The sequence below is a fragment of the Hylobates moloch genome, unplaced genomic scaffold (assembly GCF_009828535.3).
Source record: "Hylobates moloch isolate HMO894 unplaced genomic scaffold, HMol_V3 SCAFFOLD_5, whole genome shotgun sequence".
In the NCBI taxonomy this organism is placed as follows: domain Eukaryota; kingdom Metazoa; phylum Chordata; class Mammalia; order Primates; family Hylobatidae; genus Hylobates; species Hylobates moloch.
In genome coordinates this window covers 93942071-94013811 of record NW_026652280.1, presented here as the reverse complement: position 1 = coordinate 94013811, position 71741 = coordinate 93942071, and the positions used below count along the sequence as shown (strand labels likewise).

The window sequence follows — 71741 nt, the reverse complement described above, 5'->3', positions numbered from 1 at the left end:
AGAGAGAGAGAGAGAGAGAGACGGAGTCTTGCTCTGTTGCCCAAGCTGGAGTGCAGTGGCGCGATCTCGGCTCACTGCAAGCTCCGCCTCCCGGGTTCACGCCATTCTCCTGCCTCAGCCTCCCGAGTAGCTGGGACTACAGGCGCCTGCCACCACGCCCGGCTAATTTTTTTGTATTTTTAGTAGAGACGGGGTTTCACTGTGTTAGCCAGGATGGTCTGGATATCCTGACCTTGTGATCCACCCGCCTTGGCCTCCCAAAGTGCTGGGATTACAGGCTTGAGCCACCACACCTGGCTGGATTTACATAAATCATTTTATATATGGATGAGTAGATGAAAATAAAAGGCAGGAAAAATTATCTAAAAATGTGAGGGAAGCATTTTCTCATATACTTACTCAACAGATTTTTGTTTGTTTGTTTGTTGGTTTGTTTGAGACGGAATCTCACTGTTACCCAGGCTGGACTGCAGTGGCGCAATCTCGGCTCACTGCAACCTCCACCTCCTGGGTTCAAGCAATTCTCCTGCCTTAGCCTCCTGAGTAGCTAGGATTACACGTGTGCACCACCAAACCTGGCTAATTTTTGTATTTTTAGTAGAGATGGGGATTTCACCATGTTGGCCAGGCTGGTCTCAAACTCCTGACCTCAAGTGACCCGCCCACCTCGGCCTCCCAAAGTGCTGGGATTACAAGCATGAGCCACCGCACCTAGCCCAAGCACTGTTTTGAATGCTAGGGAGTGAACAGAACACAAAAAAAATCCTATAGAGAGGAAACAGACAATAAACATAATAAACCTATATTTTGTAATATGGCCAAAAGTGGTTAAGTGCTGTGGAATAGAAATGGGAACAGGGCAAGGGATGTCAGGAGTGCTGGAAGAGAGGTTGCAGGTTAAAAGGGGAGAAAGATAAGCCTCATTGAGAAGATGATATTTGAGCAAATACTTAAAAGAGATAAATGGGTAAGCTGTGGGGAATCATAGGGGAGGAACACTACAGATGGTGACAACAGCCAGTGTAAATGCCTTGAGGGAGGATTGTGCCAGATATTTTCAGGAAGAGGAGGAAGAGTCCAGTGTGGCTGCAACAGAGTGAACATGGGAGGGAGGAGTAGGAGGTGAGATCAAGTAAATAAGGAAGGCTGGCAGGTCATGTAGGGTCCTGCAGGCCATTGTAAGGACTTTGACTTTTCTTGAGATGGGGCGTTGTTTGGGGTCTCACTATGTTGCCCAGGCTGATCTTGAACTCCTGGCCCCAAGTGATCCTCTGCCCTCGGCCTCCCAAAGTGCTGGGATTACAGGCGTGAGCCACCGCGCCCAGCCGATACTCAGTATCTTTCAACACTTACTTTGATATGAGAAAGAAAAGTCTGACATATTGACATTAGAGAGAAGAGATTTTAGGAATAAAATTGGACAGTCTATATTTCAAATATCCATACATACAAGATGAAGTAAAAGCTGAGAGGTTTATGTTTTTTCTTGTTTTAGGAACATGTAAATCTATTCATGTTTTGATAAATATTTATTTTTAAATTGTGTATTTCAATTAATATCCAAATCATTAACATCAGGAAAAATGTACTAGGTCTGAGGTGTTTTGGCAGAGATTTCTGTAAACCAGCCATACAATTATTATGCTGTGAGCGTTCTAATAAGAAATGGAAATAAGCAAAGCTCCAGTGAACCTTGCCCCTTCCTTACTTTTGCATAGGAATTGCACTGATTTCACACTTTCAGTATTTTTAATGGTAAAGTGTGTTTTCTAAAATATAAGTTTATTTTTTACCGCAATGCCTTCAGTGTTTCCTAGAACAATGCCCAAGTAGATATTCAATAAAATTTGTTGAATAAGTGAATTAAATGGATGGATGGACAGATGGGACTAGCAAGATGTGACATTTGAGGCCGGGCGCAGTGGCTCACGCTTGTAATCCCAGCACTTTGGGAGGCCGAGACGGGCAGATCACGAGGTCAGGAGATCGAGACCACGGTGAAACCCCGTCTCTACTAAAAATACAAAAAAATTAGCTGGGCGTGGTGGCGGGCGCCTGTAGTCCCAGCTACTCGGAGAGGCTGAGGCAGGAGAATGGCGTGAACCCGGGAGGCGGAGCTTGCAGTGAGCCGAGATTGCGCCACTGCACTCCAGCCTGGGCGACAGAGCGAGACTCCGTCTCAAAAAAAAAAAAAAGATGTGACATTTGAAACCTGACATACAACTTAAATACTGTACTAGTATTGTTTATTATTTAAGTTTACTTGAACAGGGTTTAACTATTGTTTTTTAATGTGTAAAGTAATCCCAGTTTTCTGTTAACTACATGTGTATCACTCCAGGGCAATCTACAAAAGAGAAGATATTATGGCATTCTGTAACTAAAATTTAATAAAAATTGAGACAGGGCATTCATTTAAAAATCTGAGTTTAGGCCGGGCGTGGTGGCTCATGCCTATAATCCCAGCACTTTGGGAGGCTGAGGCGGGCGGATCACCTGAGGTCGGGAGTTTGAGACCAGCCTGACCAAGATGGAGAAACCCCGTCTCTACTAAAAATACAAAATTAGCTGGGCATGGTGGCATATGCCTGTAATCCCAGCTACTAGGGAGGCTGAGGCAGGAGAATCGCTTGAATCCGGGAGGTGGAGGTCGTGGTGAGCCGAGATCGTGGCATTGCACTCCAGCCTGGGCAACAAGAGTGAAACTCCATCTCAAAAAAAAAAAAAAAAAAAAAAAAAATCTGAGTTTAGGCCAGGTGCCATGGCTCATGCCTATAATCCAAGCACTTTGGGAAGCCGAGGTGGGAGAATTGCTTAAACTCAGGAGTTCAAGACCTGCCTGGGCAACACAGTGGGACCTCTTCTCTTCAAAAATTGAAAAACCTTTAGCCGGGCATGGTAGCATGCGCCTGTGATCCTAGCTACTCAGGAGGCTGAGGTGGGAGGATCACTTGAGCGTAGGAGGTTGAGGCTGCAATGAACTGTGATCATGCCACTGCACTCCAGTCTGGGTGACAGAGAGAGACCTTGTCAAAAAAAAAAAAAAAAAAGAAAAGAAAAAAAAGGCCAGGCATGGTGGCTCACGCCTGTAATCCCAGCACTTTGGGAGGCCAAGGCAGGTGCATCACAAGACGTCAGGAGTTCAAGACCAGCCTGGCCAACATGGTGAAACCCCGTCTCTACTAAAAATACAAAAATTAGCCAGACATGGTGGCGAGCACCTATAATCCTAGCCACTGGGGAGGATGAGGTAGGAGAATTGCTTGAACCCAGGAGGTAGATGTTGCAGTGAGGTGAGATCGTGCCACTGCACTCCAGCTTGGACGACAGAGTGAGACGCCATCTCAAAAAAAAAAAAAAAAAAAATCCAAGTTTAAAATCTAAAAATCTCGAGTCATGTTGAACAATTCATATTTGTGGCACTCTGTGGTTTCTATGGCCCTTGTCTGCCATTGTTACTAGAGACACACAGGAGCTTTCCCAGTGATTACGAGGTTCAGGAGAGCAAGGTCTGTTTCATACAGTCTTCGATCTCCCCTGCACCCAGCACAGTGCCTGTCACATAGGAAATGTTAAGTAAGTTTTTTGAGTACATTCGGTTTATAACAATTAAAAAGCATTTCAGCCTTTGCTCTTCTCAAGTCTCAAAAGAGTAAAGTATTATATTTTTCATTTTCAAACCAGTTAAAATTGTTTACAGTATAATGTCTTGTACATATCAAGCCCTTGATTAAAAAAATTTGATATAAAGTCAACCAAAAGACAAATGCATTTTTATTTTTAAAAGATTCATTCTATAGGCCAGGCGTGGTGGCTCACACCTATAATCCTAGCACTTTGGGAGGCTGAGGTGGGTGGATCACGAGGTCAAGAGATCGAGACCATCCTGGCCAACATGGTGAAACCCCGTCTCTACTAAAAATACAAAAATTAGCTGGGTGTGGTGGCACGTGCCTGTAGTCCCAACTACTTGGGAGGCTGAGGCAGGAGAATCCCTTGAATCAGGGAGGCAGAGGTTATAGTGGGCCGAGATCACGCCACTGCACTCCAGCCTGGGGACAGAGCGAGACTCTGTCTCAAAAAAAAAAAAGATTCATTCTATGCTGATCCAAGTAGCAAAGAGAAAAAATGTAAATTTTAAAAAAGATTCATTCTATACAACAGTACATGGAGTCTCCTTTACTTTTACCCCATCTTACCTCCCCAGCTTACTGGCTATCACCACTAACAATGTAGCGTTTCTCCTGCCTGTCTTTCAAAATACTTTGACTTAAATAGGAGGATGCACACATGCACATATATTTTTTTTTATTATACTTTAAGTTCTAGAGTACATGTGCACAACATGCAAGTTTGTTACATAGGTATACATGTGCCATGTTGGTTTGCTGCACCCATCAACTCATCATTTACATTAGGTATTTCTCCTCATGTTATCCTTCCCCCAGCCCCTCACCTCCGACAGGCCCTGATGTGTGATGTTCCCCGCCCTGGCACACATGCACATGGGGTCAAACGTGTACTGTTCTGTAATGTGGTCCACTCTCCCATAGTGTGACACACACACACACACAGACACACACACACCACAAACATGTATAGCTCTGCCTCTCCCTTCAACACCTGCTTGGCACTACAAGTGGATGAACCATAATTTATCAACCTATACGCCTGACAATGAGGCATATAGGTTGTCTCCAATTTTTTACTATACCATTTTGGCAATGAACATCCTCTACATACATGTTAGCACACATGCAGGGGTGCATGGACATGCATGGAAATCCATGGAAAACTGTCTTTGAAAAGCATATTATTTTTTAGTGGATGCTGCCATATTTCCTTCTAAGAAATCTTTACCAATGAACACTTCCATCCAGTTGAACCTTTGTTCTTATGTCCTGCCTGGATTGACAGTGGGAACAAGAAAACTCAGGGCTGAGCTAAATTAGACTCAGGTTTTTCTCAGACTCAACATTCAAAGATAAAATGGTTTAGGATTTAAGGCTCCAAAGGGCTCAGGCCTAAACTTTAGTGCTATTTAATCTAATTGCTGTAGATTAAATGGGAGTTGTCAGTTAACCCAAGAAACTGATAGTTATTTATAACATTGTTCCTGGGGGATAAATGTTATGGTTTTAAACAACTTTAACTTTCCGGCCGGGCATGGTGGCTCACGCCTGTAATCTCAGCACTTTGGGAGGCCGAGGCAGGCAGATCACGAGGTCAGGAGTTCAAGACCATCCTGGCCAACATGGTGAAACACCGTCTCTACTAAAAATACAAAACTTAGCTGCGGTGGCAGGCATCTGTAATCCCAGGTACTTGGGAGGCTGAGTCAGGAGAATTGCTTGAACCCAGGAGTCGGAGGTTGCAGTGAGCCGAGATTGTGCCACTGCACTCCAGCTTGGGCAACAGAGCAAGACTCCATCTCAAATAAACGAATACATAAATAAACTTTTCAATCATAACAAACATTTGTTAAACTCCAACATGTATCAGGGAGTGCACTAGGACTCACAGCATAGAGATGAAATCATTTCTGCCTTCAAGAAACTCATAAGAGGACAGTAATTAATGTTGATTTTATTAGGTATGATAATGTGATTATGGTTACCTAATATGCCCCTTTAAAAGATACTCAAGTATTTACAGGTGAAATTTCATGATGTCTGGGTTTTGCTTTCAAATATTTTAGGAAAACAGAAAGAAAACCAAGAAAGAGATAATTGAGGCAGCTATTGCAAAATGTTGACGTGTTGAATTAGAGACCGGTATATGTGGATTCATTATTCTCTCTACTTTTGTAAATATAAATAGTAACATTCTCTTTAGTCTTCTAGGAACACCAGTATGTACATACACAATTACAATATAATAAAATAAAGATACAGGCACAAGTGACTATGGGAATAGAAAATGGCCCAAATCTACTTGGGTGAGATTGAATAGAACCGAGGAAGGGTTAAGAACCGAACTCTGATGTCAGATTATCTGGGTCTAAATTCCAGCTCTTCTTAGTTATGTGACTTTGAGCATATAATTTAGCCTTTTTGAGCCTGTTTCTTCTGCAATAAAATGGGGATTATTATAGTGCCTAATTATTAGGATCCAATATATTAATATCTGCAAAGCTCTTGGAATAGAGCCTGACACATAGTAGACATTACATAAACTGCTTACCATTACTTACTTATTGCTGTTATCAATGTTATTATAAGGGCTTTTCAGAGATGTGTTGAGGCAGAGATGTTTCAAGAAAAGGTCAGAGAAAAGCAACATAACATAAGGCCTGTCAGAGACAGGGGTGTGTGTGCTTGTCTGTTGAGGGGAAGAGGAGAAAGTTAATGTGATTCCAATATTTCTAGCTTAGATGACCAGATGAATGATGGTATCATTAACTAAGAAGGGAATATAGATGAAGGAGGGTTTATCAATCAAAATAAAATACAAATTTTATTTCTAATTATATACACAAATGGGCAAGTATTTAGCAAACTGAATTACTTCAGAATTAAGACAAAGTTCCCAGAATGAGATGGTAAAACTCTAGTGAAAATTGACAGAATGTGATAAATGATAAAGATCTAAAAATATTTTACAGAATAACTTTATCTAGAATAGTAAATATTATTGTCATATATCTCACATATATAACCTAAATAAGTGAGGTCATTTTAGTACTAGAAGACTGCAAATAACAGTTCAGAAATCTAGCAACTCAGATATTAGAAATACTTTAAAATAAATATATATTTCTAAAAGGTTGTAATCAAATAAGGCAGCTATCATGGTTACCAATGGATTCTTCTAGGGAGGTACGAGAATTATCAGTAGTGTCTAGGTTCTTATAAAAGTAGGGATAGAAAAGAGCAAAGATGAACTTTGGAATATTTTACTTTGAGTGTCCAGAGGTCTTATCACTTTCCAGGACCCAAAGTTTCTTCTTTTCTATAGCCAAGACACCTATTTAATAATCTCTCTTTAAAAACAGAAAAATGTTGGCCGGGTGTGGTGGCTCACACCTGTAATCCTAGCACTTTCGGAGGCTGAGGCAGGCGGATCACCTGAGGTCAGCAGTTCGAGACCAGCCTGGCCAACATGGTGAAACCTTGTCTCTACTAAAAATACAAAAATTAGCCAGGTGTGGTGGCGGGCACCTATAATCCCAGCTACTCGGGAGGCTGAGGCAGGAGAATCGCTTGAACCCAGGAAGCAGAGGTTGCAGTGAGCTAAGGTTGTGCCATTGCACTCCAGCCTGGGTGATACAGTGAGACTCCATCTCAAAAAACAAACAAACAAAAAAACCACAGAAAAAGGTTAAGGCAGGCCGGGCGCGGTGGCTCACGCTTGTAATCCCAGCACTTTGGGAGGCCGAGGCGGGCGGATCACGAGGTCAGGAGATCGAGACCAGGGTGAAACCCCGTCTCTACTAAAAATACAAAAAATTAGCCGGGCGTGGTGGCGGGCGCCTGTAGTCCCAGCTACTCGGAGAGGCTGAGGCAGGAGAATGGCGTGAACCCGGGAGGCGGAGCTTGCAGTGAGCCGAGATTGCGCCACTGCACTCCAGCCTGGGCGACCGAGCAAGACTCCGTCTCAAAAAAAAAAAAAAAAAAGGTTAAGGCAAAAATAAACAATTTAGCAATGTATCACGTTCAATTGTCTATTCATGATTATAGCTATGTACCTGGTTTTAATTTGTAATGGTTTTGATTTAATTTTGAAACAATCTCAAACTTACTTAAAAGTTGCAAGTACAGTACAAAAACCTTTCTCTCCAACCGTTTGAGTAGTTGCTGACATGATGCCCCATCAACCCTGAATAGTGTTTTTCCTGCAAACAAGGATTTCCTCCTATATAATCACAATCAAACCATCAAAATCAATAAAGTAACATTGGTTATATCACTACCATGCAATCATCAAACCCCATTCAAGTTTCATTCATTGCCCCAAATAACTTCCTTCACAGTAAAATAATCCAGTTCAGAATCACACATTGTCTTCAATTGTGTCTCTTAAGTCTCATTCAATCAGCAACAGATCCTCAGTATTTTCTTGACCTTCATGACCTCGACACTTTTTAAAGATTACAGTCAGCTACTTTGTAGAATGTCCTTCATTTAAGGTTATCTGGGCTGGGCACATTTGCTCACACCTGTAATGCCAGCACTTTGGGAGGCTGGAGGCTGGAGGCTGAGGCAGGCAGATCACTTGAGCCCAGCAGTTAGAGATCAGCCTGGTAAGGGAGGCCTCATCTCTACAAAAGCCACAAAAAATTAGCCAGGCATGGTGGTGTGCATCTGTAGTCCCAGATACCTAGGAGGCTGAGGTGAGAGGATCACCTCAGCCCAGGAGGTCGAGGCTGCAGTGAGCTATATTGTGCCACTGCACTCCAGGCTAGGTGAGAGTGAGACTCTGTCTCAAAAGTAAAAAATAAAGTTATAGCTGATGTTTCCTCGTGACTAGGTTCAGGTTAAGCATCTTCGGTAGGAATGTTACAGAAGTAATGCTGTGTTCTCATTATTTCCAATCAGGTAGCACATGATTTTGATATGTCTCATTACTGGTGATATTTAATTTTGATTAAGATGGTGTCTGCCAGGTTTCTCCACTTTAAAGTTACTCTTTTCCCCTTTATAATATAGTATTTTGTGTGGAGGAGGTACTTTAACCCTATGTAAATATTGTTTCTCATCACATTTTTGAATTATTTATATCATTTATTTATATCAGTATGGACTCACAGTTTCCCATTTTAATCGGTTATAATCTCATTATTTATTATGATGTTCAAATTTCCCCAGATTTGGCCAATGGGAGTCCCCTTCAAGTCTGACATCATTTTTGAACACTTTCTACTTTCTGGCACAACAAGATGTCCCAGGTACATCTTGTGCTTTTCTTGTTCCAGGGACCTAGGATAAGCCATTCCTCCAAGGAGCCCTCCAAGCTTCTTTTTAGTGGAGAATGGTGTTTAGAGGGCAAAATCTGGGCTGTATGTGTATTCATTGCCACTGGGGCATCTCTGCTCCCAGGCCCTCTCAGTGGAAGAGCTACGAAACACATGCATGTGATACATATACACGTTTATATCTACATTTATTTCCATATATTTACTGAAATCTGTGAGTTCACATGGATATTTAATTCCAATCCAGCACCAGAGGGTTCCAATTTTCTCCCTTTCCATATTTGTAATCCCTTTGACAGTGAGACACCTGGCTTCCATTATCTTCAATATATTTACTTACTTGATCTGTCCCATGTATGTAACCAAATTTTCATTGCCATCAGCTCTTACTCACAGAGATGGCTTCCTTACCTCACTTGAGGACCAATCCCCTGTGCTAGTGCTAGGTGCTTCCCCAAAAAGCCCTTCTCTTCCTACTTGGGCTCTGACACCCCAGACCTAGCCATGCTCCACGTGAATGCTGTTTTCACCTTGCTCGAGGTATAAGGCTCTGAGACCCTGCACCAGGCTTCCCTCCTTTATGGGTACTTCCCTCACCCCTTGGGTTCTGAAATCCTGCACCAAACTCCCACCCCACACAAAAGTCCTCCTCATCACGCTTGGGCTCCAAATTGCACTCTCATGCAGGTGCCCTCTTCACCCCACTTTTGTTCCAACATCCTGCCACCAAACACCCTCTTTACCATTTTTGTGCTCTGACAACCCCCTCCACAGATGCCTCCTCACCTTGCACAGACTCTGAAACCTCACACCAGGCCACTCCTCTGTGGGGATGTCTCCTCACACAGCTTGGACTCCAACACCCTGTTCTGGGCCCCCGTGGCTTCTCCACTTTGTATCTACTCCTACTTTACCTGGCCGCACCTAATGGCTTTAAGGCTGCATTAGTATTCAGAAAGGGAAGAGAAAAAACTATAAACCCATTTGTATTTATTTTTTAGCTTTTATTTTTGGTTCAGGGGTACACATGTAGGTTTGTTACATAGTTAAACCTGTGTCATGGGGGTTTCTTGTACAGATCATTTCATCTCCCAGGTACTAAGCCTAGTACCCAATAGTTATTTTTTTCTGATCCTCCTCCTCTTTCTAACCTCCACCCTCAAGCAGGCCCCAGTGTCTGTTGTTGCCTTTTCATGTCTATGTATTCTCATCATTTAGCTCCCATTTTTAAGTGAGAACATGTGGTATTTGGTTTTCTGTTCCTGCCTTAGTTTGCTAATGATGATGGCCTACAGCTCTATCCATGTTTGGAAAGGACATGATCTCATTCCTTTTTTTTTTTTTTTTTTTTTAGATGGAGTCTCAGTCTTTTGCCCAGGCTGGAGTGCAGTAGTGTGATCTCAGCTCACTGCAACCTCCACCTCCCGGGTTCAAGTGATTGTCCTGCCTCAGCCTCCTAAGTAGCTGGGATGACAGGCACCTGCCACCACACCCGGCTAATTTTTGTATTTTTAGTTGAGACGGGTTTTGCCATGTTGGCCAGGCTGGTCTTGAACTCCTGACCTCAGGTGATCCGCCTGCCTTGGCCTCCCAAAGTGCTGGGATTACAAACATGAGCCACCATGCCCAGCCAATCTTACTCTTTTTTTATGGCTGCATAGTATTCTGTGGTGTATATGTGCCAAATTTTCTTTATCCAGTCTACCATTGATGGGCATTTAGGTTGATTCCATGTCTTTGCTATTGTGAATAGTGCTGCAATGACCATTCACATCCATGTACCTTTATGGTAGAATGATTTATATTCCTTTGGGTTTGTACCCAGTAATATGATTGCTGGGTTGAATAGGAGTTCTGTTTTTAGCTCTTTGAGGAATTATCACACTGCTTTCCACAATGGCTGAACTAATTTACATTCCCACCAATAGTGTGTAAGTGTTCCCTTTTCTCTGCAATCTCACCAGCACCTGTTATCTTTTTACTTTTTAATAGTAGCCATTCTGACTGTTGTTCCTCTCTTTGTGTCTATGTATTCTCATCATTTAGCTCCCATTTGTAAGTGAGAATATGTAGTATTTGGTTTTCTGTTCCTGCATTAGTTTGCTAATGATGATGGCCTATAGCTCCCTACAGATGGTATCTCATTGTGGTTTTTATTTGCATTTCTCTAATGGTCAATGATATTGGGCTATTTTTCATATGCTTGTAGGCCACATATATGACGTCTTCTGAAAAGTGTCTGTTCGTGTCCTTTGCCCACTTTTTTTTTTTTGAGACGGAGTCTCGCTCTGTCGCCCAGGCTGGAGTGCAGTGGCATGGTCTCGGCTCACTGCAAGCTCTGCCTCCCAGATTCACGCCATTCTCCTGCCTCAGCCTCCTGAGTAGCTGGGACTACAGGCGCCCACCACCACACCTGGCTAATTTTTTGTATTTTTAGTAGAGACGGGGTTTCGCCGTGTTAGCCAGGATGGTCTCGATCTCCTGACCTCGTGATCCACACGCCTCGGCCTCCCAGAGTGCTGGGATTACAGGCGTGAGCCACTGCGCCTGGCCTCCTTTGTCCACTTTTTAATGGGGTTGTTTTTTCCTTGTAAATTGTTTAAGTTTCTTATAGATGCTGATTATTAGACGCATATAGATGCATAGTTTCCAAAACTTTTCTCCCATTCTGTAGGTTGTCTGTTTACTCTGTTGATAGTTTCTTTTGCTGTGCAGAAGCTCTTAAGTTTAATGAGATCCCATTTGTCAATTTTTGCTTTTGTTGCAATTGCTTTTGGCATTTTCATCATGAAATCTTTGCCTAATCCTATGTCCAGAACAGTATTGTCCAGGTTTTCTTCCAGGGTTTTTGTAATTTTGGGTTTTACATTTAAGTCTTCAATCCATCTTTAATTGATTTTTGTATATGGCGTAAAAAAGGGGTCCAGTTTCAATCTTCGACATATGGCTTGCCAGATAGCCCAGCACCATTTATCAAACAGGGAGTCCTTTCCCTATTGCTCGTTTTTGTCAGCTTTGTTGAAGATCAGATGGTTGCAGGTGTGCAGCCTTATTTCTGCGCTCTCTACTCTGTTCCATTGGTCTATGTACCTATTTTTATACCAATACCATGCTGTTTTGGTTACTGTAGCCCTGTAGTAGAGCATGAAGTCGTTTTTTACGACTTTTTTAAAGCATTGTCTTAAGACATTGCTTTTGGTCCTGTTTATAGTGAGTGTGATTTAGCTAAATCACGAATGTAGTCTTTTTCCCTTTAAATCAAAGGATCTCGTAAATGATTGAGTTTACTTAGGACAAAGTTAATTTGCCATTTATTTATTTATTTTTTTCTGAGACAGAGTCTCACTCTGTCGCCCAGGATGGAGTGCAGCAGTGCGATCTTGGCTCACCGCAACCTCTGCCTCCCAGGCTCAAGTGATTCTCCTGCCTCAGCCTCCCAAGTAGCTGGGATTACAGGCGTGCACCACTACTGCCCATCTAATTTTTGTATTTTTAGTGGAGACAGGGTTTCATCATATTGGCCAGGCTAGTCTTGAACTCCTGACCTCAAATGATCCACCCACCTCGGCCTCCCAAAGTGCTGGGATTACAGGCACGAGCCACCATGCCTGGCCACCCATAATTTATTATATAGTATATCACCAATTCTCCAGTTTCCCCAACATTTGTTTCAAATCGCTGCCTTTATTAAAGGTGTTTTTGTCCAAAATTAGGGTAAGAGCCAAAGTCCTCATAGTGGGCACAAGGCTTTGCCTGACGTGGCCTCCTCTCTCTTCCTTTACACCTCAGGCTTTCCCCGACATGGCCTCCTCTCTCTTCCTTTACACCTCAGGCTTTCCCCTGGCTTGCTCTTCTCCTGTCATCTTGGGCTCTGTGCAATTCTTGAACCAGGCCAGGCCACTCTTACCTTAGGGGTGACGGCTTCTGCCCTGGTGGTCTCTCTTTCTGGAATGTTTGCTCCCTAGATATCCCCATGGCTCATTCCAGCCACTCCAAGTTTTTGTTCAGATGTTACTTTCTCAATGAAGCCCATTCTGAAGAACCTGTTTAAAATTGCAGCTGCCCCGGCTCTGTTTTCCCTACTCTATTTTTTTTTTTTTTTTTTTGAGACAAGGTGTTGCTCTGTCACCCATGCTGGAGTGCAGCCTCTACTCCATGGCTCAATGCAGCCTCCAACTCTCCAGTTCAAGCAATCCTCCCACCTCAGCCTCCCAAGTAGCTAGGACTATAGGTACACACCACCATACCCAGCCAATTAAAAAATTTTTTTTGTTAAGATGGGTTCTTGTCATGTTGCTCAGGCTGGTCTTGAACTCCTGGGCTCAAGCCATCCTCCCACCTCAGCCTCCCAAAGTGCTGGGACTACAAGCATGAGCTGTTGTGCCTGGCCTTCCCTACTCTATTTTCTATATAGCACTTATGACATTCTAACATACTATTCTTTATTTTACTATATAAGATAAGGTTTGCCCAGGCTGGAGTACAGGGGTGCAATCATAGCTCACTACAGCCTTGTAGCTGTAATATGCTATACTTCTTATTTATCTATTAATTTATTTGAGATGGAGTCGTGCTCTGTCGCCCAGGCTGGAGTGCAGTGGCACAATCTCGGCTCACTGCAAACTCTGCCTCCCGGGTTCAAGCGATTCTCCTGCCTCAGCCTCCCGAGCAGCTGGGACTATAGTCGCGTGCCACCATGCCCAGCTAATTTTTGTATTTTTAGTAGAAGTAGGGTTTCACCATATTGGCAAGGCTGGTCTCGAACTCCTGACCTCGTGATCCACCCGCCTCGGCCTCCCAAAGTACTGGGATTACAGGCATGAGCCACTGCTCCCGGCCAATATGCTATACTTCTAATACTACTTACCACGTTTATTTTTTATTGTCTTTCTCCCCACCATATCTACTAACCTGTAGCTCCACAATGACAGATATTTTTGTTTTGTTCATTATTTAATAAATATTTGTTGAATGAAGACAGCTGTTCCCTGAGGTAGTCTGAATCCTAAATAATTGGCGCCATCTAGTGTTCTTGGAAGCATGTGTGAATTATTCCTGAGAATCTTATTTGTATTAGCCATTGGATAAATTGTACTGGTATAATCAATTCTGCTACTCTGTTTTTCACTGCCCTCTATGGCTCTGAAAATATTAAAATGTTTTCAATGATTAAACAGGCACAGGACATATTAATTTCCCTAAAAGCATTTTTTTTTTGAGACAGGGTCTCGCTATCACCAGGCTGGAGTACAGCGGCAAGATCATGGCTCACTTCAGCCTTGACCTCCTGGGCTTAAGCAGCCCTCCCACCTCAGCCTCCCGAGTAACTGGGACTACAGGTATGTGCCACCACACCTGGCTAATTTTTAAATTTTTTGTAGAGACACTGTCTCACTATGTTGCCCAGGTTAGTCTCAAATTCCTGGGCTCAAGCGATCCTCCCGCCTCAGCCTCCCAAAATTTTGGGATTACAGGTGTGAGCCACTGCCCCCAGCCTATGAGCAATTTTTTCCCCAATGATTTGACTGTTCTTTCCAGAATTCCCATGTGGGGTAAGTGTCATGAAAGTCTTCTTTTAACTTTGGGGTACCTCTACCCACTCACCACCCAACAAACAAAAAAACAAAAAACAAAACAAAACAAAACAGAAACTCTTAAAAACCTCAAAATATGGCAATAATCATAATGGCAATAATCTTGGCTATTTTGGTAATTGTTTTGGTACACTTTGCCTCCAGAATTTCAAAGTACATATTTATTGATTTTGAAATTTTGGTTTTGGCCTCAAAAGCCCCCAAATCAAAGTGATAAACCATTAGCAAGAGTAACTAATGTTATTTAAAATAGCATCAGAATTCTCTAAGGTAATGGGCCCAATCTTCTGATTTAAAAAATATTGGTTTTTTAAAAAATATGATAGAGACAAAAAACTTCCTTAAACGTATTAAAATATTTTAATATTTAATAGTTGATAATGAAAAAGATAATTAATTTTTACTGAATGCTTATTGTGCTAGGAGCTACTCTAAAAGCTCATTAATCATCTTAACAACCCTATTAATGTAAGTTCTCTAGTATTAAGCTCCATTTTTCAGATGACAGAATGGAGAAACAGAGAAGTTAAATAACCTTACTTAAGTCACAGAGCTACTAAACAGTGGAGCCAGAATTTAAATCACAGCCCAAGCTCATGAGCTCATAACCATGTTCTCATCTACCTCCCCACAGAAGGGCTATGATGCTATTTTGTGTTAAAGTTCTTGGCCTTGTCAAACAAATTAATTAACGTGTTCTTCTAAAAAGGAATCAAGGCAACCATAGATAAACAAAAGCATATACAATTTTCCTAGAAGTTTTTTTTTTTTTCTTTTTACCGTCAAGAAAGTTGAAGCTGCAGAATTGTCCCGCATTCTAAGGATGCTGTGGCAATGAGTAAAAGTGACATCAAGGTCAAGGTCAAAGGCAGAAGCTAGTTTGCAGTGGCACAATGAAGAACCAGTTGGTCCTTGCTGCCCTCCCACCTCTTTTTGCAACCCATTCCTCAGAACTTTTTGTTCTACCCTCCAATTGTTCAAAGCTTCCCCCTACTCTGCTACTGGCGCTAATGTTTTAAAATAGATTAAATGACTCAAGTTCCCAAATTATCAATTTTCTTGAAATCTGCTATTTCCTGAATCTGCTTTATCTCAGCTGGTATTAAGAAAATAATTGAATTATCTGTTAAAGTTAGTCCTACTAAGGAGTGATTTACTAGGTAACAACCAGAATTTTTTGCATTATACATTATACTCTTTAAAAGGAGTATGAATTTCCCAGAATTTTAGATTGATGGAGTCTTTCAGAGGATATTTGTGAGTAGGTGGTTTCCAGGCTCGTTAGCCTGGAAATCATGTTCCTCTCACCATCCTCAGCTGGAATCTAGGATTCCTTTTCCAAATGTTTGCTTGACTCTTTATTTTTTGTTAATTTTTTTTAAAAATTTAGACTGAGTCTCGCTTTGTCACCCAGGGTGGAGTGCAGTGGTGTGATTTCGGCTCACTGCAACCTCTGCCTCCCAAGTTCAAGCGATTCTCCTGCCTCAGCCTCCCAAGTAGCTGAGATAACAGGAAACTGCCACCACATCCAGCTAATTTTTGTAGAGACAGGGTTTCACTATGTTGACCAGCCTGGTCTTGAACTCTTGACCTCAGGTGATCCACCTGCCTCGGCCTCCCGAAGTGCTGGGATTACAGGCATGAGCCACCGCACCAGGCCTATTTTTTTCAATTTTAATTTAATTTAATTTTTTTTTGTAGAGATGGTGTCTCTGTGTTGCCCAGGCTAGTCTCAAAACTCCAGAGCTTAAGCAGTCCTCCCACCTTGACCTCCCAAAGTGCTAGGATTACAAGCATGAGCTACTGTGCCCACCTGACTCTTTAAAAAATTTTTTTAAATATAAAGTGATTTAGGAAAGGGAAATGATCATTCTCCATCTTGGATAGAGTTTTTCCTCATGTGGTTTGTGGATTACCCACTTCAGACTTAACTGGAGAGATTCCCAGCCCTGACTCTGACCTACTACACCAAAATCTTCCAGCAGGGCTCAGGAATCTGTATTCTAACAACCTTCCCAGATGATTTTTATGTGTGCATTAAGTTTGGAAACCACTGACCTAAAGGGATAGTTTTTAAAAGTAAAGTACCAGCATCACTTGGGTTATTGGATTCTTTCCTATTACAGATCACAGACCAGAACTTCAAGGAGTACCATGTAAAAACCTAATTATAAGACCACATATAATTTTAGGGGACTAACAATTAACAACTCTGTTTACAAGACTGTATGTCCTTTTGTTGTAAATTATACGTGTGAAATGTCTCAAGGTATATATGTGAAACATCTCAAATAAATCTTTAGTGGATGTTGTTTAATCCTGACTTGCTTTCCATAAAATTAACCAGTTGCCCAAAGTTTTTACTCTACTACCCACACATGAGTCTCCAGTAACCCCTAAGGCATTCTCTGAACAAGCCTCATTTCCTCTATAAAAGAAAACTGGCTTAAAATGAACTGAGTTTGGTTAACTGCACAAAACTTAGGCTGATTAAACTTAAACTGGTTATCAAAAAGGACTATGAATTTTGCAGCTTTGGAGATGTTTTAACGTAGGAAATACAACCACATTTTTGGATGAGCAGGGTATACAGTGGCCTAAAGCTAGAGAATCCAAATGAAAGGTTAAAACTGGATTCTAGTACAAATAGGTTAAAACTAGATTTGACTAAACCTACCTCTCCATCCAATTGAATGTGAATCTGTTTTTGTTTTATTTTTTTATTTTTATTTATTTTTTGTTTTTGAGACAGAGTCTTGCTCTGTTGCCCAGGCTGGAGTGCAGTCTCGGCTCACTGCAACCTCCATCTCCCAGGTTCAAGCGATTCTCTTGCCTCAGCCTCCCAAAGAGATGGAACTACAGGCGCGTGCCACCACGCCCAGCTAATTTTTGTATTTTTGGTAGAGACGGGGTTTCACCAGGTTGGCCAGGATGGTCTCCATCTCTTGACCTCTTGATCTGCCTGCCTCAGCCTCCCGAAGTGCTGGGATTACAGGCGTGAGCCCCACCGCGCCCAGCCTGTTTTATTTTTTAACCAGCTGAGTCCGGCAAGAATTCCTTGACATTCTGCGATAATGTAATGGCCTCTTGAGAGTCCTTTACAGAAACACAGTTTAGATGTACATAACATACTAAGAAGGAAACCATTTAACTTGACAATACCACACCCAGATAATTCAGATACCTAATCGAATTTTTCATCGGAATTATTTGGTTTGGCCAAGGTAATGGGGTAACAAATACTTTTCTTTTCTTTTCTTTTTTTTGAGACAGAGTCTCGCTCTGTCGCCCAGGCTGGAGTGCAGTGACATGATCTCGGCTCACTGCACCTGGGCCTCCCGGCTTCAGTTGAGTCTCCTGCCTCAGCCGCCTGAGTAGCTGGGACTACAGGCATGCCACCATGCCGGCTAATTTTTGTATTGTTAGTAGAGACTGGGTTTCGCCATGTTGGGCAGGCTGGTCTTGAACTCCTTACCTCAGGTGATCCGCCTGCCACAGCCTCCCAAATTGCTGGAATTACAGGCGTGAGCCACAGCGCCCGGTCTTTTTTTTTTTCTTATACATTGTTTACACTCCTCACTTACTCCTGATTCTTAACAGTTGTTACAACCTTTCTTCTCCTTCATTTAAAATCTAACTCAGTTCAATCAGGAAGGTCACTTACCTTGAAAGTCTTCCTTCTTTAGAGCTGGGGGTGCATGGTGTTCTTGTTGGCAGAGTAGAAATGAGATATCAAGGAAAAAGAACCTGTAACACAACTGGGAACCCTTAACTCATTGTAAGAACTGCCTCCAAATCAACTTCCTCAAGAACTAAAGAATTCTTTGAGAGAGAGAGACTGGCTGATAAACAATCTAAGGGGAAAACTTTTAAAGATTGTAACACTAAAAATAATTCCGTAAAACTACAATGCAAGTCTACCCAACAAAACCTTAAAAATATAATTTTATTTTTCCTTCAAGAGATCATGGGAAAATCTACTATTCTCGTTTAAAATATATAACTTCTATTTGTTACTATATTCGGATTTGTGCTACTACTATTCTGGATTTGTTCCCATGTATTTGTGGAACCAGGCAGCTAATAATCTTTACTCAGCATCTCTGGTATTTCTTGAATGAAAATGGAATGGATTGGTGGAATTAATGGCTAGATGTTTAGAAGACACTAGTTACCTTGTTATTTTCTCTGTATAATGATGAAAGCCTACAACTATACAGAGACATAAATGAGCCAGGGTGACAGGTTGGGAAAGATGAAGAGGGAAGAGGAATGGATGGGCTTGTAGCCCTCATCCGGCCAAATTCCCAGCTTTGAGCTTCACTTTATTGTAAAATTAGAGGCTAAAACTATTTAAAGCTTCCAAACTTTTTGATGAAACAGAAACGCCAATTAGTTACTAACATAATTAATCAGTGTATCCTGATTTTTAAAAGATATTTTCCTTTGTGATTTAAAAGAAACATGGGAGTTGGAGTTGCAGCGTCAGTCCTGAAGGACTGACCTCGGGAGGCCAGGTAGGAACTGATAAACTGGCAACAAAATCACATGTTTTCAGCTGAATATACTGATATTCAAGCGTCCAGAAAAACAATTTCGAGCCTACGTTCACAAGTTTGCCAGAAAGGCCTATTATTGACACAGCTGCGGATCTCAGACATCTGAGTTAGTCAGCGCCATTCTGCTGGAGAGGATTAAGCCTGGATGCTTCGAGCGGAGTTGGGAACGTTATCATCTGAGGAAACTAAAAGGCGCCAGCAGTAGGGCTTTTTCCAAGGTCTCTGACAAAATATGTTGCGGGAAAAGTCAACCCGCCCCAAATTCCCCCGTGTGGCCCTAACTCGAGGCTCCGGCTCCTCGCGCCGGAAAGCTGAGGAAGAGACGGTCCCCTGCGATTTAGATACAAACGCGCGCGTGCAGGGAAGGCCATCCCAGGGCAGACACTGCCACCTCCGCCGCTTCCGACGCCCGCGCTCGCGGGAGAGCCTAGCGCCCCACGGGAACCTCCCGACCACCGCCGCAGCGCGGATGGGCGTCCCCGGGAGCCAATGGACGCGCCGGGAGGCGGGGCAGGAAGGCCGAGGGGGCGGGATTTCCCGCACGGCGGCTCGGCGCCTGGAGAAGGCGGTGCGGGCTGGGACGGCGGCAGCGCCTGCCGGAGAGGGCGGGCCGGGGTCAGCTGCGGTGGGCGGCCGCTGCGTCTCCTGCCGCCGCCCTCCCTCCGCCACGATGCCGGGGATCGACAAGCTGCCCATCGAGGAGACGCTGGAGGACAGCCCGCAGGTGAGACGCGGGACCTGGTGGGCGACTAGGGAGAGCCCGGCGGGCCGACCCCAGGTCTGGCGCCTCCGCCGCTCCCGCAGGTGCCCGCCCCGGCCCAGGTGGGCGCCGCCGCCGCCCTAGGTCACCGCCCGTCGCAGGCCGCGCCCCGAGTTGTGGAGGCTGGGCCCGCCGCCCAAGGCCCGCGTGGGCCTGCTCGGCTGGGCCGAGGGCCGCAGGCGGAGACCGAGCCGCTGGTGCTCGTGGGCCAGGCGGTCACGTACGCGCGCGGGTCTCCTTTTTATTTGACGAAAGGCGCCGTTTTTATCGCGGTGATGTGAGGTGCCAAATCTCGATCCTGAAATTTTCTCCCCGAGAACCTCTTCAGAAAAAATGCAGAAGGGAGAGAAACCCCGGTAGTCTTAATGATTTCCGAGGCTCAGCAAGCTAGAGAAGGAAATGGATCGTTTTTCTTCGGGAGAGGCTGTAAGGTTGTGTGTGGAGACCTAACGGCAAAGCCCGTGACGGGTCCCGGAGCCCAAGACCGCTCTCCCCGCCGAGTGTGCCCGTGTCGTGGCCGTGACTGTGGTCGCTGTCACTCGAGCTGTGCACGGCGAGGGATGGACGGTGCCTTCGCCGCTCCTCGACTGCTGCGCCGCTCCCTGCAGACTTGGCCTTAATAAACTCATCAAAATAAAAGCCCTGTGTTCTGTGCGTCGGAATGATGCTGGTGTGGTTGCTCTAGCTTAAGACAGTTTTGGAAAATGTAACCATTTAATATGTTTTCAGTACTGAAGAATGAAATCAGCTATAGTTTTTAAAATGTTGGCAGGGGCTGTAACTTGGATAGGGAAAACTTCATCTGAGCCTTTTTACACGATAATTTAAACGGTTTAAGACGGTGTTGCTGGTTGGACACTATTTAGAATGAAACATTTCTGAATTATTGCTGATTTAGAAATGCAGTTGCACCATTTCGTGTGTCTTTACAGTTGAACATGGCCCCCAAAGAAGAAAAGCAGAAGAGGTCTAGATCTCCTTTTCCTGGATGGCACTTCTGCCATGGATTTTGTGCCAATGTTAATTGCCAAGTTGAAATGGGGCTCTGATTGTAGAATTGATTTGTTCTTTTTTATTCTGAAAGTTATCTTCACAGGCCAGTTGCCTGCTGCTAATGTACTCTTATCAGCCTATAGTGACAAAAAGAGAAACTCACATTTGATTTATCTTGACTGCCAGTATACTCGGTTCAATTTTTTTCTTGATGATTTCTCCATATAAAGTTATAAACTGTATTTGTTTCACATGATTTGCAAAAAGTTTGTGGAATTGGTCAGGTGTACTTTGTCATTTTACTTTTTATTATGTAAGATTCAACAGGTTGCCTTACCTTTCTTCTCTTACTTGGCTTTTTTTTTTTAATAGCCCATAAAGACTATAAACGGCTCAGAATGGATTGTATACTGCCCTAGAAATGACTTGTGAGGCAGAGATAAACTCTTGACTCATCTAATTTCTTGAGGTTTTTGCACAGATTAGTTTACAACTTAAGAATTGTGGTTTTTTTTTTCTTTACAAGCATGCATCATACTAGTGTCCGTTTTACAGTATGTTTGTTTGTTTTTTGAGATGGGGATCTTGCTGTTTCCCAGTCTGGAGAGCAATGGCTGTTCACAGACACTATCGTAGTGCACTATGTCCTGAAACACCTATGCTGAAGTGATCCTCCTGCCTCAGCCTCCCTAGCAGCTGGGACTACAGGCGTGTGTCGCTGTGCCAGCTAATTTTTTTTTTTTTTTTTTCCTGAGACGGAGTTTTGCTCTTGTTGCCCAGGCTGGAGTGCAATGGCACAATCTTGGTTCACTGCAACCTCCGCCTCCCGGGTTCAAGTGATTGTCATGCCTCAGCCTCCTGAGTAGCTGGGATTACAGACGTGTGCCACCACGCCCACCTAGTTTTTGTATTTTTTGTAGAGACAGGGTTTTGCCATGTTGGCCAGGCTGATCTCGAACTCCTGACCTCAGGTGATCCGCCCGCCTTGGCCTCTGAAAGTGCTGGGATTACAGGTGTGAGCCACTGTGCCTGCCCTGTGCCAGCTACTTTTTAGTGAAGTAGCCACATTGATATCCCTTCAATGTTGAAAGGCAATAAATTTGAACTAGGTAAAATTTACTTGGGAAAATTAATTGGGACAACTGGGATTTAGGAAGTGTAGATACTTGGAGGTGATTCTTAGGTCGAACCTGTGGCAGAATGCAAAGCCTTGGACCTAGGGTTGAGGAGGTTTTTAGTCATCACTGCCACTTACTACCTTCTGCTTTAGGGCAAATCGCTCAACTTCCCTGAACCTCAGCTGTTGTGCCTTAATGGCATGTTTTTATTTTTGACCCTGATTAAAAAAAAATAATAGTTGCTTGCTTCAGAAAAATTGGAAGGTCCAGAAAAGAATAACACACAATTACCTGTTGGGTACCCAGCAAAACCTTATTAACAGTTTGCTTTCTTTATTCTACTGTTTTTTTTTTTCTTCTGTATGTTTTAATGGAATTGAGATTATATTGTGCATAATGATCTTTATCCTGCTCTTAGCTTAACATTATCACTTATCTTCATATGTTTTTACATTCCAAATAAAAAAATTTGAAGACCACACGTTTCCTTAACTGATTTCACAACCCATTGCTGGACTTTCAGAGTTTTCCCAAAGTTTTGCTTTTATAAATAGGGCTGAGATTAATGCTTTGGAGCATAAATTTTCTTCTCAGTTTGAACTATTTTATCTAGAATAGAGTCCAAGAAGCAGAGCAGCAAAGAATATGAAGACTTTTAAAGCTCATGGTAAGTTTTTTGGTTTTTTTTGAGACAGAGTCTCACTGTCACGTAGGTTGGATTGCAGTGGCGCAGCCATAGCTCAGAAACCTCAAACTCCTGGGCACATGCCACCAAGCTCAGGTAATTTTATTTTATTTTATTTATTTATTTTTTGGAGATGGAGTTTCGCTCGTCACCCACACTAGAGCGCAGTGGCATGATCTTGGCTCACTGCAACCTCCACCTCCTGGGTTCAAGTGATTCTGCTTCCTCAGCCTCCCAAGTAGCCCAACTAATTTAAACATTTTTTGTAGAAGACTGGGCGTGGTGGCTCATGCCTGTAATCTCAGCACTTTGGGAGGCCGAGGCGGGCGGATCACGAGGTCAGGAGTTTGAGACCCATCTGGCTAACATAGTGAAACCCCATCTCTCCTAAAAATACAAAAAATTAGCCAGGCATGGTGGCGGGCATCTGCAATCCCAGCTACTCGGGAGGCTGAGGCAGGAGAATCACTTGAGCCCGGGAGGCGGAGGTTGCAGTGAGCCGAAATTGCACTGTTGCACTCCAGCCTGGGCAACCGTGCGAGACTCCGTCTCAAAAAAAAAAGAAAATTTTTGTTTGTAAAGACAGGGTTTCACTGTGTTGGCCAGGCTAGTCTTGAATTCCTGGCCTTAGAGCTGAGATTACAGATGTGAGCCACTGTACCAGGCCCTAAAAGTTTTTTATTTGATTAGTTTTTAATTTTTTTAGATCATTTAGATCTAATCAAAAGTGGCCTGCCAGTTGCTACCTAAAAAAGTTAGAGCCTTGGCCTGGCACAGTGGCTCATGCTTGTAAACACTTGAGGGTGGGAGTTTAAGACCACCCAGGGCAAAGTAGCAAGACCTCATCTCTACAAAAAATAAAATTAGCTGGGCGTGGTGGCATGAGCCTGTAGTCCCAGCTATTCAGGAGGCTAGGGCAGGAGGGTTGATTGAGTCCAGGAGTCCGTGGCTGCAGTGAGCTATGATCACACCATTGCACTCCAGCCTGGGTAACAGAACGAGGCTTTGGCTCTAAAAAAAAAAAAAAAAAAGAACCTGGGAGTGATGGAAGACTATCCTGAATTATAGTTACCCTTCTTTTAGTTTTGATTTATTGTAACTACATATTAAATTAGGGAGAATTTGCAAGTCCAAAATCCAGCTGATCAAACAAGCATCTTTTAAGAATATCGCCTGGAACATAGGGGGGGAAAAAGCATGTTTGGAATTGTGTTGCCCAAACCAGACAATTCTGCAAAAGATCATTCATTGAGCCAGAAAATCTTAAGCTTATACTAGATGCCTTGTCCATATTTATATGTTGTTTTAAAAATCAAAATCAAAATAAACCTTGTTAATTACTAAAAACAGATAATGATCTTTAAAAAATTGATTTTATGTGTAGATATGCATCTTAGTGATTCATCTATGATAGAACAGTGAAGACAAACCCCAGTCCCAAATGGGATCTTCTTTTTTTGCATAATATGAAATAATCATGAGATGTGCCTTTCCTCCCAACGTTTTGATGTCTCTGATTGGGATTCCTCTTAGAGTTGATGGTATATTAACAATTGCTATCAGCCAGGTAGCAGTAGTAATGTATTTCACACTGCCTGCAAATGTACATACTTGGTTGTTTCTCCTAGTAGCATACTGGCCAAGTGTAGTCTCTCAGTGTTCAACTAACAAATCAATTTTGCCACCATTTGAGAAAAGAATATCAGTCCTGGTTTTTGTCCGAAAACCTTCCTTTGACACCTGTTGAGATGTCAAATGACATCATCAAAACTTGCTGAATGAGTGTCAGTTTCTTGGAAGAAAATATTGGGGACAAAAATGGAGTACTTCTAAGAAATACTTCTCATGGCACAGAGAATGATAATGTATATTGGTGACTCTTGAGTTGCAAAGTGGTTCATGGGCCCGGTGCGGTGGCTCACACCTGTAATCCCAGCACTTTGGGAGGCCGAGGCGGGTGGATCACAAGGTCAGGAGATCGAGACCATCCTGGCCAACACGATGAAACCCCGTCTCTACTAAAAATACAAAAAATTAGCCAGGCATGGTGGCTGGCGCCTGTAGTCCCAGCTACACGGGAGGCTGAGGCAGGAGAATGGCGTGAACCCGGGAGGCGGAGCGTGCAGTGAGCCAGGATCACGCCACTGCACTCCAGCCTGGGCGACAGAGTGAGACTCCAACTCAAAAAAAAAAAACAAAAAAAACCAAAAAAGAAAAGTGGTTCATAAGATTCGAACTCTGTGAAGTTTTAGAAATAAATTTATGATACTTTTATTTCTTATGTTTACATGAGAGCTGTATGTGATAAAATTCTGTGTGAAAGTCTGTTTCCATAAATATAAGGTAAAAAATTCAAGACATAAGAAAACCTTAAGTCATAGCTTAATTGCCAGCATTGTTTTTTTTTTGAGTAGTACAAAAATAAAAATGATGCATCTTACAATGGATACCATAATAGATTCGATGAAATGGTACCATATTGATTCTATTTTTTTAAGCTACTAACTTTAAACAAACAGTAATTATCCAGTGTTGAACTTGATATCATTAGCTTAAAATAGGGAATCTGTTTCAACTTTCTTTGCGCTAAGAAGAGCTTTTAAATTTAATTATGCTACAAGTTTTTACAAAATATGTAACTCCTTGAATTGGAATTACCCATTTTTAGAAAAAAAAACAAAAAAACAAAAAACGAAGTGGGAGATTTTTCTTGAGAATGGCACTAGCCAAACAAGATTTCCTGATGCTTTCTTTTTTACATCTTAAAATAGCACTATAGGGAGTTGTAGTGGAGTGTTTGAAAAAGATTTGTCAAATCTAAATCTCTGAGGCCTGGGGAAGTAGAGGACTGAAAACAGGGACTTACTGGCATAATGATTTTGTGTCTTTTCCCCTTCTTTATACTATATTGACTTAGCTTCCTCCTCTGAAAATAGGAAGCTAAGGAATAAGTTGATTTAAGAAAAAAAAATTTCTGGCCATGTGCGGTGGCTCCCACCTGACCTGTAATCCCAGCACTTTGGGAGGCTAAGGTAGAAGAATTGCTTGAGCCCAGGTGTTTGAAACCAGCCTGAGCAGCATAGTGAGACCCTGTCACTACAAAAAATAGACAAAAAGTAGCCAGACATGGTGGCACATGTCTATAGTCCCAGCTACCTGGGAGGCTGAGGTGGGGGGATTTTTTGAGCTTGGGAGATCAAGGCTGCAGTGAGCCGAGATCGTTACTGCACTCCAGCCTGGGAGAAAGAATGAGACCCTGTCTCAGACAACAACAGCGACAGTTTCTAAGGCTGAGGCATAAATTATTTTTAGGATAAAAATATGTCTTAGATTTTAAGCTGTAGTTATCTCCAGTAGTTGTTGGTATTTTCATTCTTCCCCTGGGCCTTTGGGATGTAATGTATGTCTACCTTGCCTTTGATAGCCTTAGTTTCCTTATCTTTGGTAAATTGTTTGTTGACATTCTCTTTTTTTTTTTTTTGAGGCGGAGTTTCGCTCTGTTGCCCAAGCTGGAGTGCAGTGGCACGATCTCTGCTCACTGCAAGCTCCGCCTCCCAGGTTCATGCCATTCTCCTGCCTCAGCCTCTCGAGTAGCTGGGACTACAGGCGCCCGCCACCACGCCCGGCCAATTTTTTTGTATTTTTAGTAGAGACAGGGTTTCACCGTGTTAGCCAGGATGGTCTTGATCTCCTGACCTTGTGATCCACCCGCCTTGGCCTCCCAAAGTGCTGGGATTACAGGCGTGAGCCACCGCACCTGGCCTGACATTCTTAACATTTACTTATAAGCTTTCCCCCTTAAAATAAAGATAATTTTTAAAACATTTTTTATTTTGAGACAGAGTCTCGCTCTGTTGCCTGCCCAGGCTGAAGTGCAGTGGTGTGATCTCGGCTCACTGCAACCTTCGCCTCCCAAGTTCAAGTTATTCTCTTGCCTCAGCCTCCTGAGTAGCTGTGACTACGAGCACGTGCCACCATGCCCGGCTAATTTTTGTATTTTTAGTAGAGACGGGGTTTCACTGTGTTAGCCAGGATGGTCTGAATCTCCTGACCTCATGATCTGCCTGCCTCGGCCTCCCAAAGTGCTGAGATTACAGGCATGAACTGCCGTGCTCGGCCTAAAATGAAGATAATTTTTAAATGTGCATAGTAGAAAAACGACAAAACAAAATGAAAGCCAAACAATGTAGACATGTATAAAGAAGAAGAAAGGAAAACCCCCAAATTGTGCATTCAGAAACACCTAGTTAGCATTTTATATGCTGAAGAGTCGGCCATGTTGGGGAGGATGTACTGTGGTATTTTTAGATTAGGACAGGGAGGGGTTTGGCCTCTTCTAGAAAAAACTATAGAAGAAATAATCATACTAAATTATCCTGAAGTAAGACATTTAAAATATTTATACTACATGGAATGCTGTTAATTTAGCTTTGAATGTTTCTGTTGATTTGTTCTTAGTTTATAGAATTTTTAGTTTATGAAAATATACCTCTGTTTTTCTCCTAAAGTTTGTGTGACATAGTTGGAAAATACCTCTGCTTTGTTGAAGTGAAACTAAGAACAAAACAACTCTGGCTTCTTAACATTACTATCAAAAGAGACAAAATAGATTAAAACTCAGAATTACTAGAACTTTAATATCCTCCGATTTTTGCTTATTTTAGAAAAAATATTTTTCCATCTGATTTGTATAATGATTAACATAAACTTATTGCTATTGTTTTATACAGACAAGGTCTTTACTAGGTGTATTTGAAGAAGATGCCACAGCTATTTCCAACTATATGAACCAGTTGTATCAAGCTATGCATCGGATTTATGATGCACAGGTAAAACACTGAGGACTAACTTGATGCTTTTAAAACATGAATCTTTAAGCCTCATGAGGACAGATAGTGTCTGTCTTGTTTACCAGTGCTTAGCCCTGTATTAGGCTCATAGTAAAATATTTGTTGAATGGATTAATGAACATTGAGTGTATTACAGAACTGACATTTCAACTACTAGTGTACAGTTTGTAGTACTACAAAAGTGATGGAAGATTGAAGCATCTGCCCATTCTCCCCAAACATAGTTTGGGGGAAACCCCTCATTAAACTCACTGATAGTGATCTTTCCTAAGATTTGAATGAAGACCCCATGTCATCACTGGTATTTTCCCTAATCATGCTTATTACAATCTTATGGAACACTTCCCCACCCCCACTTTTTTTTTTTTTTTTTTGAGATGGAGCTTTGCTCTTGTTGCCCAGGCTGGAGTGCAGTAGCGTGATCTCAGGTCACCGCAACCTCCGCCCCCCGGGTTCAAGTGATTCTCCTGCATTAGCCTCTCGAGTAGCTGGGATTACAGGCATGCACCAGCACGCCTGGCTAATTTTGTATTTTTTAGTAGAGACAGGGTTTCTCCATGTTGGTCAGGCTGGTCTCAAACTCCCGACCTCAGGTGATCCGCCTGCCTTGGCCTCCCAAAGTGCTGAGATTGCACCTGGCCCTTTTTTTTTTTTTTTTTGGAGATGGAGTTTTGCTAATGTTTCCCAGGCTGGAGTGCAATAGTACAATCTCAGCTCACTGCACCCTCCACCCCCCAGGTTCAAGCAATTCTCCTGACTCAGCCTCCTGAGTAGCTGGAACTACAGGCATGCACTGCTACGCGCGGATGATTTTCATTTTTAGTAGAGGTCGGTTTCACCATGTTGGCCAGGCTGGTCTCGAACTCCTGACCTCAGGTGATCTGCCCGCCTCAGCCTCCCAAAGTGCTGGGATTACCGGCGTGAGCTGCTGCACCCGGCCAACACTTCCCCTTTTTCAGTAGAGGATTTGAAAGTTGGCTGCCTCTGTCTAGTTAAAAGAAGGCACTAAAAATTAGATGTACCTCTGGAGTACAAGAAGATGAAAGGTATGACTAGGTTTTCTTGTTGACCAGGAATAAAATTTGAAGCTATGTTTGGATAACTGAATTATAAGCTTAAACAGCAACCTAGGTTCTGTAATATACTTTCTTCGGGATTAATTAAGCGTACAAGTTTTATTTTTTTCCCTTCTCATATTGTTTGCTTTCTGGCTTCACATTTTCATTACGTACTTAAGAGTTGCTATGTTGTTGTTTAGTTTTTCCTTGTGATCAGGCTCTGAAGCTTTGCTTTCTGACTACAGAGATATATGATTAATATGTTAAAGAAATGTCGTATTTGTTATATTCACCAAAAAAACTAAATTAAAGTTTTTCATATGGCTGTGTTGCTATGTTATATGACTGGGTCAACCACATTTTGGTTGTATGTTATTAAGTGCTTACTGTAGTCTAGTATCAGCATCTACAGAGGGCAATAATCAGTCATCAACGTAGATGCTCTAAAGATTTTGCTAAGGTTATATCAGTTTATTTCTAGGCTTTAAAGTATTTAGTGCTTAGTTTTTATTAGCAAAAAACAAACACCAGGAACACTGCTGAATTCCTTGAGAGTGTCTATTTTATGGTTTGAGTTTTCTTTTAAAGTGCTTTAATGGTAGTACCCCTTTCCAGTGATTTAATGAAGGTTTTAAAAAACATGTACAATATTTATGTTAAGTGATAATAAATAAATTAGGTATATTCAACTAAAACTTTTTTCTCAGTAATATGCTAATTTGAATGCTTTTTCCATAGAATGAATTAAGTGCAGCAACACACCTGACCTCAAAACTTTTAAAAGAATATGAAAAACAGGTATTGTATATCAAAGTTTTAAAAGCATAGTTTAAAAGTATAGTATCTGTATAGATAGACTTGCAACAAGAATCCTTAAGTTTTCTTGAATTCACAGAATATGCCATTGAAATTTCATGATAGCATTCATGTTCAGATAATTTTAATGATTTAATATTAAATACAGAGGCTATCTAGTTTACTTGTTTTCTTTTACAAATGAAGAAGTTGTGACTTGCTGAACGTTACACTGTTATTGGAGGAACTGGAGCTAAATGCTAAATCTTTGAACTTCCAGTATGGTGGGTATTCCAATATGCCATGTCAGTTGGTTACTTAACAATTAATGTTTATTATATACATTACACAATTTTAGTTAAATGATATTTTAGAGCTTTTTCAACATTTTGGAAGTTTTCTGAAGTTATTTAAAAATGTAAATTATAGTAATGTCATTCCCAAAAGACACAACGTTGAAACTTTACCTCATCTCTGTTTCTTGCTTTTCAGCGTTTTCCATTGGGAGGTGATGATGAAGTTATGAGCTCTACATTGCAACAGTTTTCAAAAGTTATAGATGAGGTAAACGTTTATTTTATTTTGCTTGATTAAATGGTCTTATAATTAAGTTACCCAGTTGCTTAGCTTTTATTTTATGAATAAAGCTCTATTGCAGGGAAGACTAAAGAGGAACCTTACTTCCACATCCTGGTGGCTGGCTCATCAAAACAATACTTTCTTTACCTGATTAAAACATTGTTTTCCAGGAATAAACATATAGATGTGCTTCTTCTACACATAGTCCATGTAACATTCAATCTTGACATGTGTCATTTGATGTAGGCAGGGAGAGAAGAGTTAGGTAGTGAGCTACATCTGGGTTCTTTGTGGTTGCTCTTTTGCTATTAAGCAACATTTTACTGTTTAGTCTTTATTAATCCTGCTCTCCTAAACAGCCAGAATCAACCCTGAATTCCTCAAATCAGTCATCGCAACAAATCATTAAAACAAAGACCTAAAAGCTAAGAGGAAAAAAAGGTAGTGAGAGATTATGGAGAATCATAAACTGTTCTCTACTGTTGCAGTAAAACCTCTTCTTTTCACATGGACCATTCAATAGTCCTGTGTTTTCTAGAATCTTAACTGGAAAAGTAATTTTTTTGAAATAATAACCCATTATAGCAAAATGTTTTACCAGGAAATCAAGATAAAGAAATAATGTAATTTTTTTCATTTAAAAAAATTGTGGTAAAGTATGCATAGCATAAAATTTGTCATTCATGACATTTAGTGCATTCACAGTGCTATGCAACCATAACCACTGTCTGGTTTTTAGAACATTTTCATCATCTCAAAGGAAGCCTTGTGCCCGTTAAGCAGTGTATTAGTCTGTTTTCACACTGCTAATAAAGACATACCTGAGATGGGTAATTTATAAAGAAAAAAAGGTTTAATGGACTCACAGTTCCACGTGGCTGGGGAGGCCTCACAATCATGGCGGAAGGCGAAAGGCACATCTTACATGGTGGCAGATGAGAGAGAATGAAAGACAAGTGAAAATCATCAGATCTTGTGAAACTTATTTACTACTACGAGAAGAGTATGGGGGAAACTGCCCCATGATTCATTTATCTCCCATGGGGCCCCTCCCACAACATGTGGGAATTATGGGAGCTACAATTGAAGGTGAGATTTGGGTGGGGACAGAGCCAAACCATATCAACCAGTCACTTCCACCTCCCTGCTCCCTCAGCCCTTGTCAACCACTAATCTTCTTTCTGTATGGATTTGCCTACTTTGATATTTCATATAAATGGACTCATAATTTTAGACTTTTTTATGTCTGTTTTCACTTAGCATAATGTGTTCAAGGTTCATTCATGTTGTAATATGCCTCAGTACTTCATTCCTTTTTTGGCTAAATAAAATTTCATTGTTATGGATATACCAAGTTTTGTTTATCTAGTCATCTCTTTATATATCTGTGTATCTGTTTATCTAGTCATTGTTCATTTGTGTTGTTTCTACCTTTTAGCTAGTTCAAATAATGTTGTTAGGAGCATTCACATACAAGTTTGTTTTGTTTTTTTTTGAACAACAGTTTTCAGTTCTCTTGAGTAGGTACCCAGAAATGGGATTGCTGGATCATTGCATGGTAATTTTATGTTTATTTAAAAGTTAAATAATTTTAGAAAACCACCAAACTGTTTTCTACAGTGCCTGCACCATTTTACATTTCTACCAGCAATGTAGGAGGGTTCCAGTTTTTCCACATCCTCGCCAACAATTATTTTAGTTTGTGTGTATTTAAAATTTTTTAAAAAATTATAGCCATCTGAGTGAGTGTGAAGTGGTATCTCATTGTGGTTTTGATTTGCATTTTCTTAATGTCTAATGATATTGAGCACCTTTTCATGTGCTTATTGGCCATTTGTTTATCTTTGAAGAAATCATACAGATCCTTTGCCCGTTTTTAAATTGGTTGTCTTTTTATCATTAAGTTGTAAAAGTTATCTTTCTAGATACAAGTTACTTATCAGATACATAATTGGCATATATTTTCTCCCATTCTGAGTTGGTTTTTTTTTTTTTTTTTTTTTCACTTTCTCAATGGTGTGCTTTGATGCATAGAAGTTTTAAATTTTGATGATGTCTATTATATATTTTCTTTGGTTCCTTGTGCTTTTAGTGTCATATGCAAGAAACTGTTACCAAATCCAAGGTCGTTCTGTGTTTTCTAAGAGTTTAGTAAATGGAATTTTTTTGACTATATAGTATTTTGTACTATATCACATAATTTTTAGTGTTTTCCTATATAAAATATATCAGAACCTTTTTTATTAGATTCTGTTTAATTTACATAACACTGGTTAAATGTCTGTATAGTTATTTGGCCTTTTTGGTCTTTCTTTTTCTAGCTTAGCTCTTGTCATGCAGTGCTTTCAACTCAACTTGCTGATGCCATGATGTTCCCCATTACCCAGTTTAAAGAAAGAGATCTGAAAGGTATTGAAGTCATGCTTATGTTTACTTTCATTGGCTGTGAGATCAACGCTTATAAAATGCATATTACTCTATACCTACACCATTTCTGGACGACAGCCTGTGCCACTCTTACTTTGCTCAGTTACCAAACATTTATAGGAGCTCCTGCTAGATGTCAAATTAGATACTGAGAAATACCGATATGGATAAGATATCCCTCTTTTGAGAAATTGTAGAGAAGGAAGTGGGCACACTCATAATTACAACACTTATGTCTCTTATAATTAGGGAATGAGCAAGGTGCTGGCGGGGCTGTTAGGAGGGGGTCAGCAAGGCTTTACCCAAGGATGTGACATGAGCATTGAACAGTGAAGAGGAATTTGCCAGGAGCAGAGTCATTGTTCTGTTAGAGGGACTAGAGTGCACAAGGTATGGCTTTTAGAAATACACAGCCTATTTGACAGTAGCAAGAAACTCAGTGTGGCTGCAATGCTATATGTGTTAGAGTGAGGCAGGAGATGAATCCAGAAATAGAGTAGATGGGAGTAGGTCATGCTAAGAGGCTAGACTTCAGATTATGAGCAAAGGAGAAGCCAATGGGGGTCTTTAAGGAGAGACACAATTCCTTTGGAGGATGGAATAGAGTAGCCTTGTTATGTAGGAGACTAGACTGGGAAGTTGTGGGAGTCCAGTGAGATATGACCAAGGCCTGAGTTAGGATAGTGGCACAGGGTATAGAGGTGTGTGTATGGGCCGAAGTGGCAAGAGGTAGGGGTACTGGTACATCGAAAAATCTGCAACCTAGTCATTTGTGGGTTTTATTTTTACCCACTTAGGATTACTAGGTGATACAATGAGAGTTTTATAGAATTGGTTCTGCTTTCCCATAACTTGTAATCTCAGCCATACACACTTACTTCCAAAATATGTAGAAAGATTAAAAATATTGAACTAATGTATCAGTGAATGGTAAAGTATTTAAATTATACATGGAATACAGACAAATGCGTATTATACTATTCTACACCTACACCATTTCTGGACTGCAACCTGTGCCACCTTTACTCAGTCGCCAACACACCTGTAATGTATTTTAAAGATGGAGTTATTTATTGTGGTTGTGATCCTCAAGAATGGTCATTTCTAAGGTCTAGAACAAGATCTCTTTTCTTCAATGTAAGGGGACCGAATGGCATAATCTTATTAATAAGATGTTTTGTTTCTCATTTAGCATTTGAATATTTAGATTCATATATCAAAAATGCATGATTCTGGCACTAAATCAGAATATTTGCATATCTTACCATTTACAGTGGGTTTTTAAATTTGTTTTAATGTCATATCACTAATTTGTAGCAAGTAGGTTTTCTGGTGGTGTAACTGTTGCTAATGATAGTAAATGTTTCATAGACTAGCTGAAACACAGAGTAGCTTTTTCACCCTGAATGTTGAAGTATGAAATATTATTTTGAGTTTTAATTATAGTTTAAGTAGCAGTTATTGTTTTCCAAACAAATGTATTTCATAAGTATGCCAAACTTAAATTATTCTTGAACTTTTTCAGAAATACTAACGTTAAAGGAAGTATTTCAGATTGCAAGTAATGGTAAGCCCTGTAATTTGCACACTTATTTCTTGCAGTGATGTATTTGTTTATCAGTGCATATCTGTGGCCAGATTCTTTGTAATAATTGAAAAAAAACCCAATTAAAAATAAGTGAACATTACTTAAATCAGTATTGCTACTTAAATTACACTGTTTATACGATGTAATTTAAGAAAAATCTTAAGGAAATTAAGTCTTACAGGTTACTATCTTCATAATGCCTAAAGAGGTAGTGTAATATTTTACCTTTCGGCCGGGCGCGGTGGCTCAAGCCTGTAATCCCAGCACTTTGGGAGGCCGAGGCAGGTGGATCACAAGGTCAGGAAATCGAGACCATCCTGGCTAACATGGTGAAACCCTGTCTCTACTAAAAATACAAAAAATTAGCCGGGCGTGTTGGCGGGCGCCTGTAGTCCCAGCTACTCGGGAGGCTGAGGCAGCAGAATGGCGTGAACCCGGGAGGCGGAGCTTGCAGTGAGCCGAGATCACGCCACTGCACTCCAGCCTGGGCAACAGAGCGAGACTCTGTTTCAAAAAAAAAAAAAAAATTTTTTTTTTACCTTTCTTGTTCTTTTATATGTCCCAATTTTTCTTTAATGAGTGTTAGATATATATATTTTAAGATACGGGGTCTTGCTCTGTTGCCTAGGTTGGAGTGCAGTGGCTTTTCAAGCCACAATCATAGCATACTGTAGTGATCCTGCTGCCTCATCCTCCTGAGTAGCTGGGACTATTGGCATGTGCCACTGTGTCTAAGCTGTGTTTGCCATTTTTGTACTAGAAAATACTTTAAAAAGCTTTAGTGCATTAGTTTCCTTGGAATTAACTTTTTAAAAACCAATTTGAGAAGTAGACACATAATTTAGGGGAAATTTGGCTGTGGGGAAAATTTGAGTGCAGTGGTCATGTGGTAGGAAATTCTTGCTTTAGTACGTTTGTGGAAAGGTGCACATGTGAAGACCATTGAAAGCATTTGTAAGTTTTGGAAAGTACTGTTGTATTGTTAACACTCGTTTCTTTTTTCCAGATCATGATGCTGCAATTAATAGATATAGCCGATTATCAAAAAAAAGAGAAAATGACAAGGTGTGGTACATATTTATTCCTTCAGTGTCATAATTAACAACTATTCATTAGGTGGTTTAGTTTTTCCTTTATCAAAATAGAGCCAGCAGTTACTTTGTATGTTTTGTTATATTACTCTTAGTTTATTCTTTCCTTCTAGCTGTTCGAAACCTTTCTGATAATCATGGACCTCTTTAAACAAAATATTTTCTTCAGCCAAAGTTTGATGTTATAAGTAAATATAACTATTTTGGAAATTTAACTGATGCCCAGTATATAACATTGCCTCTTGTTGCTTTGTATTTTGATGACATGGCATTGGTTCTATTTGAATATATAGATGTGTTCAAAAATGTCTTCTGAGATAGAGTGGTCACACACATAATGAAATTCTGTTTATGAGGCCCTCCTTATTTATAGAAATATGTATCTTTTGATATTTGTTCAAGGAGTGAAATGCAAAAATATTACACTATATTTGAGGAGAAATGCATTCAAGTAAAGATGAGAGGACAGAATATTAACAGGTTCTTTTGGGCGTGCCTTAAGATCATGTCTTTCTCCAGCATCTAGTCCAAGGCTTGATGTGTAGGTCTTTCTAGATGCTTGTGACTGAGGTGATCTCTGTGCCTGGGTATTGGTGTTTGCAGCCAGCTGCTGGTGGAAACACAGTGACTGCTTGTGGGAATCCACAGTTGGGTATGATTTACTGTGCAACAGCTACTGTGACAAAGGAAATGTTTCTCACACAAAGTTTAGTACAAAGATTGATTTCCTTTTCATTTCTAATTTTAGCTGCAGACTACTACTTAATGGTGTATTGATAAAATGTATACATTTTGAGATCTCTATTAGTCACTTAGCCTTAGAGAAATAGTTAAAGGCTCTGGGTATAAAATTTGATATATTTTACGTTACTTCTGGCTGCTCAAAGTATTTTAAAAAACACTCTTTCACCAACTTATTTTATTTAAAAATTCATTGAGCACCTAATATACATCAAGCAGTCTGTTGGGTACCTTGGGGGAACAATGTGAATAGGCTTCACTCCTGCCCTCAAAGACTGGATACTCCACATTTATTGAAGGCTACCTGTGTGAAGGCATGCAAGTGGACTAGGAACCAGAGTACAAGGATGACAAGAAGGCATGAATTAACTCTGTTACTAGTTAAATACAATAATAGGGGTTTTAATAAAATGCTGAGAGAGCACAGAGAGGGCAGCAGTTAGCTTTGATTGGTGAATTGGGAAAGATTACATTTTTTTTTTGAGACAGATCTTCTTTCTGTCTCCCAGGCAGGAGCGCAGTGACGCCGTCTCGGCTCACTGCAACCTCCGCCTCCTGGGTTCAAGTGATTCTCCTGTTTCAGCCTCCACAGTAACTGGGATTACAGGTGTGAGCCACTATGCTTAGCTAATTTTTGTATTTTTAGTAGAGGTGGGGTTTCACCATGTTGGCCAGGCTGGTGTCGAAGTCCTGACCTCAGGTGATATGCCTGCCTCGGCCTCCCAAAGTGCTGGGATTACAGGCGTGAGCCACCACACACGGCCAGCAAAGGTTACACTTTTAAAAGGTGACATTTACATTGAAGATAAGTGGATAACACCAGTTTGGAATCGGAGAGAGTGCTTTCCTGAAAGAAAAACAGCTTTTCAGAGGCACGTGGTGGAGTTGGGAGAGTGTAAAGGTTAAGAGTACTCTGTGACAATAAAGGAAATGTTTGGAGATATGGCAGAAAGCGTAAGTATATTGGTACCAGATTACTATATGAATGACCTCGAAATTTGTGTTAGAGGGAGTGGACAGCCGTCAAAGGATTCTAAGTAGGTGAATAACATCATGCAATTGTGTTATAGAACAAACATACTAATGAAAATGGGAAGAGGACAAGACTAGAGGGTATCCAATGAAAGGAACTGGAATAGTTTGCAAAGATATAATGAAGGCCTCAGCTAAGGTTGTTACTGAAAGTGGAGAGGAAGGAGTACTTTTGGGAGATATTTTTTAAGTAGAATTGACAAGACTTGTGGTAATAGGAGGAATAAAAAATGAGTCCTAGATTTCTTGGATGTCTGGATGGATCCTGTAGTAATTAAGAGAGCTAAGAAACAAAGCAGAAGAACAGGTTTTGTGTACAAAACTATCTTCAGTTTTGTACGTTTTTAGCACATAAACACACATAAAGAACCCAGCTGGAGATGTGTTTACTCTGTCACTTGAGAGAGTGAGAGGGAGGAGATAAAATTTGTGAGTCATGGAGTCATTGGTATATTGGAATATTAGAATATTCTTGGTACTTGAGGATTCTAAGGAAAGCAGGAAGACAGAAGAACCTAATGCCTATTACATAATAGGTATTCAATAAATATTTGTTGTCTGAATAAAAGAACTTTAGGGAGCACACATATTTCAAGTATGGATGAAGGAAGACAAGCAAGTGCAAGAGAGGAAGAGTGATAGGGAGAGAACCAGGAGGGGAGAATGGTATGCTGTGAACTGATCAAAGTAAAAGACTAATGACTAAGCTAATAACAAACAATTGTTTGCCCTTCCTCCTTGTGGTAAGCTTTCTCTGCCATGCTTAGTTTAATTATTGTACCATTCTTAGTTACGTACAGAATTCTGTTTTCAATATGCTTTTTTTTTTTTTTTTTGAGATAGTCTCTCTCTGTCACCCAGGCTGGAGTACAGTGGTGTGATCTTGGCTCACTGCAACCCCTACCTCCCAGGATGAAGCTATTCTCATGCCTCAGCCTCCCCAATAGCTGGAATTATAGGCATGTACCACCACACCTGGCTAATCTTTTTTTCCATTTTTAGTAGAGACGGTTTCACTATGTTGGCCAGGCTGTTCTTAAACTCCTGACTGCAAGTGATCTTCCCGCCTCGGCCTCCCAAAGCGCTGGGATTACAGGCATGAGCCACCACGCCTGGCCTCAGTGTGCATTTTGTAAATTATGTGGTTGGAAGTTAAAACAGGAAAATTTGCTTAACCAGTATGTTGAAGGATTTCTAAAAGATCAGAAAACAGGAACATTAATGCTCAATTGCTTGTGATACTCAATTCCTTGGGTAGGCTCTTCTCCACAGCTCCTACTGAAGATAATACAAAATTAAGTAAATAATAGCAGATTATTTACTTAATTATTTAAATCTTTTCATTCAAAGGTGAAGTATGAAGTAACAGAAGATGTGTACACATCCAGAAAGAAACAACACCAGACCATGATGCATTATTTTTGTGCATTAAATACTCTTCAGTACAAGAAGAAAATAGCATTGTTAGAACCTCTACTTGGGTACATGCAAGCTCAGGTAAATACTGTACTGTATTTGGATTCTAACTGTCCTAAAAACTTTATATTAAGGTTGATATTTACATTAAGTATAAGGGTATTATAAACTGTTTTCAACATCCTTGTTTATGTCTGTGTTTTAAGAAGTAATTTTTTAAAATGTCATCAGACTATTATTTTAAGGAAGTTAGGAAGAATGGTTTTCCTTGCAAATGAAGATTTCAAATATTTTAGGTAAATGAAACCACTTGTTCACCATAGCTGGGGACTGAGAACAGAAAACTAAATGAATTTCAGAGTTATACCTATTGCTAGAGCTTCAACTAAACACTTGCTTCATAACAGAGCTGAAAGAGAATGAACAAGTTTGAGTTTATCCCATATTCCTTGCATACTTCCTGAGTTAAAAATAATAGATAAACTCCAACGTGCCCAAAGAGTACATCAGGAAGGGGGCTAGAAAATTTGTTTTGGGTAGTATAAGACAAAGTGTCAGTCTCCTAAAAATCAAGAGTTTAAAGAAAATTGAGGCCAGGCACGGTGCCTCATGCCTATAATCGAGCACTTTGGTAGGTCGAGGTAGGAGGATCATTTGAGTCCAGGAGTTTGAGACTAGCCTCAGCAATGTAGGGAGACCCCATCTCTACAAAAAATGAAAAAATTAGCTGGGCTTGGTAGCATGCTTCAGTGGTCCCAGCAACTTGGGAGGCTGAGATGGAAGGATCCCTTGAGCCTAGGAGGCTGAGGCTGCAGTGAGGTGTTATTGTGCAGTCTGGATGACAGAGCGAGACCCTGTCTTAAAAAAAAAAAAAAAAAAAATTGAATCTATTTAGGTAAGAGTACTTTACTGATTATTCCTCAGATAGAAAAGTTATCTTTGTAGTAAACATGAAATACTTTATATAATTTATTGGAAATACTTTAAAATTTATTTTCCAATTTTAAAAGATTAACTATATATATATTACTTGTTCCAATTCAAAAAATATAAAAGGATATACAGTGGAATTTAAGTCTAACTTCCTTAATGGCTCCCTGTGTAGTAGAAGTCACAAACTACAATGTATTTTTACACAAATGGGAATATTCCTTTGTTTTTTACTTAACCATATGTCTTAGAGATTGTTTATATGATTTACTTTAAGTATTGCTTAATCTATTTTTGTATTGTTCAATTCCCCCCACTCCCCACTCTCCAGATAAGTTTCTTTAAGATGGGTTCTGAAAATCTTAATGAACAACTGGAAGAATTTTTAGCTAATATTGGAACAAGCGTTCAGAAGTAAGTATTTTTTTTCTTAAAATTGAAAATGAAATGATGTGAATGATAGCTTAACAGCTCAATGACATAATGTAAAGATTTTTTTTTTTTTTTTTTTTTTTGAGACGGAGTCTCGCTCTTTCACCCAGGCTGGAGTGCGGTGGCGCGATCTCCGCTCACTGCAAGCTCCGCCTCCCGGGTTCACGCCGTTCTCCTGCCTCAGCCTCTCCGAGTAGCTGGGACTACAGGCGCCCGCCACCACGCCCGGCTAATTTTTTGTATTTTTAGTAGAGACGGGGTTTCACCATGGTCTCGATCTCCTGACCTCGTGATCCGCCCGCCTCGGCCTCCCAAAGTGCTGGGATTACAAGCGTGAGCCACCGCGCCCGGCCTGTAAAGATGTTTATCATTTAATTTCCTGAGGGAATATTTTCCCTACCATGAGAGTTTCTTATGTGGTTCATGGTTACTTCTTGGTTTTTTTTAACCTCTTTTTTCCATAGATTGTGAACTTTGAATTTCATAATGGTGATAATTTTATTGATTCTAAACTTAGTTTTATGTCTGAATATAACAGACACATAATAGTAATTCCCCATAAGTGAAATTATCTTTAAACTTGAAATTGTGGGAGTTTGATGGGGGATTACTAAATATTGTTTCCAAGCCATGAAAGCTTAGAGAGAAAGCAGTTCTCATCGGGTTCAAAATGCTGAGCAGTGTATGTGGCGAGTCCACGGTATGGAGAGAGATGAAAGTGATTGTTGTTTTAAAGGCACAGGACAGAATGGTTTGAAAATTATGCCAAAATCAGGCATTCAGTGGGGCTTCATTTGTTTTTTGAATTTAGTATTGTTTCCAAAATATCTGAGTTTCAAATAAACTGTAAACCTGTTTTAAAATATATTCGTGTTGTTTTAACCACTCATGCCACTCTTCCTCTCTTTAAGAAAATATACCCAAAACAAATATGCAGGTAAACATAATTGGTAAGGAGTTCTTTATTGGTTGTGATTTGTAGTAAATAATCTGTTCTGTGTCAGTGTTCGCAGGGAAATGGACAGTGATATAGAGACCATGCAACAGACAATAGAGGATTTGGAAGTAGCCAGTGATCCCTTATATGTGCCTGACCCAGACCCCACCAAATTTCCTGTTAATCGAAATTTAACCCGAAAGGCTGGATACCTTAATGCTAGGAAGTAAGAAAACTATTGTTATCTTTGTATATTGTATATCATGTAAGACAATACCAAATGAATATAGTAAATAATTGATGTCTGTCATATTGTTTTGATTTTTATTAAAGGTTGAAACTTTTTAGAGGTGTTAGTATTTATGTGAACTTTTTGACAGATGAGGTACATGAATACTTTTCAGAAGTAAAATCCTACGTAGATATTTATTGAATAATGTAGAATGATAAAAGAAGTGAAACCAGGGCTGGGCATGGTGGCTCACGCCTGTGATCCCAGCACTTTGGGAGGCTGAGGCTGGCGGATCACCTGAGGTCAGGAGTTCGAGACCAGCCTGGCCAACATGGTGAAACTCCACCTCTAGTAAAAATACAGAAATTAGCTGAGCATGGTGGCTTACGCCTGTAATCCCAGCTACTCAGGAAGCTGAGGCAGGAGAATCACTTGAACATGGGAGGCAGAGGTTGTGGTGAGCTGAGATCCCACCACTGCACTCCAGCCTGAGGGACAGAGTGAGACTCTGTCTCAAAAAAAAAAATGAAGTGAAACTAATTTGAGTTTAAATAAATATTCACATATTGTATCATGAGAATGCTGTAAAATATCATTTATCCTACTTTAATATATTTGTAATTATAGCACCAAGTCAAATGTTAGTTTTCACCTGATGATAGGATGAAGCAGGTTAACCCTAGAAATAAAATAAAGTCTATTGTTTTGAATTTACTCCCTTGGAAATTGAACTATAACCTATATTTTATGGATCATTATTATAACAGCCACAGTTTGATAATTTCCAGTCTTGTTTTGGAAACTGTATACACATTCACAAAAGTGAGTCAACATACATGAATTTATTTTAGAGACTGAAAGCATATTTATATTTATTTTCTTGGCATCTTGGTGCCTCTTTGCAAGCCAGTTCTTTGTAACATGCTTTATCTTGTGTCTAGCTGATGATGAGATTTCAGGTATGTTGTTATTAAAGAGTGAATGTGCTTTCTTCATTCAGTAAAACAGGCTTGGTGTCATCTACCTGGGACAGACAGTTTTACTTCACGCAGGGTGGAAATTTAATGAGTCAGGCCCGTGGGGATGTAGCAGGAGGCCTGGCCATGGACATAGACAACTGTTCAGTGATGGCTGTGGACTGTGAAGACAGACGATACTGTTTTCAGATCACCTCTTTCGATGGAAAAAAGTTAGTATTTTTTTCTACTACTACTAATCTATAATATTTTAAACTTCTGAAATGTGAGATAATTCCTTTTTGTTTAGAAATTTTATGGACATTGTAGGTTCATTACGTATTAAGATAAATTGCTTTTTAATCTTGTGGAAATATATTGAATTTTTGTCTCTGACTTGGTTAAATGGTTTCTTGATATTTTGAAGTTGTCAAAGTAATGTCATATAGTAAAGACCTGTGATTTCATGTTGGGGAACTGAAACTGAAAATCCTGCATAGTATCAGGGAAGACAGAACAAGATAATGGAGAGAGTCCTAAACCTGGGGTCAGAAAGTTCAAATTCTGGATCCAGTACTTACTGTATGGACTCAGACAGTGCAGTAATGTCTATAACCCCTCTCAGCTCCATTTTTCTTCATGTAAAATGTGAATGGGGGGGTTGTAATCCCTGTCGTAAATTGTTGTGAGGAACAGAAATTCTAACATCTATAATGTGACTGACATATAGTAGGTGCTAACAATAGTGTTATTTAAAAATGTTAATCAAATATTTCTGATCAGATTATTTTTCCATTAATGTTTATAATACCATTTAAAAAATTTCTATTACCTTTTTCGAGGCGGGGTCTTACTGTGTGTCTCCCTGGCTGGAGTGCAGTGGTGTAAACATGGCTCACTGTAGCCTCAACTTCCTGGGCTCAAGGGAGCCTCCCACCTCAGGATCCCAAGTTGCTAGGATCACAGGTGCATGCCACCGTGCCTGGCAATTAAAAAAATTTTTTTTTGTAGAGATGTCTCATCATGTTGCCCAGGCTGGTCTCGAACTCCTGGACTTAACTGATCTTCCTGCTTTAGCCTCCCAAAGTGCTGGGATTATAGGCATGAGCCAGCATGCCCAGGCTTCTGTTACCTTTGCATTAGGGGGAGGGGGGAGGGACAGCATTAGGAGATATACCTAATGCTAAATGACGAGTTAATGGGTGCAGCACACCAACATGGCACATGGATACATAATGTAACAAACCTGCACTTGTGCACATGTACCCTAAAACTTAAAGTATAATAATAAAAAAATTAAAAAATTTAAAAAAAATTTCAAAAAGCATGGAAAATGTAAAAAGGAGTATGAAAAAATCCTATCGTCTTAATTAATCAAAAGCAACAATTAACTTTTTCGTCCATTGCCTTCCAATTTTTAACTTATGTACATTTTTAAAATAGTTGAAGAAATACTATAATTTGGATTTGCAGCCACCTATTAAAAACATGTTATAGGCCGGGCGCGGTGGCTCACACTTGTAATCCCAGCACTTTGGGAGGCCGAGGCGGGCGGATCCCGAGGTCAGGAGATCGAGACCACGGTGAAACCCCGTCTCTACTAAAAATACAAGAAATTAGCCGGGCGTGGTGGCGGGCGCCTGTAGTCCCAGCTACTCGGTGGAGAGGCTGAGGCAGGAGAATGGCGTGAACCCGGGAGGCGGAGCTTGCAGCGAGCCGAGATCGTGTCACTGCACTCCAGCCTGGGCGACAGAGTGAGACTTTGTCTCAAAAAAAAGATAGCTCACTATCCTTTATCAAAATGGTTGTTTAATTTCACATTCCTTCTGCAAACATATAATGAATGCCAGTATTGTGTGGATTTATCACACTAGATGTTGGGAATCACTGTATTCATTTATCAAAATTACCAACTTGTTAACATGTTACTTACTATAAGTACTTACTTTTTGCTTAATGCTTACCATGATTTCCCATTTCACATTCCTGGTGTGATGCAAAATTAGTAAAAATTATTATTTTCTCAAACTCTAATATTATATCTATAGAAAAGCGAAATAATGATGTTAGTGATTAACATTGAAATATTTGATTTAATATTAAAGGAGAAATAATGAAGTAAAGTTTTTTCTATTAGGATTATTTATGTATATTTGAAATATATGTAAGTTCATAATATATATGAAATATATATGATAAGTTGAAATACATTGCCTTCACTGAAATGTAACTTTGTCATGGTCTTTCTTCTGAGGATCAGCACCTGTTCCCTTTTTTGTACATCTTGGCATAGATAGTCAAAGTCAGAGTTGTTAAAGTCTGCGTCCTGATACCTCTGGTGGTCTCCTTTTCCTAAGATACTGTTGGTTGTGTTTTGTTTTTGTTCTTTTAGTATCGATTTTTATATATGCCTTTACCTTTAAAGATTAAAAAGTTATCTCAGATTATGTCGAAAATACTTGTTTAAACAGTTGAGGCTCAAACGTCTCATCTCTTCCAGATCTTCAATTTTGCAAGCAGAGAGTAAAAAAGATCATGAAGAGGTAAGATTTTACCTAGTTCATTTCTCCATTGACATTTTAAAATATTTTTCTGATGATGAAACATATATTAATGTGTTCATTGTAGAAATTTTGGAAAATCCTAGTTAATTAAAAATCTTTCTTTTTCTTTTTTGTTTTTGTAAAAGTCTATTGTTCTCGAGCAATATTCTTAAGTTTCTCACAGAATTTTATAGTGGGAGGGACCTTAGAGATCATCTCTGCTATTTTAAAGGCTCAGATTGAGAAATGACCTTGTGACTTGCTGTCTGGCAGGCTGTTAGTATCATGAGGTGACAGTTTAATTTATTCCCTTCTCTCACCAATCCTTTGAGACACTATTTGCTGCACTAAGAACATAGTGGCAGCAGATGTGACATGGCAGGAAGCAACTAAAGCTGAAAACCTTGGAGAAATGAAAGATAGAAAAACAAAAATTTGGGAGTCTTTGTTCTTCCTCATGAGCCTTTTATTTTTGGCTCCATTTTTACTCCTAGTATATCAGATATGGAATGTAAGGTATTAGCAATAATTGATGCCTCAAACCTTTATCTTGAGAAACATTCTTTCATGAAAATGTATCTTAGCTTGATTTTTAGCCTTTTAATTTGGCATTATAATTGTGTTGGTAAAAGATAAAAGTTGGAAATGCTATAGAGATCTACCTTTATTTACTTCTTATGGAAAAGACTAATATTAAAACTTGTTTTTAGTCTCTGAGGAACACAGACAAATGTCTCTGTTCTTTGCATAGTTTACCAAACAAAATATTTGTTTAGATTAGTGAGGCTCATCGGGCACTTGAATCCTCGAGAGTGAAGCAGAAGATGTAGAGCAGAGATTGTTTTCTATGCTAATTGTTTATAAACTTGACAGAAGGGAGGCATGTAAAATATATTCACCAAGAATATATTTATCTTTTAAATTTTTTTGCATTTGTGTTAATTATGATACCTGAGTTCACACTGTCTTGTTTGGTGGAGATTAGGAGGGGAAGTGATATAAAAAGATAAATATAGATTATTAAGTATAATTTAACATGATTGCTATATTTTTTATTTCCTTATGTGAATTAAACTTGAGATTCTTATATAAATCTAATAAATGTTTTCATATATTTAAATAATAAAAATGTTGAATGTTCTTTTATATGTATTTATATAAATGCACCCTCCTTATGAAATGTTTTCTTATAAGGAAGATAAATGTATTACTTCTAATGAAACATCTGTTGCAGTTGAGTATTGAACATTTGCCTTTACAAGAGAAGCTTTGTAGAAAAAAATTATTAATTATATTTTTCTGTTTTTTCCTCTTGCAGTGGATCTGTACAATAAACAACATATCTAAACAAATATACTTAAGTGAAAATCCAGAGGTAATATTTTTATTTTATGTTACCCAGATCTAGCAAAATTGAGTAATTTTGTGGCTTACATGTTTTTATTAATTCATAATTTCTTAAGTTCTGTAATTTTTTAATTTGAACTTGAATGAGTAGCTTTTTTTTTTTTTTTTTTTTTTTTTGAGACAGAGTCTCGCCCCATTGCCCAGGCCGGAGTGCTGTGGCCTGATCTTTGTTCACTACAACCTCCACCTCCCAGGTTCAAGCGATTCTCTTGCCTCAGCCTCTCCAGTAGCTGAGATTACAGGCGTGTGCCACGACACCCAGCTAATTTTTGTATTTTTAGTAGAGACAGGATTTGGCCATGTTGGCCAGGCTGGTCTCGAACTCCTGTCCTCAGGTGATCTGGCCATCTCGGCCTCTCAAAGTGCTGGGATTACAGGCGTGAGCCACTGTGCCTGGCCTGAATGAGTAGCTTTAATGTGCCATGAATGTAATGAGTGGTCTTCCTAGAACAATAAATCATTTCAAAAGATACTCAACTAAGTCAACCAACAAATATTTATTGGGTGTTGACTATTTAACTCTGTGTTGAGCACCATGAAGAAAAGAAATACAGAAGAAAATTGAGCCATGGCCTCTGCCCTCTAGGAGCCTATCTGTATGGAGAGACAAAACTAAAACTTTAAGTAACATTTCAGATAAAACAGGATGTAATTGAAAGCATATGGTGATGACTAAAGGCTTAGGTTTTGAGAATATTAAGATTAGTGTGGACTTTAGAGAAAGCTCTGTGGAGATGGTGGAAACCTGAGTTGGGTAGGATTTGTTTGTGTTTTGAGGAAAAGAAGACACAGTGCAGATAAGAGAAAAAAAGAGTACAAATGCAGAAATGGCAGATTTATGAAACCAGTAGTGTAAAGATTCTTTTTTTTTTTTTTTTGAGACAGAGTCTTGCAGTGTTGCCCAGACTGGAGTGCAGTGGTGCTATCTCAGCCCACTGCAGCCTCTGCCTCCCGGGTTCAGGCGATTCTCCTGCCTCAGCCTTTTGAGTAGCTGGGACTACAGGCCTGCACCACCATGCCCAGCCAATTTTTGTATTTTTAATAGAGACAGGGTTTTGCCATGTTGGCCAGGCTGGTCTTGAACTTCCAACTTCAGGTGATCCACCTGCCTCGGCCTCCCAAAGTGCTGGGATTACAGGCGTGAGCCACCACGCCCAGCCAAGTTAAAGATTCTTGATAGACAATACCAAACTGAAATGTGCATACAAGTCACTTAGGGGTCTTGTTAAAATGCATAATATGATTCAGTACGTCTGGGGTGATACAGCGTGAATTCTCAGTTTTGCAAATTATATTTTGTGTAGCAAGAATATCAAACCAGATGAATCCTGAAGTGTAGACACAGCCACAGGTGCAGTCCAAACATACAGGTAGAACCCAGGGGTACAGAAAATTCTGGAAGGAGTCAAGTAGGTACTGCAGTATAGTTGGAAAAGGACTTGACTCTAGGACAGGAGCTGTCTGACCTCTGCCACTCTTGGTGGGCCTGTCTGTGCTACGAGAGTCCAGGCAACTCCTGGCTGATGATTTCAGCTGAGGCTGGGAGGGCCAATTTCTTTGGGAGGCTCTCACTCTTCTAAATTGTAATCTGCTGTTGATGTAATGGTGGATTAGATGGGAGGAAGTTTTGAACCATAGAAACAAAATCTCATGACCTCCAAAAATACTAGTAATTTGTTCGTTTTTTAATGTTATTATATTTACATTGTAACATATTACAATTATGTCTAATAAAATACATTAGGAGTTTAATTACGGAAAATCAGTGTTAACTATAGAGAAGCCTTTTGCTTTTAGTAATTTGATCTCCTGCCAATCTAGCTTTTCCTTTTTGTAAGGTTATTTGGGAGCAACAAAAAATACCATTAAAATACAAATTAAATAATTTATTTTATCATTTAGGGAATACAGTGTTTGGATTTGAATAGTTTGTAATACTTACAGTCTTTTACTACCAATTATCAGAACTCTAATTTTTAGTTAATATTTCCTAGGTTATCCAGAATTATTTTATCTGTATTAGTGAGAATAGGAATTTTGATCAGTTTGTAGCATTGTATTGGTGATTTTGCTAACCATAAGACACAGAAATGCAAAATTGTTATGTGATTATTTTTTCTAATTTAAAGACCATTTTTATGGAATAGTGCCTGTAGTCCCAGCTACTCAGGAGGCTGAGGGGGGAGGGTTGCTTGAGCCTAGGAGATTAAGGATGCAGTGAGCCATAATCATGCCATTGCACGCCAGCCTGGGCAACAGAGAACGTATCTCCCAAAAAAAGACCATTTAAAAAATTGTGAAAAAATCTGCAAATTTATCATGTTAACCATTTTTAAGTATACAGAAATGTTAACGATATGTACATGATTAAAACAGATCTCTAATTTAAATACCATTTTTATTTAGCCAGTATTTTAAATAAAACAGTAAGTCTAAAGTATTTCTTATGGAAAACTTTCTTATTTTCAATTTTTTGGTCTGAAAATATGACAGCTTTATAAATTAATAAACATAGATATTTCTGAGCATAAATATATTCTGGAAAATTGTGAAAACTTTACCAGCATAGTTATAAAATACTCATATTTTGTGAATATTTCCTATTCCTTCTAAATTTCTTTATTCAACAAATGTATTGATTGTCTATTGTGCCAGGCACTGGGCTGGGTGCTAGCAATACAAACTTTAATAAAAAATATCTGGTAGTTAAAAATGTAAAGAAAACAATATTTTCTTTAAAACTTTAAAGTGTGCAACACTTGCAGGGAATTTTTAAAAATTAAAGAAAAAGCAGTATCTAATAATTATGTATAAGTAGAAAATCAGATTTTTTTTGCTAGATTATAGGAAGTAAGAGGAAATCAGTTATGTACCCTAATATTAAGACAAGGGAATATAGTACTACTTTAGTAGCTTTAATTTATATTTTAAGTGTAACTCAGAAGCATTCTAACAATTCAGAGTTACATTCAAACTTTTGGTTTGCTTACTTTACTAATATTAGTCCTTTTTTAAAAAAATTAAAATAGGAAACTGCTGCACGAGTAAATCAGTCAGCTCTGGAAGCTGTCACTCCTTCCCCATCTTTCCAGCAGAGGCACGAGAGCCTGCGGCCAGCAGCAGGGTAAGTTACCACGCTTTGAGTTATTTAAAGGAGGATATGGGCTATTTAAAGTATCTGTGATCTGGGATTATGTTTGTACTGAAACATAAGACTTCTCATTGACTTATAATACTGTGTTTTCTTTTTTCATAGTTTGTTAAATCTTTAATATCCAAAAGGGAAAATTAAATGCAATGCCTTCTTGTTTTATGCTTAGACAATCTCGGCCACCGACAGCTCGAACCAGCAGTTCAGGATCCTTAGGATCTGAGTCTACAAATTTGGCTGCCCTCTCTCTAGATTCTCTTGTTGCCCCAGACACCCCAATACAGTTTGACATAATTTCTCCTGTGTGTGAAGATCAGCCTGGCCAGGCAAAAGCCTTTGGCCAGGGAGGCAGGTGGGTGATAGCATCACAGGTACATTGTGCTGTCGTCTGTAAGGCTTATAATTCCCTGTCTGCATTTCAGAGTCATCTCTTATTTATCATGTACATCAGCTGTGTTGTACTTTCTTTGTTTAATTATGTAACATTGTTAGGGAAGAACCATGCAGGTTTTTTTCTCTATGTCTCCTGCCTCAGTTAAGGAGTTAAGATAATTTAGTTTCAAAATATTTAATTCTGTATTGCTTATTAGGTCTTCTTCTTGGATACTTGCTCCTAAAATTGCAGAAGAAAGTTGATAGCTCTGTCTTTAGGTCATGACAATTTTTAAAAAATTCTTGAGGGTAATACATGTGATACAGGTTTATTAGAAAATATTATCTTATACCAGAATAAGAAATCTTCAGGAAGTTACTAAAACATTATCACTATTATGAATTATGAATGAGTCATCTTTTAGTTATATAATGAATATTCTCACCAAAGCAGTTAAAGTTTTTCCTTGGCTGTGGTTGAAGGAAACATGACTTAAGGCAAATCATTTATTAAGTAGAGTGGACGCCTAATAAATTGATAATATATTAATTTGGATATACATGGCTATGACCCAGAAAAAGTCATTTACATTTGATCACAGAAATACACTTAGCATTTGATGTAATAGGACACATACTAAAGAGATTAATTTCCTGTTATCTTAATGTCAGTGTTTTTTTAGAACCACTTAGCTCTCTGCTTCCAAAACCTACTTTGTTTTATTTTGAGACGGGGTCTCACTCTGTTGCCCAGGCTGGTGTGCAGCGGCATGATTATAGCTCACTGCAGCTTTGACCTTCTGGGCTCAAGGGATCCACCTGCCTCACCCTCCTGAGTACCTGGGATCACAGGTGTGTGCCACCACACCCAGCTAATTTTTAAATTTCTTTGGTAGAGACGGGTTCTTCCTGTGTTGCCCTAGCGATCTCAAACTCCCAGGGTCAAGCAGTCCTCCTGCCTCGGCCTCCCAAAGTGCTGAGATTACAGGTGTGAGCCACAATGCCCAGCCCTCCAAAACCTCCTTTGAGCTGTACTTTTCTTCCTTCACTGTGGTGTGCCACAAGCCATGCACACTAAGGAGGAAGGTAGCTTCCATCTCCAGTTCACTTTTCTTTTTGCATTGTTACTTATGCTTTAAGAAATACAGGTTTAAAACTAGATTATAGCTAACTTGTAACATGTACTTACAGAACCTAAAAAGAAGTTTTTACAATTCCAGGACATTCTTGGCATTTTTCTTAAGCTGCTAAGATTGCAGTTAAATCAGTGTTCCTCTGTGCTAGCTTATTTAAATTCAAGAACTTTTGCAACATGGTTTATTATGTTGATTTTTTGTTGTGCATGTCTAAACTTCCAATTCATCTGTGTCTTCTAAACTGCATCAACATTGATCAGTTAGTGTGTGAGGGCAGAGGCCTTCCTCATAGTAATTTAGTGATCAATAGTGTTTCTTAATAGGATGGGACATTTTAGAGCTTTCTTTTTAAAATGTTAACTGTGGTTTTAATGATTAGATTTCTTCTATGTGGCTCATGGTAACTGACCGTGTGTTCATATTTTCTTCTAAACTTTTTAGGCGTACAAATCCATTTGGAGAATCTGGAGGAAGTACAAAATCTGAAACTGAAGGTAAGACAGATGTGCAGCATTCATATATTTTAGAACTGCTTCTCAGCAAACTGAATAATTTATTGTTTGTATTTGCTCTGCTACTAAGCTCAGTTTTAATGTTATCTTTACTTCAGAATTTCCTCTACTTACTTATAGTACACTTGAAGCAACAGAACTTAATCTGACTTAAGATGTTGTGATTCATACAAAATGATAGACTGTCATACTTTTGACCTTACAGTCAAATTCTCAGTGCCTAAGATACCTTTCAAGCTTTTCCTGACAGCTGATGTTTCACTTCTGGTACTGGAGCATAAATTTTGTTTCTCCGCCACTATTTATTTGAATTCTAAACTTATAGAAATGCTGTAAGAACCACCAATTGTGTGTTTGTGTGTGTGTGTGTGTGTGTGTGTGTTAAGAGACAGGGCTCCCTATGTTGCCTAGGCTGGTCTCGAAATCCTGGGCTCGAGGGATCCTCCTGCCTCAGCCTCCCAAAGTGCTAGTATTACAGGTGTGAACCACCACGCCTGGCCTCAGAACCGCCAGTTGTTGAAGCATTACTTTTAGCTATTTGAATTTGAAACCCTAATTTTCCTATAACTTGGAATACTGTAGTTAGGAGTTATTTTGAAATGTCTCCCTTAGGTTGTTGAATTTTTCACTGGAAAATCTAAAAGGAGGCAGTGTATTTTATTCTTTTGGAAAAGTAATATGGCGTTTAAAAATATGTAATACACCTTGTTCTGTTATAGATTCTATTCTTCATCAGTTATTTATTGTCCGATTCCTTGGTTCAATGGAGGTGAAATCAGATGACCATCCAGATGTTGTTTATGAAACCATGCGCCAAATCTTAGCTGCCCGGGCCATCCATAACATCTTTCGTATGACAGAATCGCATTTATTAGTCACTTGTGACTGTTTAAAGTAAGTAAAACCCTCCCTTAAAAAACTGTAGAAAAAACATTTACATGATTTCAGCCTAATTAAAATTTGTTTTCCAATTTTTAAATTATTATTTTAGGTTAATTGATCCACAGACACAAGTTACAAGGCTCACGGTGAGTTCCACATGATTTAAGCTTTGTTTTAGGTCACTTTGTATGTATACACATCTTACAACTTAATAATCCTGATCCTGTATATTCAAGTGTGATAGTATCAGCTATGATTGGTCTTTGGCTGTTGTAGTTAAGTCTATGGCCATCTCCAAAAAGTTATCATTGAACATTTTATGTAACTTAAAAGAATTAACATAATTCTTTTTGTAATTTTTTTAACACAGTTCTTTTTGACTTTGTAAAATGTGTTAATGACTAATAAAACAAATGTAATATTCAACAACCTCTTTTTCTGCTTGTTAATTCAAACCAAATATGACATTACTTGTTTCTGCATTACAAGTCTGTTAAAATAATTGGCTTTAATATATTAAAATACTTATATTTTTAGAACTTAGCATATGAGTTCATCACAAGTGCTGCTGTAATGACTTGTAAGATCTCATGTTTGCTTCTGATGTTTTCTGTGACAGTTTCCATTACCTTGTGTAGTTTTGTATGCTACACACCAGGAAAATAAGCGCCTTTTTGGATTTGTTCTTCGGACATCAAGCGGGAGAAGTGAAAGTAATCTGTCATCAGTCTGCTATATATTCGAGTCAAACAATGAGGGGGAAAAGGTACATGGCTTTTCAGAATATCTCTGTCATAACCACTTACTAAGTGATTCTTACTAAGATTTAATAATTATTAAATTCTTACTAAATTACTTGTAATTACTGATTGAATTCTTTACAATTTATACAAATTTATGAGGAACATGTGAATTTTGTTACATGTATAGAATGTACAGTAAGCAAGTCAGGGTATTCAGGGTGTCCATCACCCAAGTACAATACATTTTTGTGAAATATAGTCACCCTACTCTGCTGTCAGATATTAAATATATTCTTTCTATTGTAATTTATGGTTGTACCCTTTAATCCACTTTTTTTCATCCTCCCCCTTTCCTCATCACTCAGCCTTCCCAGTCTCTGTTATCTATCATTCCACTCTCTGCCCCCACATGATCAATTTTTTGGCTCCCACATACAAGTGAGAACATGTGATATTTGTCTTTTTGTGCCTGGCTTATTTCACGTAAGATAGTGACCTCTAGTTCCATCCATGTTGTTGCAAATGATATGATTTCATTCTTTTTATGGCTGAATAGTACTCCATTGTGTGTATGTACCACATTTTCTTTATTTATCTGTTAATGAACATTTAGATTGATTTAATATCTTTGCTCTTGTGAATAGTGCTACAGTAAACATGTGAGTGCAGGTATCCTTTTGATACAGATTTCTTTAATTTTGGGTAGATACCCAGTAGTGGGATTGTTGGATAGAATGGTAGTTCTATTTTTAGTTTTTGATGTTGTTGTTGTTGTTTTTGAGACGGAGTTTCACTCTGTCTCCCAGGCTGGAGTGCAGTGGTACGATCTTGGCTCACTGCAACCTCTGCCTCCTGGGTTCACACCATTCTCCTGCCTCAGCCTCCCAAGTAGCTGGGATTACAGATGCCCGCCACCATGCCTGGCTAATTTTTTGTATTTTTAGTAGAGATGGGGTTTCACCATGTTAGCCAGGATAGTCTCGATCTCCTGACCTCGTGATCTGCCCGCCTCAGCCTCCCAAAGTGCTGGGATTACAGGCGTGAGCCACCGCACCTAGCCTATTTTCAGTTTTTGAGAGATCTCCATACTGTTTTCCATAGTGGTTGTACTAGTTTATGTTCCCACCAACAGTGTGAGTTCCCCTTTTTTCTGCATTTCCCCAACGTCTGTTATTTTTTGTCTTTTTAGTGATAGCCATTCTGACTAGGGTAAGAATGGCTCATTGTCATTTTGATTTGCATTTCTCTAATGATTAGTGATGTCGAGCATGTTTTCATATACCTGTTGGCTGTTTTTGTGTCCTTTAAGAAATGTATATTCATATCCTCTGCATACTTTTAAGTGGGATTGATTTTTTCCCTATTGAGTTCGTTGTATATTCTGGATATTAGTCCCCAGTTGGATGAACAGTTTGCAAATAATTTCTCCCATTCAACAGGTTGTCTGTTTACTCTGTTATTTCTTTGGCTATGCAGACACTTTTTAGTTTAAGTCCCATTTGTTTATTTTTATTGCCTATACTTTTGAGGTCTTAGGCATAAAATCTTTGCTGAGACCAATGTGCAGGAGAGTTTTCCCTTCATTTTCTTCTAGTATTTTTTTTTCCTATGGAAAATAACCTTTTTTTTTTTTTTTTTTTTTTTTTTTTTTTTTAGATGGAGTCTTGCTCTGTCGCCTGGGCTGAAGTGCAATGGTGCGATCTCGGCTCATTGCAACCTCCGCCCCCTTGGGTTCAAGCGATTCTCCTGCCTCAGCCTCCTGAGTAACTGGGTCTATAGGCATGTACCACCACGCCCAGCTAATTTTGTATTTTTAGTAGAGACAGGGTTTCTCCATGTTGGTCAGGCTGGTCTCAAACTCCCGACCTCAGATGATTTGCCTGCCTCGGCCTCCCAAAGTGCTGGGATTACAGGTGTGAGCCACCTTGCCCAGCCAGTGTATATATTTATGCAGTACATGAAATATTTTGCTACACTCATGCAATGCATAATAACCACATCATGGAAAATGGAGTATTCCTTCCCTTAAGCATTTATCCTTTGTATTAGAAACAATCCAATTATACTCTTTTAGTTATTTTTAAATGTATAATTATTATTGACCATAGTCCCCCTGTTCTATCAAATACCAGGTCTTATTCATTCTTTTTTTTTTTTTTTTTAATCATTAACCATCCTCCCATCCCCCATCCCCACACTACCCGTCTCAGCCTCTGGTAACCACCCTTCTACTCTCTGGCTCCATGAGTTCAATTGTTTTGATTTTTAGATCCCACAAATAAGTGAAAACATGCAATATTTGTCTTTCTGTGCCTGGCTTATTTTGCTTAACAAAATGACTTCCATGTTCCATATATCTTATTGCAAATGACAGAATCTCATTCTTTTTTATGGCTGAATAGTACTCCATTGTATGTAAGTACCCATTTTCTTTATCCATGTATCATCTGTTCAAATGACAGAATCTCATTCTTTTTTTCTGGCTGAATAGTACTCCATTGTGTATGTGTACATTTTCTTCATTCATCTGTTGATGGACACTTAGGTGGCTTCCAAATTGTGGCTACTGTGAACAGAGCTGCAACAAACATGGGAGTGAAAATGTCTCTTCAATATACTGATTTCCTTTTCTCAGGTATATACCCAGCAATGGGATTGCTGGATCATATGGTAGCTCTATTTTTAATTTTTTGAGGAACCTCCAGACTTTTCTCCATAGTGGTTATGCTAATTTACATTCCCACCAACAGTGTACAAGGGTTCCCTTTTCTCCACATGCTTCCCAGCATTTGTTATTGCCTTTTTGCTATAAGCCATTTTAACTGGGGTGAGATGATACATTGTAGTTTTGATTTGCATTTCTCTGATGATCAGTGATGTTGAGGACCTTTTCATATGCCTGTTTGCCATTTGTATGTCTTCTTTTGAAAAATGTCTATTCAAATATTTTGCCCAGTTTTAAATCAGATTAAGGTTTTTCCTATAGAGTTGTTTGAGCTCTTTGTATATTCTGGTTATTAATCCCTTGTCAGATGAGTAGCTTACAAATATTTTCTCCCATTCTGTGGCTTGTTTCTTCACTTTGTTGATTGTTTCCTTTGCAGTGCAGAAGCTTTTTAACTTGATGAAATCCCATTTGTCCATTTTTGCTTTAGTTGCCTGTGCTTATGGGGTATTACTCAAGAAATTTTTGCCCAGACTGATGTCCTGGAGAGTTTCCCCAATATTTTCTTGTAGTAGTTTCATAGTTTGAGGTCTTAGATTTAAGGCTTTAATCCATTTTGATTAGATTTTTGTATATGGTGAGAGATAGGGGTCTAGTTTTATTCTTCTGCATATGGATATCCAGTTTTCCCGGCACCATTTATTGAAGGGACTGTCTTTTCCCCAATGTATATTCTTGGCGCCTTTGTCAAAAATGAGTTCACTGTAGTTGTGTGGATTTGTTTCTGGATTCTCTATTCTGTTGCATCGGTCTATGTGTCTTTTTTTTTTTTTTGCCAGTACCATGCTGTTTTGGTTACTATAGCTCTGTAGCATTGTAATTTGAAGTCAGGTAATGTGATTTCTCTAAGTTTGTTATTTTTGCTCAGAATAGCTTTGGCTATTCTGAATCTTTTATAATTCCATATACATTTTCAGATTGTTGTTTCTATTTCTGTGAAGAATGTCATTGGTTTTTTGATAGGGATTGCATTGAATCTATAGATTGCTTTGGGTAGTATGGACATTTTAACAATATTGATTCTTCCAATCCATGAACATGGAATATGTTTCCATTTTTGGTGTCCTCTTCAATTTCTTTCATCAGTGTTTTATAGTTTTTTTTTTTTTTTTTTTGAGACAGAGTCTCATTCTATTGCCCAGGCTGGAGTGCAGTTGCATAATCTCAGCTCACTGCAACATCTGCCTCCCAGGTTCAAGCGATTCTCATGCCTCAGCCTCCCAAGTAGCTGGGATTACAGGTGTGTGCCACCACGCCTGGCTAATTTTTGTATTTTTAGTAGAGATGGGGTTTCACCATATTGGCCAGGCTGGTCTCAAACTCCTGGCCTCAAGTGATCCACCTGAGGCCTCCCAAAGTGCTGAGATTACAGGCCTGAGCCACTGTTCCCAGCCTGTAGTTTTCATTATAGAGATCTTTCACTTCTTTGGTTAACTCCTAGGTATTTAATTTTATCTGTGGCTATTGTAAGTGAGATTACTTTATTTCTTTTTCAGATTGTTCACTGTTGGCATATAGAAATGCTACTAATTGTTGTAGATTTTGTATCCTGAAACTTTACTGAATTCATCAGTTCTAATAGTTTTTTGGTGGAGTCTAGGTTTTTCTAAATATAAGATCATATCATCTGCAGACAAGGATAGTTTGACTTCTTCCTTTCCAATTTGGATGCCTTTTTTCCTCTCTTATCTGATTACTCATCTTCCATCTATAAGGTGGAAAGGCTTTTAGTTTTTCTGCATTCAGTATGATACTAGCTGTGAGTCTGTCATATATGCAGTATATGAAGTGAATTACTGCAATTCATACAGCAGTAATTGAAGTGATTAAATAGTTTTTGTCCTTTATTCTGTTGATGTGATGTAGCATATTGATTGATTTGCATATGTTGAACTATCTTTGCATCCCTGGGATGAATCCCACTTGGTCATGATAAATGATCTTTTTAATGTGTTGTTGAATTCGGTTTGCTAGTATTTTGTTGAGGATTTTTGCATCAATATTCATGAGCTATATTGGCCTGTAGTTTTCTTTTTTTGATATGTCTTTGTCTGGTTTTGGTATCAGGTAATACTGGCCTCGTAGAATGAGTTTGGAAGTATTCCCTTCTCCTCTATTTTTTGGAACATTTTGGGTAAGATTGGTATTAGTTCTTCTTTAAATGTTTGGTAGAATTCAGCAGGAAAGCCATCAGGTCCTGGGCTTTTCTTTACCAGGAGACTTTTTATTATAGTTTGGATCTTGTTACTTGTTATTAGACTGTTCAGGTTTTGGATTTCTTCGTGGTTCAATCTTGGTAGGTTGTATTTGTCTAGGAATTTATCCATTTCTTCTTGATTTTCCAATTTACTATCATGTAGTTGCTCATAGTAGCCACCAATGATCCTTTGAATTTATGCAGTATCAATTGTAATGTCTCCTTTTTTAATCTCCAATTTTATTTATTTGAGTCTTCTTTTTCTTAGTCTGGCTAAATGTCAGTTTTATCTTTTCAAAAAAACCAACTTTTTGTTATGTTGATCTTTTGTATTGTTTTCTTCATGTCAGATTCATTTATTTCTGCTCTGATCTTTATAATTTCTTGTAGTATTTTTATAGTTTTGGGTCTTATGTTTAAGTCTTTAATGTATTTTGAGTTGATTTCTGTGTATGGTGAGAGGGAGGGGTCTGGTTTCATTCTTCTACATGTGGCTTTCCAATCTTGCCAGAACCATTTATTGAAGAGGATATCCCTTCCCCAGTGAAAGTTCTTTGTCAGCTTTGTTAAAGATCAGTTGGCTGTAAACAAGTGGCTTCGTTCCTGGGTTCTCTATTCTGTTCCATTGGCCATGTGTCTTATTTTTATAACAATCCCCTGCTGTTTTGCTTACTATAGCCTTGTAATATATTTTGAAGTTAGGTAATGTGATGCCTCCAGCTTTGTTCTTTTTGTTTAAGATTGCTTTGGCTACTTGCATTGAACCTATAGATTGCTTTGGGCAATATGGTTATTTTAACTCTACTATTCTGATCCATGAGCATGGGATGTTTTTTTGTTTGTGTCTTCAGTCTCTTTCATCAGTGTTTTGTAGTGTTTTGTGTAAATAAAATTCTTATATGATGCTAAGATTTTTGGAAAAAACTCCCAAATTTTGCCTAGGCTGACTGAGCTGCTTGAGCAAAGCATCTCTGAATAGAGCCAAGCTGATGAGTTGGGCCTTCTGACTCTACAGACCCATGTTTTCCCTGCCACTGATAGCTGGTGCAATCTTTTAGCCTCTCATTTATGTTGGGAAGGGAATATAGTCCCAAAACCAGCCATTTTCAGATATCTTCAACTTAGAATAGCATTAGCAGCTGCGTGCTTCTTCCTCGTAGGCCTTACTATGACGGTAATGAATTTGACATAACAAGAAGTGGGGTATATGAAGGTGAGAGTCAGCAGTGGAATCCCATAGACTTCAAGGAAAACATACAAAGCCTTGGTTTGGGGGCTTGAGCATTCTTAAATATGCTTTTGCTTGAAGCAATGTATTAGGATTAGTTATAAAACTAGTTCCATCAGTTATTTGGATACTTGACATATTTGCTTTGTTGTGAGAACTGCCTGAGTTTTTCATACTTTTTCTCTTTTTAGATATGTGATTCTGTTGGACTGGCAAAACAGATAGCTTTGCATGCTGAACTGGTAAGAATCCAAGATGTGGCTGGGCACAGTAGTTCACGCCTGTAATTGCAGCACATTGGGAGACCGAGGCGGGCAGATCACTTGAGGTCAGGAGTTCGAGACTAGCCTGGCCAACATGGTGAAACCCCGTTTCTACTAAAAATACAAAAATTAGTTGGGCGTGGTGTCGTGCACCTGTAATCCCAGCTACTGAGGAGGTCTGAGGCAAGAGAATGACTTGAATCCGGGAGGCGGAGGTTGCAATGAGCCGAGATCACACCACTGCACTCCAGCCTGGGCAGCAGAGTGAGACTCTATCTCAAAAAAACAAAAAAGGAATCCAAGATGCTTGATTTTCCAAGAATGTTAACTAAATAGTATATTAGCTCTTTCATAGTAGCAAGTAAATAAAATGATTTTGCTAAGCAAGGTTAACAGTGATACTATTACCAACATAGCATTTAGAATTTGGATAATTGTTTACCATTGAATATAAACTGTTGATGTGCTTTCTTATGTATAAATGCAAAAGAATATTGGAAGGTTACACGTGATATTAACTGAAATGTCTGAAATTTAAAGTTATTTCATATTTAATTCATTAGTTTTATTCATCTGTTCTTTAGGATCGTAGGGCATCAGAAAAGCAAAAAGAAATAGAGAGAGTAAAAGAGAAGCAACAGAAAGAACTCAATAAACAAAAACAGATTGAAAAGGTATACAGTCCTAATGTCTGGATCTTTATGTGTTGTTTGTGAAGACTTAATTCAGCATTATGACTTTCAGATTTGAATTTCCAAATGAAGGGCTGTTTCTGCTTGTTCAGCCACTTCATAAACAGATGATTCATACCATAGCAGAAAAGGGTCACATCTGTTTTTTGATATGATGTTTACATTATAGTTATGTTGACATGTAATATGACTGTTTCAAAAATATATCAGAACTTTAATATTTCAGAGGAGGTTGTCTCTGTCAAAGCAGTTGAGAGGCTGTGTAGACTTAACTGCCATTGCTGAAAGCCATTTTGGCTTCTATTGGGGCGGGGAAATAAAGAAATATATATATGTTATATGAAATATATAATGAAATGTATATTTTTAATATTGCCAGGAGTGTCAAATCATTGTCCATCCAACAGGATAATTTTAAGAGATAAATTTCAGAGCAAAACTTGAAGAATGCATTAAATGATCCATGAGATTGTAAGAACATGTTATGGGTTGCAGATTGACAGTAGGAATAGAAAAGCGGAGACAGCTGGGATGCTTAGAACAGATCAGTAAGCATGGGCTGTGGGCTGGCTGTCTGGACAAAGAAGAGGGAAGTGGCAAAGATGACACTGAAGTGAGGCTTTCTTGATAGGCGAGGCTGAGGGAAGGTGACACCTGATTTAGCAAGATGAATTGGACAGGGATGGAGAAAAGGGCTGGAGAGGGGAAGGGAAAGGAGTGTGGGGTGATCCTTTTCGAGAGTTTTACTGTAGTGTATAGTGAGAGATGATGATGGGCTTTATTTGGTTGTTGGTCGTAAAAAAAGAAAGAGAAAATATTAGATTTTAGTTTGAATGCTGGCTTTTATAGGATGGTGCCAAAATTCATTTTGGTGTTGTATTGTTTGGGTGTAGCTTTTCTTTTTATCAAGTTGTCAGAAGTATGCGTACATATTTATGACAGAAGAATTGAAGTGGCTCTCAAGAATGTATCTTAATTGCATGATTTGCCATTTGACTGCAGACAAGTAACTTAGTTTCCTTTTTGTCTTTTCCACTAGGACTTGGAAGAACAAAGTCGGTTGATAGCTGCTTCCAGTAGACCAAACCAAGCCAGTAGCGAGGGGCAGTTTGTTGTCCTTAGCAGTAGCCAGTCAGAAGAGAGTGATTTGGGAGAAGGAGGAAAGAAGAGAGAGTCAGAAGCATAAACTTATACTTTTGGTAGATATTTCCCCCTTGGAATTTGACAGTTTCTATGGTGAAATGGCACAAGGTAACAACTATGCTGAAATATCAAGGAGGAGACTAAGCTTTATATTTGCTTATTTGTTGTAGCTACATTTAAAAAAAAAGACTGATCTTTTTTCCCCCTTAAACATAATGTACTATGTATTAACATCTAAAGGAAACCTGCTCATCTCCCTGAAGTAGATTGCTGAGGAATTACATTTGCTCAATAATTTTTTCCTTCAAATTGTGAACTTTTAATTCTTGCATTGTAATTGGCTATGTCCGTAAGAAATCATTTATTCTTCAGGCTTAGACATTCATGGATATGCTTTTCTTTCATTAGGAACATTTTGCTGGCAATGAGGAAGCATTTAGCTGAGTAAGTTTAAAGCCCTTTATACAGAGAATTCTACAAGTTTGCAAATATTTTAACAATATTAAATGTGCAATAGAACTTTTATAAAGTAATTAGAACAGAGATTTTACACTTAAGGTTTCAAATTGTGGCAGGTGGTACTGTTGATCTCAGGGCACTTTCTGGGATTGCTCACATTTCTCTAATGTACTGCACTTGATACCAATAGGAAAGAAGCTTAAGTGTCTTTAGTTCAAGATTGATAGAGCCCTTGGCATTTTATTATCACGTTCTTAGTTCTCAGGTTGGGACTTCAATTACTGCTGCAGAGCAGTAGTGGTTAAAAATAAGATATTGGAATTTATTAAAAGATTTTTGTTCAATACATTTTAGATTAGGATTGACAAGTAAAGATATTGCTATGGAATGATACATTGTATTTTCTGCATTGTGTGAAATAGTTTTTATTGAAAGTCAAGTGACATTTCAAAAGAAGTTCTATAACAATTATGTTTCATGCTTAAAGTAAAAATTCCCAGAGTTTAGTTTAGAAAATGTAATCTTTTAAATTTCAGACTGATATTCCCAATATTTTCATAATGCCATGTTTTGATAAAGTACTGAATCACCACTTTATATCCACAAAGGCAAATAACTAATGTATTAGAATAATTTGCACTAATTATTGTAAATATGTCTAGTTTTCAAATGAGTAAAAGGTCCAATTTTATGAAAGATTGAAAATGAATTGAATGCCTAGTAGAGTATAGGAGAAGTTGACCAAGGAAGGATTTAACCTGGTGCCAAGGTTAAAATAACATTTCTCTACTGCCTGTTGTCTGTGTTAAACCTTAATTTTTTTTCTGTAATCTCTTTTAACACTAATAGAAATTATGTTTTCATGTGTTTCACATGAAAAAGTATATATATATACAAAGTTAATATAGTGGGTAAAATACTTTACATAGTCACACATTTACAAATTTTTCAAGAGGTTAGCCACTAAGACTTTAATAATTTTACAAGGGAAAAAGCCTTTTTTTTTCTTTGATATACAGTTTTTTCTTCTTAGTTCTGCATTAGAAATGGCATCTGTTTTAGGTCTCAAAATATAACTCGGCTGTTTCACACTGTATATGTACATTGTTTTCTGTAGGAATAGGATAATGATATATAGGATCATGATATTCCTTCCATCCATGTGCCAAATGGGTGTAATGTTTATTTACTGATGCTTTATGTTACCAAAACATACAGTAAAGTAGAAATTTATGAAATACCTTTTGATAAAAAGTTTATTTTGTGCTTACCAAAGGGAATGCTTTCACAATAGTGTATCAATTCTTTTGTTTTGTTGAAGTTGGAATTTATTCTGTTGCCAGCACTTAAGTAAGTAGTCATGGCAAGTCCTGTTTTTAAGACCTTTTGGAGACTGGAGCTTTCTGTTCTATTAAGTCTTTTGTTTATACTACAAATTGTCACCTCACTTAGTTCAGATGAAATCTGTTACTCTACAAGGAAGGTGTTCATCATTAGGAGGCAGCTTTACTAAGCTGGTGCTTTGCATGGTAGCAAGTGCACCCTGGGTCATAGTGTAGGCCAGAGTTAAGGGCACTGGCAGACTTAGGGATGCTGGACAGACCTGTAGTTCGTTTTAAGTCATGTTCACAGGAATTTCTACAATAATAAACCCATCTCCATAGGTCAGATCAAAGTGCATTCCAGTGCTAAATAGAAGTTATGAGTGGGTCTAACAATTTTAGATGATTCAGCTTTTGTTCCATTACTATTGAACTATATGAACTATTCCATTACTTCAGAGATTTAAGTATCCGTTTTAATAAGCTCTTTTTGTTATTTAAAGGCTGCCCATAAGTTTCTGCCTAGTGGTAAAGCTGATTGTTACCCTCCTTTGAAATCTCTTCTAGCTCTTGAGATGCTTTGAGGGTAATTGGATTAGATTTTGGGATATCTTTTCTCACATTCAGACTTACACTTAATGGTGTTAGAAATCAACAAAACTGCTTTTTAAAAAGAAAAGAAATTAAGCCTGCCTACTTCTACAATGCATTGTTACCTATATGAACAGTATGTATGTTTGTAACTATGGCAATGAAGTCAGTAGATAGGAAACCAGTTATTCCTTCTACCTTTAAAAATTTTGAAAACTTGCTAACAAGGGACTAAAGCTATTACCTTGAACAGAGTCCCTAAAGCTAGTCTAGTTTTTGCCACATCTGCAATGATTATTGTTTGTTTAATTTCAAAAGAATCCTCAGGCTCTACAATCTAGGGGTGGTAAATGTGTTTCCGCTATACTTGGGAAAAGGTCAGTAGGATGTGCATCCTAGGGAAGATAAAATTGTATATGCTAAAGGCATCTGAGTTAATTTTGCATTATATCTAGGAACCATATTGTTTAAAATTTGAATCCTATTAATGCTGAAAGATCCTAAGAGCTAGTATATTGTAAAACCTGCCAACTGAATAAAATGAAAAAAAAATTTTTTTTGAGACAGTCTTGCTCTGTTGCCCAGGCTGGAGTGCAGTGGCGCGATCTCGGGTCACTGCAAGCTCCACCTCCCGGGTTCGTGCCATTCTCCTGCCTCAGCCTCCCGAGTAGCTGGGACTACAGGCGCCCACCATTGCACCCGGCTAATTTTTTGTATTTTTAGTAGAGACGGGTTTTCACCATGTTAGTCAGGATGTTCTCCATCTCCTGACCTCGTGATCTGCCTGCCTCGGGCTCCCAAAGTGCTGGGATTACAGGCGTGAGCCACCGTGCCTGGCCCTAAAATGAAATTATTAATGTTGGTTCTGAAACGACCTCTTAGCATTCAGATTGTATTTTAAATATTTAAACACACCAGTTGTAGAAAGCAACCCTTTATTTTTAGCAAGTTTGATTTACTCTTCTCCCATGAGATTTTGTCTTTCTACATTAATTAGTAACACATAAAGATTTGAAACTGGAACCATATTACACTTTTTAACCAATCTCTGTGGCTTCACTCATGAAATTTACTTCAGTTAATATGAGACTGGGGATTAAGTTGTAACTAATATGCAAAATTGCTTTGTATATTTGGTGATTTTGTAATGTAAGTGAATTGGCTAATTCTTATTTCATTGATACTATTAATCATGCAGTGTACAATTTAAAATCATGCAATGTTTCACTTTAGAATTGGATTTGAAGAACTCAACTTTATGTGATCATGGTATTGGTATACATGTGGGGTGGAGAACTTATTTTTTCATTTTGTCACAATAGGTATTTACTGACAAGGCTTCAGGAAAAAAGTTGTTAGAAGATTTTTTTAATGTATAATAAAGTCCATGATTTTTGTACAGTGTTTTTTATGAAATATTTGATACTCTGAACTTTATTTCTCAAAGTAATTTCAGATGTTTGTAAAACAATGGACTTCTTAATCTGTTATGACATTATAAATTATATAGCTAGCCCAACTACAATTACACAGCAGCTAAAATGAAAAAAAAAAGTCACTTTATTGGGAAAAGTTTGTTATAGAAGCAAACTAATTGATCACTGGTGACTTTTTTCTTTTAGCAAAGGAAAAAGACTTCATTAATTGACGTATACTTGCTACTGTTTGGTCCTACGTACAGAAATTCCTCTAATTTACAGGGGCAGGTTATTGTGCATACCACAGTATACCTTGGATCTGTAATTTCAGTACTAATGCATATTCATCCCATGCGCTCTTTATAGTTTCTTATGTCAATTAGTTACTTTCTTCTGTGATTTAGTGTTTTGTTTTGGATTTTATAGAAAAGTATATACACTTTTAGAAGGTACAGGGAATAGATGAAATTAACTTTAGAATTATATAATTTATCTGATATAAGTGCATGTATAGCCTAAATATATTTCTATATTGAAAGACATAATCTACCACTCACTTATCAGTTTGATTTAAAAAAATAAAAACTATTTATGTCAGCTATATAAATTTTTTTAATGTAAAAAAACTATAAAAATAATTTAAAGTCTGTGCTTACTGAAATAGTCTATATAGCCATTAATCCCTACACTAGAAAAAAAATCATATAGCTTCAGTTTCCCTAAAATGGACTATCTAATTCTTTTAAAAAGTACCAAGACTAAACGTGTAAACATCAAGGCCATAGCTGACTGGGCTGTAGTGAAAATGGATGATATCATTCTACCTGTTTTCCCTGTTGATATGGCTTCTAAATGTGACACAAGTATGGTTGAATGAATGTCTTTTTCAGTTTCTTTCCTCACTTTCCACACGTAAAAATGTATACTTACATACGGGCCTGGCACAGTGGCTCATGCCTGTAATCCCAGCACTTTGGGAGGTCAAGGCGGGCAGATACTTAAGGTCAGGAGTTCGAGACAGCCTGACCAACATGGTGAAACTCCATCTCATCTCTACTAAAAATACAAAAATTAGCTGGGTGTGGTGGCACACTCTTGTGATGCCAGCTACTCGGGAGGCTGAGACATGAGAATCTCTGGAACCCAGGAGGCAGAGGTTGCAGTGAGCTGAGAATGCACCACTGCACTCCAGCCTGGGTGACAGGGCAAGACTCCATCTAAGAAAAAGGAACCTATACTTACATGCAGTGTGAAATATATAGAAATAAAAATTTAATGTAACTGCCATCAGTGAGCCTCTTCATGTCCATTATCAGGCTAGGTTCAATACAGAAACCATAAGCCATCATTCATTTGAAAACACTTGTAATTCCAATTCCAGTGATCACATTAACCAGTAAATGGTCAGCCATAGCCAGGGTTTTGTGGAAAGAAGGGACACGCATTTCTCATTAATAATGAAATTTCAATTGAATTTCATTCTATTTCAATTAACTGAATTACCCTACCTCTGTACTTGACTCTACAAAGAAACAGTAATAGACACGAAGCTGGTATTGGGACTTTTCCACAAGAACAGCAAACTTCTGAGTCATGTACTGGGGTCAGTATATATTCAGTCCAATCACTGAAATGTACAGTAGGCCCCTTATCCATGGTTTCCCTTTGTGTGGTTTCAGTTACCTGCGGCCCAAAACTATTAAAAGGAGGCCGGGCGCGGTGGCTCATGCCTGTAATCCCAGCACTTTGGGAGGCCAAGGCGGGCGGATCACTTGAGGTCAGGAGTTCAAGACCAGCCTGGCCAACATGGTGAAACCCCATTTCTACTAAAAATACAAAAATCAGCCGGGCATGGTGGTGTACACCTGTAATCCCAGCTACTTGGGAGGCTGAGGCACAAGAATCGCTTGAACCCGGGAGGCAGAGGTTGCAGTGAGCTGAGATCATGCCACTGCAGTCCAGCCTGGGTGACAGGACAAGACTCCATCTCAAAAAAAAAAAAAGTATTAGGCCGGGCGCGGTGGCTCACGCTTGTAATCCCAGCACTTTGGGAGGCCGAGGCGGGCGGATCACAAGGTCAGGAGATCGAGACCACGGTGAAACCCCGTCTCTACTAAAAATACAAAAAATTAGCCGGGCGTGGTGGCGGGCGCCTGTAGTCCCAGCTACTCGGAGAGGCTGAGGCAGGAGAATGGCGTGAACCCGGGAGGCGGAGCTTGCAGTGAGCCGAGATTGCGCCACTGCACTCCAGCCTGGGTGACAGAGCGAGACTCCGTCTCACAAAAAAAAAAAAAAAAAAAAAAAAAAAAAAAAAAAAAAAAGTATTAAAATGAAAATCTCAGAAATAAATAGTTTATGAGTTTTAAATTGCACACCATTCTGAGTAACATGATGAAGTTTCTCATCATCCTGCCTTGTCCCACCTGGGACCTGAATCATCCCTCTGTCCAGTGTATCCACACTGTAGGGCATGCGTGTACAGTTATATGTTGCTTAACAACTGGCTTAAAGATGTGGATACCTACTGAGAGATGTGTTGTTAGGTGATTTTGTCATTGTGCAAACATAGAATCACTTATACAAACCTAGATGGGATGGTATACTACACACTAGGCCATGTGTTATATAGCCTATTGCTCCCGGGCTACAAGCCTGTACAGCATGTTACTGTACTGAATAGGCAATTATAACATATAGTAAATATATATTTAAACATGGAAAAGGTACAGTAAAAATAAGCACTATAATCTTATGGGACCACCATTACATATGTAGTCCAATGATGACTGAAACATTGTATGATACATAACTGTGTAGGAAAAAATACAGTATGTATAGGGTTCTGTACTAACCCCGGTTTCAGGCATCCACTGAGGGTCTTGGAACGTATCCTCTGAAGATAAGGGAGACTCCTGTATTATATATATACTTCTCCATAAAAAAGATACTGCAGTGAGTTGTCTTGACTTGTCAGAAGTGGCATCTATTATTTTGAGCACATAGACATTGGATTTATACACTTAATTAAAACTGGTGTATTTCAGTTAATTGAAATTTTTACTATTTGGGTTTTATTTTTTTTTAACTGCCTTGAGAATGCTAGTCATTTATATGTTGAGAGGCTATGTTCAAAGCTACTTAAAAAAATTTTTTTTTTCTTTTAGAGATGGGGTCTTACTCTGGTCACCTAGGCTGGAGTGCAGTGGCGTGATCACAGCTCACTGCAGCCTTGACCTCCAAGGTGAAGCAGTCCTCCTGCCTCAGCCTCCCAAGCAGAGCTACTTTTTAAAGGACTTAGACTGCATTGAGATTTTAGTTGGTGGGTAAAGCAAAAAATATGAATCATACATAAGTGAAACTTTAAGGAATACAGCTGCAAAATTGTACCTTTTCCATTAGAATGGTTTGATTACCAGGTTCCTGTAAAAATTCCTTGTCCATAAAGGTCGTATTCTTTGTAAAGGACATATGCTTTTAGACGATTGGGTAATGGAAGAAATGACATGAAGACAGGGCAGCGCAAATGTAACCGTCCCATGCATTTCCGGATCTTTAGGCGGCACAAGTGTTTTAGGGAGCGAGGGTTTGCTAAAAAGAAAAGGCACATTATCCAAAGAGAAAAAGAACTTTTTTTAGTATCTTAGGGTTTTGTTAGCAAATATATTTGATGGCATTTCATTTGCTGTTACTAAATGGCAAAGTCAATAGGGAAACAGTTTTTCAGTTCTTATTGCAATCCTTGTTGTAGATATGGTTCCAGAGCCATGTCAAGTTAGAATCCAAAGACTGGCATCAATCATGGATCTGGCCTGTGAGATCTGAAGTTCTTAAATCTGCATGTGGCCAGGCGGGGTGGCTCATGCCTGTTTCCCAGCACTCTGGGAGGCTGAGGCAGGTGGATCACTTGAGGCCAGGAGTTCAAGACCAGCCTGGCCAACATGGTGAAACCCCGTCTCTATTAAAAATACAAAAATCAGCTGGGCGTGGTGACTGCACACCTGTAATCTCAGCTACTCGTGAGACTGAGGCAGGAGAATCGCTTGAACCCAGGAGGCGGAGGTTGCAGTGAGCTGTGATTGCACCACTGCACTCCAGCCTGGTTGACACAGTGAGACTCTGTATCAAAAAAAAAAAAAAAAAAATCTGTGTGTTTTAGCCACCTCAGGGACAGGGTAGAAACTGAAGATTACCACCGAAGGGGAAATAACATGAAATAAATTATTAATTTGTCTTACGTGCTACTTTGAAATAATTTGCTTTGAAGAAGGTCATTTTGATTCCCTCTACAGACATGGCTCTTAGCTTTTTCTCATCCTTGTTTTTATTGCCATATAATAGCTTTTCATTCTTGTGTCCATGGTGTTCTTTTGTTTCCATGGTTTAGGTGGATTGGGATGAAAGTATTACCTACCTATATAGTAAGTAGTTACCTAACAGATTTTATCTCCTCGGAAAAGGTAATAAATACAAATTAAGTGTAGTCAGTAACATTTTTTAAGATAGGAATAGTATTTTTCTGGTTTAAGTCGAGCTTTTAACCAGAAGAGAAGGGTGTTCTAATTCTAAAACAACCAAATAAGAATATAATTAGTATTTTTGTAAAAAGTCATTCTACGTGGCGATCATTAAGAAGTCAGGAAACAACAGGTGCTGGAGAGGATGTGGAGAAATAGGAACACTTTTACACTGTTGGTGGGACTGTAAACTAGTTCACAACCATTGTGGAAGTCAGTGTGGCGATTCCTCAGGGATTTAGAACTAGAAATACCATTTGACCCAGCCATCCCATTACTGGGTATATACCCAAAGGACTATAAATCATGCTGCTATAAAGACACATGCACACGTATGTTTGTTGCGGCACTATTCACAATAGCAAAGACTTGGAACCAGCCCAAATGTCCAACAACGATAGACTGGATTAAGAAAATGTGGCACATATACACCATGGAATACTATGCAGCCATAAAAAATGATGAGTTCATGTCCTTTGTAGGGACATGGATGAAACTGGAAAACATCATTCTCAGTAAACTATCACAAGGACAAAAAACCACACACGGCATGTTCTCACTCATAGGTGGGAATTGAACAATGAGAACTCATGGACACAGGAAGGGGAACATCACACTCCGGGGACTGTTTTGGGGTGGGGGGAGGGGGAGGGACAGCATTAGGAGATATACCTAATGCTAAATGACGAGTTAATGGGTGCAGCAAACCAACACGGCACATGGATACATAATGTAACAAACCTGCACATTGTGCACATGTACCCTAAAACCTAAAGTATAATAATAAAATAAAATAATAAATAATAAAAAGTCATTCTACGAGAAGGATACTTACTTAAGATAAAATGTATTTCTGACCAGATCCCCTGTTTTTGGAGCACAGCTTTCAACTTTGAACAGATCCGAACTTGATCAACATAATCAAGCATCACTCGAACAACCTTTCCAGAGAGATGTTGCAGCCATGACAAAGTTATTACTTCACAGAACTGAGGGAAACAAAGTCAGAATTAGGAAAGTAAATGGAAAACACAAAGTATCTATGGTTTAGCATAGTAGTCAAAGGAGATGTGGTGTAATGAAAGCCAAGAGGGAAAAATGTCTCAAAAACAGGAAGGGATGGTAGTGGTCAACTGTAATTGTTCTGATTCTTTTTTCATCAGAAATATGATCAAAATAAATCATTTAATCAGTTGCTTCATTTATGAAACTTCCTCACACTGCTAGGCAGAGTTAAATCACTTTTACCTCTGTACTGTTTTTGTTCCTTTTATATCTACTGTTGTGTTTATTTTATCATAATTATTATACTAGGATCTCTTTAACCAAGCTCTTGGAGAGAATGGATGTAATCTATTTATTGCCATAGTTCCAGGGCCACAAATAATGACTGTAAGGGAATACAGCCAATACTGTGGACTTACCTTAGTATCTTTGATAACTGTAGATGTCCAGCCTTCAACAGTATAGGAAGGATGGACTTTGTCTCCATGTGGGCAATCAAAACATCGCTCTGTGTCATACCCATAGTTCAGCAGCATCCTGAGCATGACTTCATCTTTCAGAGTGTATTGCAGTGCTGATGGAAAATGTAAAGGGTTAACTCTGCAGAAGTAATTGACATTGGCCCCATGCCTTAGCAGCAGACTGATCAGCTCATAGTTGCCCATCCTGAGGGCTATCTGGAGGCAGTTAACTGGGTCTTGATTAGGCAGAGCTCCAGCACTCAGAAGCAGCTTGACTGAAGAGAGGTCACAGTTTGATACAGCAAAATACAAAGCTGACTTCCTGTGGTCATCGTAGTGTTTGTTAATTCTCTGATCCAGCATGAAGTTCACATCAAATCCAGCCTGGATGAGGAGTTCCAGGCACTGAGGATGTGCTCCTGCTGCTGCGCAGTGAACTGGACTGATCCCACTCTGCTTAATGGCAGCAAGATCTGTAACTGGAATCAGTATCTTTAGAGCTCTGAGAAAGAATTTCAAAATGCATTTCAACATTAAGATGTAGCACTAACTTGTTTATTATTGTTTTATAGTAATACTAGATAGTATCAATATTCAGGGGGTATTTAGAACCCGCAACCAAAAAAAAAGCATAATTCTTTCATCCAGAAGCTCAGATACCAAGTAAAATTGAATGGAATTACCGTCTAAGCTATAAAATTCAGAATTAGCCCAGAGACCTGAGGCTTCCCATATTGTCTAAGTACCTGAAAAAAGTTTTATATCTCTTTAGTGGCTTCAGAGGATGCCTGGTTAAACAGCCATTTCTAGTTCTTCCTAGTTGGTCAAGAGTTTCTTTTTTTTTTTTTTTTTTGAGACGGAGTTTCCTCTTGTTGCCCAAGCTGGAGTGCAGTGGCACGATCTTGGCTCACTGCAACCTCTGCCTCCCGGGTTCAAGCAATTCTCCTAAGAGTTTCTCTCATCTTTAAAAGGTATGTTTAGGGCTGGGTGCGGTGGCTCAAGCCTCCCAGCACTTTGGGAGGCCGAGGTGGGTGGATCACGAGGTCAAGAGATCGAGACCATCCTGGCCAACATGGTGAAACCCCGTCTCTACTAAAAATACAAAAATTAGCTGGTGTGGTGGTGCCCACCTGTAGTCCCAGCTACTCAGGAGGCTGAGGCAGGAGAATTGCTTGAACCCGGGAGGTGGAGGTTGCAGTGAGCCAAGATCATGCCACTGCACTCCAGCCTGGCTGCAGGAGTTCAGTCAATGTGGTGGGAAAAATTATAAAAATTATAGAAGCAAACTTT

At 39.2% G+C, this 71741-nt stretch overlaps 2 protein-coding genes across 4 annotated transcripts in view; one reads left to right on the top strand and one right to left on the bottom strand.

Annotated features, from left to right (window-relative positions):
- The first annotated feature begins 19606 nt into the window (after positions 1 to 19606).
- APPL1 (adaptor protein, phosphotyrosine interacting with PH domain and leucine zipper 1) lies at positions 19607 to 64452 on the top strand. Of its 3 annotated transcripts, XM_032153949.2 has the most exons (23): positions 19736 to 19791; positions 22552 to 22605; positions 27354 to 27452; positions 29270 to 29329; positions 29819 to 29890; positions 32227 to 32314; positions 33858 to 33899; positions 34927 to 34985; positions 38135 to 38281; positions 39462 to 39544; positions 40567 to 40725; positions 41732 to 41920; positions 44188 to 44230; positions 45549 to 45605; positions 48667 to 48761; positions 48958 to 49140; positions 50738 to 50790; positions 51528 to 51702; positions 51800 to 51836; positions 52310 to 52456; positions 58775 to 58825; positions 59431 to 59520; positions 60578 to 64452. In XM_032153949.2, the coding sequence occupies exons 2-23, from the start codon at positions 22603 to 22605 to the stop codon at positions 60722 to 60724; spliced, it is 2079 nt and encodes a 692-aa protein (XP_032009840.1). In that variant the 5' UTR covers positions 19736 to 19791; positions 22552 to 22602; the 3' UTR covers positions 60725 to 64452. The 3 variants fall into 3 exon arrangements, with proteins under 3 accessions (XP_032009839.1, XP_032009840.1, XP_058295094.1); XM_032153948.2 differs by lacking the exon at positions 22552 to 22605 and having other exon boundaries at positions 19607 to 19791; XM_058439111.1 differs by lacking the exons at positions 19736 to 19791; positions 22552 to 22605 and adding an exon at positions 22657 to 22719.
- Positions 64453 to 67647: 3195 nt separating this feature from the next.
- Positions 67648 to 71741, bottom strand: part of ASB14 (ankyrin repeat and SOCS box containing 14) — a 17317-nt gene continuing 13223 nt past the window's right edge. Inside the window, exons 8-10 of the mRNA XM_032153947.2 lie at positions 70410 to 70953; positions 69821 to 69974; positions 67648 to 68059 (exon numbers count right to left, since the gene is read on the bottom strand). Coding sequence (XP_032009838.2) covers positions 67881 to 68059; positions 69821 to 69974; positions 70410 to 70953 — 877 coding nt within the window. The 3' untranslated portion in view covers positions 67648 to 67880. The remainder of the gene's footprint in view (positions 68060 to 69820; positions 69975 to 70409; positions 70954 to 71741) is intronic.

What these genes read in the sequence shown, in the direction of transcription:
- APPL1 (XM_032153948.2), top strand. Translation starts at nt 19,738, where the DNA reads ATGCCGGGGATCGACAAGCTGCCCATCGAGGAGACGCTGGAGGACAGC. An exon ending in ATTTCAGATTGCAAGTAATG is followed by an intron (nt 33,900 to 34,926) that starts GTAAGCCCTGTA and finishes TCTTTTTTCCAG; the next exon opens with ATCATGATGCTGCAATTAAT. An exon ending in AACAAAAACAGATTGAAAAG is followed by an intron (nt 59,521 to 60,577) that starts GTATACAGTCCT and finishes CTTTTCCACTAG; the next exon opens with GACTTGGAAGAACAAAGTCG.